The 72,089-nt window shown below is 39.1% G+C and overlaps 3 protein-coding genes across 6 annotated transcripts; 2 read left to right on the top strand and 1 right to left on the bottom strand.

Moving 5' to 3' along the window:
• The first annotated feature begins 1,480 nt into the window (after positions 1-1,480).
• Positions 1,481-3,453, top strand: LOC142528422 (uncharacterized). Its single transcript, XM_075633471.1, has 4 exons — positions 1,481-1,717; positions 1,837-2,071; positions 2,165-2,374; positions 2,582-3,453. The coding sequence occupies exons 1-4, from the start codon at positions 1,481-1,483 to the stop codon at positions 3,451-3,453; spliced, it is 1,554 nt and encodes a 517-aa protein (XP_075489586.1).
• A 15,844-nt stretch (positions 3,454-19,297) lies between these two features.
• LOC142528423 (uncharacterized) lies at positions 19,298-21,427 on the bottom strand. The gene is made up of 2 exons (XM_075633472.1): positions 21,391-21,427; positions 19,298-21,228 (listed from the first exon to the last, which is right to left on the bottom strand). The coding sequence occupies exons 1-2, from the start codon at positions 21,425-21,427 to the stop codon at positions 19,298-19,300; spliced, it is 1,968 nt and encodes a 655-aa protein (XP_075489587.1).
• A 2,512-nt stretch (positions 21,428-23,939) lies between these two features.
• Positions 23,940-33,909, top strand: LOC142528879 (uncharacterized). Of its 4 annotated transcripts, none has more exons than XM_075634139.1 (6): positions 23,940-24,092; positions 24,713-24,835; positions 25,021-25,363; positions 25,763-25,879; positions 31,584-33,311; positions 33,396-33,909. In XM_075634139.1, exons 5-6 carry the CDS (start codon positions 31,625-31,627, stop codon positions 33,686-33,688), a joined length of 1,980 nt encoding a protein of 659 aa, XP_075490254.1. In that variant the 5' UTR covers positions 23,940-24,092; positions 24,713-24,835; positions 25,021-25,363; positions 25,763-25,879; positions 31,584-31,624; the 3' UTR covers positions 33,689-33,909. The 4 variants fall into 4 exon arrangements, with proteins under 4 accessions (XP_075490254.1, XP_075490253.1, XP_075490255.1 ...); XM_075634138.1 differs by having other exon boundaries at positions 23,941-24,107; XM_075634140.1 differs by lacking the exon at positions 25,021-25,363 and having other exon boundaries at positions 23,941-24,107.
• Positions 33,910-72,089: the final 38,180 nt, after the last annotated feature.

Here is a 72,089-nt window from a genome sequence, read left to right on the forward strand (position 1 = left end):
GCGTAGGACTTGGGCGCGCATATGCGCGAGAGATGAAACTCACATACAGAAGAACCCGCACATATGCGCGAGTTTAGGGCGCGCATATGCGCGAGAGATGAAACTCACATACAGAAGAACCCGCACATATGCGCGAGTTTAGGGCGCGAGTTTAGGGCGCGCATATGCGCGCGACGCAAATCTGAGAATTAAATAGGTTACGACGTGGGCTTTGAAAGGGATTCAGAAATTTGAGTAGCAGCCGACATATCTTAGAGCAAAAGAGCAAAAGTCAGAGTACGGAAGACGGAACGCGACGAACGGAGATAGAAGACGCTGAATCCGGACACGGAGACGCACTTTCATCTCCCCTCAACACGTTTCTAATTCGGTTATTTATTTTTACGTTTTTAATGATTACAAACAGGTTTTGTATTGATTTAAATTCGACTATGAACTAATTTTATTTTCTAGAGATTGATGTAGTCTTGGTTGAACCTATGTTATTGACGTCTTGAATTTTCATGAATTAATTCATCGTGTTTATTTGTGATTTCTTGTCGTTAATGCTTTTGAATTGCTGGCCATAATTCGATTGATCAAATAATTAAGATCTAACACTCGAGAGAGGGGATTGAAATTAGGACAGGGGAAATCACATCGTTAGACGTTTATAACGTGCAAAAGACGTATAACTCTGACGAATCCATAAGAGAACCTTGTTTGCATTTATTACGTTTTACGTGATTTTGAATAGACATATTAAAATCAGTAATAGGTAATACAGTTCTATTTATCACTTGAAAAAGGAATAGAAAATTGCGAGTTCTTGGTTAGTAAACATGATGCGATTTAATGATATGTTAGTCAATTTTAATTTAGCATAGGGGAGACCAGACGAAATCATATCTCTAGATTGCTTTACTCATTGAATTTCGACTGTGTGCATAAAATTTACATAATTCACTATTTTATCTGATTTGATTATAAACCATCTATTTGATTTCTCTAAATAAAGTTGAACTATGTCAATTATGGTAATTAATATACAGTTTTAAATAATTACTCCTCGTGGGATCGATATCTGTACTCTAACCAGTGTGCATAAGATTTACATAATTCACTATTTTATCTGAATTGATTATAAACCATCTATTTGATTTCTCTAAATAAAGTTGAATTATGTCAATTATGGTAATTAATATACAGTTTTAAATAATTACTCCTCGTGGGATCGATATCTATACTCTAACCAGTACTAAAACTTGACACCGTACACTTGCGGTAGTGAAAATTCGCAAAAGTTTTTGGAAGTGGTCTTGACTTTAATTTAGATTTTATTTTATGTTATTTTATTTTATTTTTTTTTTGTTACTTTATAATTTCTGCAGTTTTGTAGTGCATGCGAAGGTACCAAAATCCCGACCTGCTTATTTTTGATCGGGAGATCGAAAGAACTGCGAGAAGACTAAGAAAAGCTAGAAGGGAAGAAATCTTAGCAATGGCTGAGAACAGGGAAAACGACAGACATAACCTGCCAGAGGCCATACCTATCAGAGATCACTTCCGACCAGTGATCGACACTCACTATTCTGGCATTGCAAGAGGGACCATCAACGCCAATAATTTTGAACTAAAACCTGCCCTGATTAATATGGTCCAACAAAACCAGTTCGCGGGGACTGCTACTTCTGATCCTCACGTTCATTTGAGGACTTTCCTGGAGATCACGGACACGGTAAAAATGAGTAATGTCCTGATGATATTATTAGATTGCGTTTGTTTCCATTTTCTCTCAGGGACCAAGCAAGAGGATGGCTCCAATCATTGCTGCTAGGGAGCATTACGACATGGCAGGAGTTAGCCACGAAATTCCTTTCTAAATATTTTCCCCCCGCCAAGTCTGCACAATTGAAGATTGAGATCAGCACTTTCAGGCAGACTAACTTTGAACAGTTTTACGGGGCGTGGGAAAGGTATAAGGAGTTGTTGCGGAGGTGCCCGAATCATGGCTTTGAATACTGGGTACAGATTGAGCTTTTTTATAATGGGTTGAATGGCCTGACACGGACAACAGTGGATGCAGTGGCAGGTGGCACGATCTTTGCCAAATCTCCTGCTCAAGCCTATGACATGCTTGAGCAGATGACTATTAATAGCTACCAATGGCCGTCTGAGAGGTCAGGAGTAAAGAGAACAGCTGGAGTCTATGCTGTGGATCCGATTACATCGCTCACTGCTCAAATTTATGCACTAACCACCCAATTAGCAGCTATGAACATGGTGAGCACAGCAGAGGGTGAAAGTGCACCGGTTGTTGTTGAAGACACACATTTGCCTGAAGAAGTCCAATACATCAACAACAAGAATTTTGAAGGCTATGGAGGATATCGAGGTAACCTTCCCCCTAATACTTATCACCCTGGATTGAGAAATCATGAAAATTTTTCATATGCAAATAATAAGAATGTATTGAATCCTCCACCGGGGTTCAATACATCAAATGGGGAAGGGAAGCCATCATTTGAAGATTTATTTGGGACTTTTGTTGCTGAATCTGGCAAGAGAATGGCTAGGACTGAGTCTAGGCTTGATAACCTAGAGACCCACATGGCAAACATTGGTGCTTCTTTGAAAATCTTGGAGACACAAGTTGGGCAGATAACAAAACAACTCAAGTTTCAACCGTCAAGCGCAGTACCAAAGACTGCAGACCCGAGTATGAGAGAGGTGAATTCTTTTTTCATACAACATCAGAAGGTTGGAATGATAGAAGTAGAAGAGAAAAGAGTTGATCATAAACCCAGCTGGGAAGATAAGCCGACTCCAAGCAAAGAGGATCGAGGTAAGAAAGGTAAGAATTATGATTATGATCAATGCATTGATATTTCTTTACTTCCCTATCCCCATAGATTTTTACAATTAAAGGCTGAATTTCAAAAGAAAAAAGGTCTTGAAAATCTCAAGAACCTATACTCTAACATTCAATCTGCAGAGCAGGTAGAGGTGTCATTTACTGGAGGAGATGATAAGGGAAGGCAAGGAAATCTTCCCCAGAAGCTGCAAGACCCCAGGGAATTTATTGTACCATGTGAAATAGGGGGTCAATTAGTGAAAAAAACTATATGTGATTCAGGAGCAAGCGTGAATATAATGCCAAGTTCTCTCTATGAGAAACTTGGACTAACCAGGATAAAACCCACAGAATTAAGCTTGCAGCTGGCAGATAAATCGGTGAAGGTGCCATTGGGCATTGTGGAAGATATTGAACTTAAGATTGACAAATTGAAAGTTCTAGAAGAATTCGTGGTACTCGATATGGAGAATAGTCAGGACGTTCACGTCATTCTAGGACGACCATTATTGGCTACTGTTAGAGCCATCATTGACGTGAAACGAGGAAATATGACCATGGAAGTTGAAGATCAACTGCTGCCAATAAGGGCATCCAAGAAATCATACGACCCACCATGAACAGGATTAGTGACAGTCGGGCTGATGACAATAAACCAAGCGCTATGTGGAGGCAACCCACATTTATTTATTTTTTGCATTCATTTTGTTTTTACTATTTTATTTTAATTCCTTATTTTATTAATTTTAATTTTTCTCTATTCAAGTATTAATTTGAATTGTTTTATTTTTGCAGGTATTAAAAAAAAATTCGAAAAGTGTATGGACAGTGTACATCGCGCATATGCACGATTTATTTTCGCGCACATGCGCGACACAGGCAGAGACCTTCGCGCATATGCGCCACTCATGGGCGCGCATATGCGCGATATGATGACAAAGTTGACAGTAGCCTTGGCGCATATGCACCGCGTTAGGGCGCGCATATAATTTAAGAAAAAGAAAGAGGCGGATCGCGAACCATTCTTAGCCGAACACAGCCGCAGCCCTCTCTCAGATTTAAGCACAGGCCGCCGACCTCCTCCAAAACATCGACAACCGCCGCCCCACTCTACAAGCCGCACTCCAAAGCTTCAATCACCGCCACAACTTCCGACTGCGCTACGAATTCCCATCAATTTCTCGTGCAAGTGAGGTCTTTCTCCATATTTTGTGCAAAACTTCATGATATTTGGAATTTGGATTAGATCTAGTTGAAGGAACTTTTGTTATTGTGACTTGGTTACTTCTCGTTGTTCTAAAGTAGTTTGTGACTGGGTTTGCACGTTGTATTGCTAACTGGATTAGTTGGTGGGTGAGATTATATCTGCTACGCACGTTGGTGTGATTATCAGGGATTTGTGATTCTCGTTTGTTGAATTTATTATTGGGTGTGAGATTTGCATATTTTAAATGGCACCGAAAAAAAAATCAAAGAAGGGTGCTTTTTCTTCCGCAAGTTTTGATTCGCACTGATTTTGCAATGAGGAAGCCCAGCAAATTTATGAGAGCTCTATGACTCGGTCCATCATCCCGGAGAGGGGATTTAATTTATCGATAGTACGTGGTGTGATTGTGTGGGGACCCGGACGCTAATCATGTTCTAAATCATCATTGGGACTAATTAATCAATTGTAATAAACAGGGTCAAATTTTTTTTTTTTAAATAATGCAGAACGTAGTGACATAAAAACATATATACATCTCAGTATATAAAAGTACAAATCCTGTATCACATACATTGTTTCAACTAAGGTTTAATAGCTAATATCAAGTGTCCAACCCTATCTCTAATCCAAGTCCGGAATCTCCACTCAAATCACGATCTCTCTTCATCTCCTCAACCCTGAACCTGTCCCACCTGTTGTCATGTACACATACAGACAAGACAACAGCCGGATAACTCCGGTGAGAATAAATCCCAGTATAAATCAACGAAACATGCAATCATATAAACAAATATAAAGCATGTAACAGGTAACATTAATATGTATCAAATCTGAAACATAACTAATATCATACTGTCGACAATACTCGTAGCTACACAATTTAGATTAGACTCAATCCTAGTCTAGGGATCCCGGTTTCCAGAAGTTGGCATTCCATATCGATCAACAGTAATAGAAGAAATACCGATTCTATCCACATCGATATGGTATCGATCACCAGAAATAGAAAAAGATCTGATTCTATCCACACCGATATGGTATCGATTATCAGTAATAGAAGGAACTCTAATTCTATCCACACCGATATAATATCGATCACCAGTAATAGAAGAAGCTCCAATTCTATCCACACCGATACGACATCGATCAACAGTAATAGAAGAAACCCAAATTATATCCACATCAATAGCCAATCCTCCGGTGACAGACTTTGGCTCTATCGCCAATACACTATCCTGTAACATCGTGCAATGTGCCCGTGGCGATCCCGCCACTATCAGGCACTTCTGTTACAAGATTACTCGACTAATACCTGCTGTCTATATATCAAGAGAACAAGTAATCTAATACCTGCTATCTATATATCAAGAGAACAAGTATATCAATCAAATACATGCAAATATCAATGCAATAAAATAAAGTATGTGATTTAGGGAAACTCAAGTCCAAACTGACTCAAGTTGATCTCCCAATACCACATTGACTTATACATTTCGTTTGTAGTCTCGGTCTAAAGCAATTGAAGTTCTGAACTCAAGACTGTCTCTGTAAATCTGAAACGATATATCAAGAAGCATACTATCAATATTTCATTCTCAATTCAATTCTGAATCTGATTAATCTTAATTAATTCAAATCAGCGGCATAACGGCACAATCTCAGTATTCCCGTCAATACCATATCACCAGATATTAATTACAAATCATAACCCATATCTGATACAATTTGTAATCAGTCTATAATCCAAATCTATTCGATTCCCAATCAATATAATCAGAAAATCATAACAATTCCAGAATCAATCCGTTTCCTGATCTGACTTCGATTCTACGATGTATAACATGTCAAGATCATCATATATGAATTATATCAAATTCCTACAACATCATCTTTTCAAATGATACCAGAAATCAATAAAACTTACGTCCAGTTGAAGCTCGTGTCAAGAAGAGCTCGGTACCGTGTTCAGATTTAAAATCGGATGGACGGAATTGTCAAAATCATAAATCTACTATCAAATGAAATTGGAAGCTTTCCTGGAAATCCCTTTTCGTTTCTTGCTTCTGATTTCAAGGGAAAATAACCATTTATATATCAATTGCATGATGTGACAAGTATCACTCAAGTGCTAATTGCACTTTAGCCCCTGAAGTCTTCACTGTTTGCAATTTGGTCCTCACTCAATCTTTTAATTCAATTTCAATCCTATGGAATTGTAAAACCATGGAATATGACTCAACATTTCAAAATTCATCAATTAAATAATCTCGGATTAAAATGATAAAATCTCAGGCCTTACAGATTGTGAATGAACTGGAACGAAGGCAATGGGTTGAATTTGCTCACCCTCCTCTAGATGCTGTGATCTCGGTTGTGCGGGAGTTCTATGCTAATCTGCGGATACGCCATGACGAGTCGAAAGTATTGGTGAGAGGTAAATTGGTATCGTTTGACTCTCAAACGATAAACATGATCTATCAGATGCCAAGCCTCGACCAAGACGAGTACAATGAATTTCTAGAAGAGGGGGTTAATTATTCAGAGGTCATTCGGACCCTATGTCAGGCAGGTGCTACATGGAAAATGAGCTCGAGTGGTCCGATTTCTCTAAAAAAATATGATATGGGCCCCAATGCAAGTGCGTGGACATCGTTTGTGTTGGCCCGGGTTCTCCCATCCTCGCACTACCATGATGTAACCAAAGACAAAGTTGCACTTGTCTTTGCTATTTTGATGGGCAAATCTGTTGACTTGGGGAAAATAATTTATGGATCGATTATGAGAGCCGGCACAGGGTTAGCCACGGTCGCCCTTCCATGCTCTCATATTGTTACCGAGCTATGCAGACAGGCCGGCGTGTCATGGTCGCCTGATGAGCAAGTGCTTAAGCCGAAGGCCCCCATTGTTGCCTTCTTTGGAGCTGCATCTTATATTCCCCACGAGTATCCAGATGAAGAAAAGCTCCCACAGCCACAGCTTCCACCGCCACCACCACCTGAGGCAGCCAGACAGCGCAGGGGAAACCGATTTCGTAGACTTGAGACAGAGATGGAGGACCAGAGGAGGTTACTAGTAGAGCAGCGCCAGGTGCTGGATTCGATTCAGTACCGCACCGACCATTTCATGGGATACATGATGGACTTCACTTCCGTGCTTGCTCAGCGGTTCCCACCTATAGGTCCAGAGGATCCGATGTTTCCCCAGCCACCTGCATGGCCACCTCAGTATCTTGGAGCCCCTTACCAGCCCCCACCCCAGAACATGGACGAGGATGACAACGATGGTGACGGCGAGCACTGACGCTCATCGTGGGAGGTATGATTGTTCCGTTCTTTCCTGTTTATACATTGAGGACAATACATACTTTAAGTTTGGGGGGGGGGGTGATTTAATTTTGATGTTTATAAAAACAATATTCGTTAAATTGTTTTTTTAAGAATTGTGGAATTAAGTTAATAACCAAACAATGATGAGAGTTGACCCGAAACACATGTTGTTCCATGATTACGAATCTAAATGCATGCTATCTTTACTTAACCGTTTACACATTAATTCACGATTGCTATGATTGTTGATACATCCGATGTCAAGAGAGTTTTCATGTGATTTGTGAATTGGAATGTATGAATGGATTCCAAAACCTGCATGTTGATTACTTGTAGTTGAGTTACATGTTCACTAACACAAAAATGATTCAGGCAATCTTTGAATTATGTTGGACCTGTTTTTCCTTGAATAATTTGTCAATTGTTAGCTCTTTGAGCCTAAATGAGAATGAGATGTGTGATTTGTTCTGTTTGAATACCCGAAAACATGATCTATCTGTGTTTGTTGATTGGTAAATTGAAAGTAGTCTAGAACTTGGTTTGGTACTCTTCGAGGCGAGATACGGGTATTGTGTAACTTAGGGATGATTTAGGCGATTTTTGGAACGTTTGAGCCTTTCAAGCCTACCCATAACATCATATTATACCCTAGTGTCTTATGTTTGAGCTTAATGAAAATCAGATGGAGTGTGCCAAGGCACACAAAAGCCCCCATTCGTATCAATTCTAAACCCCTACGTTAACTACCAACTTTTGAGCATATACACCAGTACCTACCGAAATTTGAGAGAAAACAAACCTGTGTATCACTACAAAAGTTCTTCTCCCTTATGCGCGTATGAGAATATAATCGGATAAAAAAGAGGAAAAAGATGAAAAGAAAGAAATGAATTTCATTGAGAAAAAAAGAAGAAAAAAAATGATGTTGAGAAAAGGGAGAAGGAAAAGGTTGAACAAAGAATAAAAGAGTATGACGTATTGATATGAAAAAGAGGACAAAATGGTGAATATGTTGTGGTAAAGCAAGTGGATGTGAAACAAGAGGAATGAGAAGCGTGTTGAAAAATAAATTGGTTTGTTTCTCTCACTTTTGATTCCCTATCTTCATTTGTAGCCATTAACCATAGCCTAACATTATAAGCTTAAAATACCTATTAACCAAGTCACATGTACCCAATATACTAGTGGAGAAGAGTTGCCAAAGTTAAGCCTATGGACACTTGAAAAATGCCGTCGATAAACATAGAATTTGATTGTGTACATGTGCGCATCTCATGATATTGAACTTTGTTTGGTTAATTATTGTCTTTAGATTACCATTTTGTTTAGCCAAATATTACTCTATAAGTCCTGTTGATTTGTGAAGGTAAATGTGTGCCTCAATGATTTTGCTAATTACATGTGTGTCGAGGAGACCAGAATTTTATGAGATAAAAAGTTATGAACTTATTTTGGCATATGAAGTGGGTAAACGAGAATAGAAAAACGCACACGCACGTGAACTGTGAGTAATGTGGGGACTGTAATCTCTGAGGCTAGTGATTATCCTTTTATTCCACAATTCTTGTTCGGTCAGTTATTTTTTTTAGGATGTGTTGAGTCTAGTCAGGTTAATGTTTTATTTATTTTATTTTGCTCGGGACTAGCAAAAGTTTAAGTTTGGGGGGATTTGATAAGTACATTTTGTGCACTTAAATTATCCCTATAATGCATTTAGATTGTTAGTTTTCTTGGGCAGAATTATGCATTTTTTGTTATTTTTAGTGTGATTGCAGAAGTCTAGGTAAGGCTCGGACATGGACGTGAAAAGGAGCGAAAAATGACGCTTAGAAGAAAAGTGTGAGCATTGCCCAGAATTGAAGCAGCAAGACCCGCACATATACGCGAGTCATGAGCGCGCATATGCGCACAAGAGAGGCGAGAAGAGAAGCAAAACAGAGAGTATCGCGCATACGCGCGGGACTTGGGCGCGCATATACACGAGAAATGAAACTCACGTACAGAAGAACCCGAGCATATGCACGAGTTCAGGGCGCGCATATGCGCGCGACGCGAATCTCAGAATTAAATAGGTTACGACGTGGGCTTTGAAAGGGATTCGGAAATTTGAGTAGCAGCCGACATATCTTAGAGCAAAAGAGAAAAAGTCATAGTACGGAAGACGGAATGCGACGAACGGAGATAGAAGACGCTGAATCCGGACATGGAGACGCACTTTCATCTCCCCTCAACACGTTTCTAATTCGGTTCTTTACTTTTACGTTTTTAATGATTACAAACAGGTTTTGTATTGATTTAAATTCGACTATGAACTAATTTTATTTTCTAGAGATTGGTGTAGTCTTGGTTGAACCTATGTTATTGACGTTTTGAATTTTCATGAATTAATTCATCGTGTTTATTTGTGATTTCTTGTCGTTAATGCTTTTGAATTACTGACCATAATTCTATTGATCAAATAATTAAGATCTAACACTCGAGAGAGGGGATTGAAATTAGGACAGGAGAAATCACATCGTTAGACGTTTATAACGTGCAAAAGACGTATAACTCTGATGAATCCATATGAGAACCTTGTTTGCATTTATTACGTGTTACGTGATTTTGAATAGACATATTAAAATCAGTAATAGGTAATACAGTTCTATTTATCACTTGAAAAAGGGAATAGAAAATTGCGAGTTCTTGGTTAGTAAACATGATGCGATTTAATGATATGTTAGTCAATTTTAATTTAGCATAGGGGAGACCAGACGAAATCATATTTCTAGATTATTTTACTCATTGAATTTCGACTGTGTGCATAAGATTTACATAATTCACTATTTTATCTGAATTGATTATAAACCATCTATTTGATTTCTCTAAATAAAGTTGAACTATGTCAATTATGGTACTTAATATACAGTTTTAAATAATTACTCCTCGTGTCTGTACTCTAACCAGTACTAAAACTTGACACCGTACACTTACAGTAGTGAAAATTCGCAACATTTATGTAAATCATAATGAATCCGGTAAGCACATGAAAAACGACATAAACACATTAATCACTTGTACGAGTAAGCGGGCATTACACGGTTACTCACAGAAGTATATTGTGTCATCACATGACCTTGGCCACGACGACGACGGACATGACGATGGTGATGGCGATGGCCACGATGGTTACGACGATGACGAGACTGAGGCATTGTAGTATTTTATTAGATTTTGTGTATGATTTCTATTGCATATCTTAGTTGACATATCAGACAAACTTTATATGTTTTATATACAATATTAATTGGATTCAGTTGCATATATATTATTTTATTGTTCTTTTTCGAGACGCATGGTTAGCGAAATTATTATGTTTGTTAAATATTAAAATACATTATAAATAAAATTTCAAAAATAAATTTTGATATATGAAATTTTAAATATAAAATAAATATATGAGTTTTTAAAAAAAACAAATATTAACTATAGCGATGGTATTTTTGAAAACAGTCTCTAATTTTATCCGTCGCTAAATTAGCGACGAGTACAATATCCATCACGAGTTTAGCGATGGTTTTTCAAATTTTAGAGACATTTTAACATAAATCATCGCTAAAATTAAAAAATCATTGCTAAGTTAACGACGGGTTTTGAAAAACCGTCGGTAATTTTAGCGATGGGTTTTGAAAAACCATCGTTATAGGTCAACGACGGCTGACTTAGTAACGGCGATAAAAACTGCCTCAACCCTTTTTTGTAGTGTTTTATTTTTACGACTTCGGCTCTTAACTTCTGAAGAGTTGATTGACTCTATAAGTTTTAGGAAATATTCATATCAATCGAGAGTTGGTAGGATACTGTGCTTGACATTTTATCTGATAATCATTGAACAAATTGAATTTTTGTATCTATCTTGTTATGTTAATGTCTGGTCAGTTAGAATTGAATGGTTAGACTCTGAGCACTTGTTCGATAAAGCGGTCCGGTCATAGACGTATACAAGAGATGATATTTTGATGATGTCTGCATCTTGAGCTTCTGATAGAATATAAATAGCATGACCCGTCCAGCAGATAGAGTCCTGGGTTACATGAGAATGACACTTAGACCTGAAAAATTACAATTATATAACAACATATATTTTCATATTAATCCTAATCACTGAAAAGAACAAATGTAGGCAAATATATTCGGCGGTGCACCTTTGAAAAAGCTGCAGCATCCTCTGTATGGCACGACAAGGATGACAGGTTTTGCAGCGTCCGCTACTAGCTTTGACGGACCCTGCAAATATAAAAAAATTAATTATAAAAAACCTATTTACATAGAGCTAAAATTTAAATAAAATATGGGAACAAGGAACGATACGTGAATTTGATGATAACTTGGGGCAATGACATAAGGTAGCATCTTATAGATCGAATTGGTTTGGACTTTGGTGCTGGGGATTTACGCCTAATTTATCCTAATTAAAAATAATGAAGATACGCTGTTTTCATCATTACAACATGTTTCATCCAGTGCACACCTCCCCCCACCCCGCAGCCACAACCTCACCCTCTGACTCCTCTGCTAAGAGATGTCTTAGTAGAAAAAATTAAACTTCCACACTTGTCACCCCCTGACTCCTCTCATTCCTCTGCTAGGCGACGCCTTAGCAGAAAAATAAAACTTTAACACCCTCACCCCTGAATCATCCACAAAGCGATGCCTTAGCAGGAAAATAATAAATTGCACCTCCTCAACCCATGACTCCTCTCCTAGGCGATGCCTTAGCAGAAAAATAAAAATTTCACACCCTCACCCACTGACTCCTTCGCTAGGCGATGCCTTAGTAGAAAATAATAAATTCCACCTCTTCCTCCCATTACTCCTCTACTAGGCGATGCCTTAGCGGAAAATAAAATATTTTCCTCTCCCGAACTCTTCTCCTTTAGTAGGCGCAGTCTAAGTAGGTAAAATTTAATTTTTCTCCTCCTCAATTATTCTCTTATACTAGGCGCAACCTAAGTAGGTAAAATTTAATTTATCTCCTCCCAAACTCTTCTCCTCTACTAAACGCAACCTAAGTAGGTAAATTTTAATTTTTAGTCTACTCACCTCTTCTCCTCTACTAGGCATAGCCCAAGTAGATGAATTTTAATTTTTAATCTCCTCATCTCTTCTCCTCTACTAGGCATAGCCCGAGTAGAAAAATTTAATTTTCAATCTCCTCACCTCTTCTCATCTACTAGGCATAGCCCAAGTACGAAAATTCAATTTTCAATCTTCCAAACTCTTCTCATCTGCTAGGCATAGCCCAAGTAGGAAAATTTAATTTTTAATCTCCTCACCTCTTCTCTTCTACTAGGCATAGCCCGAAGTAGAAAAATTTAATTTTCAATCTTCTCACCTCTTCTCCTCTACTAGGCATAGCCCAAGTAGGAAATTTAATTCTCAATCTCATCGTCTCTTCTCCTCTACTAGGCATAGCCCAAGTAGGAAAATTTAATTTTCAATCTCCCAAACTCTTCTCCTTCTACTAAGCATAGCCCGAGTAGGAAAATTTAATTTTCAATCTCCCCACCTCTTCTCCTCTACTTGATTCAACCTCAGTAGGTAAAATTTAATTTTCATTCTCTCCAATTCTTCTCCTCTACTAGGCATAGCCCGAGTATGTAAAATTTAATTTTCAGTCTCCTCACCTCTTCTCCTCTACTAGGCTCAGCCTAAGTAGGTAAAATTTGATTTTCAGTCTCCCCACCTTTTCTCCTCTGCTAGGCTCAGCCTAAGTAGATAAAATTTATTCATATCACTTTCATAATACAACAACATCTACGAACTTAACATAAGAACTTGGCTTTATTAAATTTCAACCGATTACATAGGACAAATTCCAAAACAAAATACATCAATGACAAAGTCACGAGTAATATTTCCTAAGATAGTAAGTAATCCAGGGTCTCTTTTAAGTCTTGCCTTGAGCATTCTCCAAGTACTAATGTAACGCCCGAAAAATCAACCTACGTAAACAACATGCATGCAAACAAATTAAATTGCATAATTATTTTATTTAATTGATTTTAAATGCTTACTTGATGCATATTATATGACTAAATGTATGGTTGTATGATTAAATTATTACATGACATGGTTTCATGAAATTGTAGATTTTATCCAAATATTCGATAATAAGCTAGGGAAAAGAGACCGGAGACGACAGAGATAAAATAAATATTTTTCATTAAATATTTTCAAGACTTCTTACTATGATTAAATTTTTCTAAGAATGTCAGAGTTCGAATAATTTTACGAGACGAGCTCGATTTTTATCCGGGAAGCCGGTTTTGGGCAAACGAGAGACTTTTAAAATATCAAAAGCATTATTTTTGAAAACTAATTTTTATAAACTTTTATTTTTCAATTAAATAAGTGTTAATGGGCCCAATTTAACTGAACTGAATAGGCCCAATTGCTCCTATACTTGGAAGCCCAAAACTCAAGCCCATTATCATACAAATTAAATCTATAAAAATGAAAACCTAGCTCCCAAACACCTCATATCAGCCACCCCACACACACATCACACACACCGAAATTTCGAAAAATAAGGAGGAGAAGAAAGCTAGGGTTCTTCGTCGTTGTTCATCTTCATCCTTCTTTGCACCCCACGCCGACGATCGCGTATTCGAGTGTTTTAAATGCAAAGGCACGTTACTAAACCTTTTTGACGCATCATCCAAACCATAGTGTGCTTGTTTTAATTGTTTTTGAATGAAAAATACGTGTGTTTGATTAATTTTAAGATAGAACGGTTATTTTCAAAGTTTTGACGATTTTACACTTGTGTATTAAACGTTATGATTACCAAGGGTTAGGCTGCCAAATTAGGGTGTTTAATGGATATAAAAAAGTTGATTCAAGGTGGAAACAAGGGCTGGTTAAGCATGAGGAGGCCGTGCATGGTGGTGTAGAAAACTAGGGCTTTTTCATGGAACTATGGGGGTTCAAGGGTCGGCTGGCTTGCGTGTCCACATGCGGCTCTGCCAGGGCTGGTCCAAGGGAAGGGTTGGTCACGGGCTAGAGCAAGGAAGAGTCCTAGCATTGCTAGGACTCGAGGCGAACGGCTAGGGAAGAGTCCATGCAAGCCAGGATTCTTCCCGTGCACACACAAGGGAAGGCAATGGTATGGAGGGTTCGCGGCTGGCTTGGTAGGCTAGGCTAGTTCAATAGGGTCCAAGGAAGATGGATAACCATGGTTTGTGGTGGCTCGAGGGGATTAGATCATTGACTTGGAGAGGCGAGATTAAGTTGTGCGGGTTGACAGGGGTGTTCACATGGCTTTGTGCACGAGTTAGGGGGCTCGGTGCTGGTCTAGGCTAGTCAGCTAGGGTCCAACGATGTCTAGGTGGATGAGGGCTTGGTTGTTGATAAGCTAGGAGAGTCCTAGTTCGACCAGGAACCCAACAAATCTAACAAGAAGGGGCCGCAGGGTTCATGTTTTGCGCATGGAGGTTTGCGCGAATTAGGGGAGTCCAGGACGGTCAGGAGGGACCATGAGTGGTTCGGTCAGGGATGGGCTCAAGGGGGCTCGGGCGTGGTTCGGTAAATTTGAGAGATGGCTCGATGGTGTTGAGCTTGGGTTATAACTAGGGTTTTTAATAGAAAAGGGCTTGAATCGTGGGTCCACGAGGGTGGCTCATGGCTCACAAGTGTAGTTTAAGTAATAAAAAGTCTCTGTTTAAAGTTTGACATTGAAATATTCAAGTTTGAATTAAATCAAGAATTAAACGGTTCACAAATAATTAAATAAAAAATTAAATCGAAAACCCCGAATTTAAGCTAAATAAAATAATTAGAAATTAGATTTAGGCTTAAATAAAGATTGGGATAAGCCCATGTCAATAAAAGTAAGAAAAAGTCAAAATCGAGAAATTTTACATCTAGGGGAAAAATAATCATTTTACACCTAGGTAGTACAAAAAGGGTTGGCAGCGTCCCGAAGGATCATAACACATGATAAATGATATAAAATGGTGATTTTGCTGAAAATATGATATTTTATGATTTACGGTAACTGTGCAATTTTTACTGTTAAAACAATATTTTTTGGAAGGTCATGATATTTTATGATTTAAAAAGAAAAATGAAAAATATTTTGAGAGATGTGAATTGACTATGACAAATGATATAGAGGATATGTAAGGTATCCGTTTTAAGAAGAAACGATGAACTTGCAATTTTATGAGAATGTCGTGAAGGAAAAGGCCCTAGAGGGAGCCCATTTACGGGACAAGGCCCTAGAAAGAGCCCGACGATCGTATTTTTATGGCGGTGCCTAGTGCCCATCCCTTTGCGCAATGGGAGCTAAGACTGATCAGTCGACCAGAGGATAAAAAACTAGTCACTTTCAAGAATCAAAATTCACCCAAAATTGTAAATGATGTAAAGCTTTACGATTTACGCTAGTTACGATTTATGATTTATTTATGCTTAAAATTTATTTTAAATAAAAGTATGATTTAATGCATGTGCTTGTATATGTATTATTTGTTACTCAGGTTTAGAACGTGCTGAGTCATTAGACTCACTAGGTTTGAATACTGCAGGTGATGACGATATGAGGGAGGCACTGACGCTTGAGTGGATTAAGTGTAGCAGTACACTCCGAAGGACAATTATTTTCCGCACTAGATTTTTAGGCAAAGTTTAAAGGATTTTTGTTAAGGATTTTATCAAAGATTTTATGTTTATTTTGAAGTTAATTCTAATGATATGAAATGTAGAAGTGAATTTTGGTAATTAAAGATTTTAGGGATTTATGCACTCGAGATTTAAATTATTAAATTATTTTGATTTATGAAAATATTAAGTTATTTATAAATGATGATTTTTGAATTAATAGAAAAAAATAGCAGAATTTCAAAGTTAAAAAGTGAGGGTCGTTACAACTAAGCTCCAGAATTAAGCTTCTTGATTGCTCTGAAAAGACCCTCGCACTTTGGGTCCTACTTTTCTCTCTGCTCTTCTTGTACCTTCCTCAGGACCAAGTCACCCACTTTTTCCCTTCCTAATCATGCTAACCTCCACACGCGCTATTTTTTCTCCTCCTTCGCTACCCCTTCATAACACCGACACACGACTTTTTGGTCCCCGCACAAGACTCCAACTCCTTTTTCTGCAGGAAATTTAAGCTTCTGATGATAGGTGGAAGCTATGACTCTAAAATCCTTTAGGGCTGACCGTCCCAAGATTTTATTATACGATCATGGAGTGTCTACCACCGTGAAGGTTATCATCTTGGTTACCCGCCGAGGATCACTCCCCACATATAAGGGAAGAACAATTTGGCCCAATGGCTGAATGGCCTGTCCCGCGAACCCAAACAGAGGGGTAGAGACCGGCTAAAACTCAAATCCTTCCACTTTCATCTGATCTAACGTTCTCTTGAACAAAATATTCACGGAGCTTCCATTATCAATAAAGATCCTTGCCACGTCGCAATTGTCAATGGTGGCCGTCACCACCAAGGCATCAGTATGTGGAGCCACAATGCCTCAGAGGTTTTCCGACCCAAAACTGATGATGGGATCTTGTGATAAGTCCCCATTCTGTATATCTCAAAGTTCTCTAACCTTCTTCCATTTGCTTTCTGAGCTCGCCAGGATTATCTATCGATAGCACCTCCCGAGATCATATGAATCATTCATCTTGTAGGGTCGTTATCATCATTCATTCCCTTCCTTGGTTCGACGAGCTCCTGAGTGATATCTTAACATCGATCTTCCCTTCTCTGCTCCCCGACCCTCTGATTTATCCATGGAGGGCCTCGAACTCACCTAGGTAACAGGCAAGACCTCGGTTGACTCCCGTATGAGGATCCTTCTTGTCTGTCCCGCAGAGGCAATTTAGCATTGCTCTCAACCCTTCGCGACTTCTCCCGCCTCCCCTCGGACTCACTCACCTCCATCACCTTGTCACGATTCCTATTTAGAAGAACATGGGATGAGAATTGTCCTCTGCCCCTAGCCTTATCCTCCTCCTTCTTGCCCGCACCTCTCTTCCTACCTCCTTTTTCCGCTCACTCAACTATACTTCCCCCAGGCCGCTGCTCCATCCTCTTATGTCGCTAGGCATCTTCTAGATTTACATATTTTTCCGCCCGAGATAACAGATCGTCATACTTGATGGACGTTTCTTGACCAATGATTTAAAGAGCTCCCCTCCTCTCAGTCCTTATCATGATGTCAGGGGTAGACGCTGGTATCTCAGCGCAGAATTATTGAAATGCTGAATGAACTCTCGCAAATTTTCGGCTTCTTGCTGCTTCATCACGAACAAACTCAAATCTTCCCAAGTGTTCTTCTGGGTCAGTACGTTCGTCGTGCTCTCCCACGCTCGATTGTCGAAAACTTGGGGGAAGCCATTCTTCCAAAATGGCGAGGGAAAAATGACTCTCTCTCTTGGGCGCTGGTGCCCTGTTTCCCAATTGTTGTCTCAACATTCTTATCTTCTTCCACATCTCCTCCATCTCGGGATTCTCCCCACTTTGGAAGGGTTGTGTCTCTTAAACCCTGCTCTGATGACCCTCAGTATTCTCCTCTCGCTCCTGGTGAAGATCTTGCTCTTCGGCAAACATAGACTCTTGGTTCCTCTTCATGGCCTCGTTTACTGTCTTGTTAATGGATTGACCTTACTGTTCCAAGGTCAGATTCTCACATGCTCATTAGGACAAGGTTGTTCAGCTCTCATCTCAGGACCTCGTTCGGCTCTCGTCTCAGGACGAGGTTGTTCGGCCCTCGTCTCAGAACGAGGTTGCTCATGTCTCGTCTCAAGATGAAGTTGTTCGGGCTCGTCTGAGGAAGTGACGATGCTGTTAGTTCTTCTGCTTCCTCTTTGGCCTACCATCTCTATCTCTCAGCTCAAGTCTTCCCACAGAAGGCGCCAAGCGATACTCACTGAAAATTTAGGGCTCGGTTGCAGCAGGTGATAGCAGTCCGAATGCAGAACTCGAATTTAATCTAAGCTTGAAATCACGAAGGGGACCATTAGAAGGGAGACGGGAGGGTGTCCCGCCGTAGTCCCTCCAACGCTTAAGTCAAATACTGAGAATATAATGAGAGAGCAGCTAAAGGTGCTACTGAAAGTCAATATAGCGAATGATTCCTGAATTAGACGTTCAAACCTGATATTTATAGGAGAAAACTTGGCTTGTTATGGGCCATATACCTGGGTTATGGATGGACCTAGGGTCCAAAGTCTTGATGGGCCAAAGTCTTGATGGACCCATTTATGGGGTATCACTATATTAAATTTTAAAAAACATATTCCAATAGAATAATTCTATGATAAATTAATAATTAACTTGACTTAAAAAATAAATCTAAAAAAATTTAAATTAAAGGGTAAATTTTTAAATAACTATATATATTAATTTTTGTTAAATTTATTTTGTATGAAATAATATATATATGAAATTATTATATTACTAATAATATTTTTATCAAGGTAACAATTTCTTCATTCATTTCTCCGAATGCAACTAGTAATGTCAAGTTTTCTTTTATCAATGAATAAATTTTTTAACAATATATATAAGACTATTAACATGTTAATGCTTAAATTAAAACTAAAGTTAGCACTATACTTAATCAATGTTCGAAATATTAAAAATATGTTTATAATATAAATTCAACATACTCAAAATATAGTATATAGACATTAAAAACATGTTTACGTTCTCTTCTTAATCAAAATGTAAAGTACATCTTTAATCAAAATGCAAAATAATTTCACATTTCCTAAAAATATGACAAATAGATCTCTTGTGAGACGGCCTCACGAACAGGGACGGATCCAAGAATAAAAGTTGGGGGGGGGGGGGGGGGCTTGAAGTCAATATGATAAGTTATATATTATTAAAAAAAAATTTACATTATATCGTTCAACGAAGTTGTGCCCTACGAGATTTTAAACATAAAATTCATCAATAATAGAATTTACATCAATATGTTTAGCTAAATCTCGTTCAATATAAAGTGTCAAACAATCGGCAAGAAAGTCATCCTCCATTTTATTGCGAAGTGCCGTCTTCACATGCTTCATTGCTGAAAAAGCCCGCTCAGTAGTGGCAGTAGACACAGGTAATGTCAAAACAAGATGAATCAATCTAGTCAACATAACATAAACACTTGACCGTCCACTTTCGGTCAATTGCTGACACAACTCAAAAAGTGTAGAAACCTTTAAATTCTGCATCACATCAAGTTTATAATGTATCAATTCATACTCCAAAGCAACAATTTCTTGATCTGTGAAATCTCCAGGATAAAACTTCTTCGCAAGCTTGCAAATATCATCACTGTTAAATGAGTCAAATGAATTTTTAGGATCTAAAGCTGTACTAAGAGAAAGAAGTTCCACCGATGACTCATTGAACCGAGTATTTAACTCCATCAAAATGAAATCTATTGCTGCATTAAAAACATCAAAGTGGTAATGATGTTCTATTGTAGTTTGCCGACAGGAACGTCCAATCTTATATAGGCAATCAAGGTCAGGTACATCAATTTCATTTCTTGAGAAAAAAACTTTAACTTCCTGAAGAAATTCATTCCACCCACATTCTCTAAATTCTTGAAGACAAGTTTTGGTAGCAGTGACAAATGTGATAGCAGTCAAAATGTCTTGAGATTTTCTTTGAAGAATTTGACAAAGAGTATCTGTTGTTCTCATAATTTTATGCATTAAGTGCAAAAGAAACACAAATTCAAAGCTTGCCATGTTTCTGTAAATCCCCCGAACTTCAGCCTTAACTCTTCCATTTGGAGAATAATCACTGAGAACTTCAAAAACTTTGCAAGTTGCAGTGTACATACCTATCAAGCTTTTTACCGAATCATAGTGAGAACTCCAACGAGTAGCTCCTGCTCGTTGCAAATTACCAATCTGGTTTGCACCACTTCCAGAATCACGTTCTCCAATTGACAACATATACTCAATTTCATTTCTCTGTGCAGTATGTAATTCAGCAATGCGCTTAGTAGAAGAAGTGACAATATTAACAATATTGTCCAAATGAGAAAAGAATTCCCAAATAACACTAACATCCTTAGCTGCAGAAACCAATGTCAGTTGTAAACGATGTGCAAAACAGTGGACATAGTATGCATAGGGACAATCTTTGAGAAATAATGCTTGAAGTCCATTCCACGCTCCACGCATATTGCTAGCACCATCATATCCTTGGCCTCTGATTTTCTTAACATGGAGATCATGATGAACAAGAACATTTGATATCTCATTTTTCAAATTCATTGAGGTAGTGTCACTAACACTTTTGATAGCAAAAAATCTTTCTGTCAAAATCCCATGATTGTTCACAAACCTCAATATAATGGCCATTTGCTCTCGTTTAGATATATCTCGGGCTTCATCAACAAGAATACAGAAGTATTTATCTCCAACTTCTTCACGAACCATCTGTCGTACTCTATTGGTCATAATATGTAAAATCTCTTTCTGAATTTCTGGAGCGATATATTGGGCATTTTTTGGAGCATTCTCAAGCACAACTTCATCAATTTCTATATTCATTTTTGCAAAAGCCTTCACCAATTCAAGAAAATTTCCACGATTAGATGAAGATAGAGATTCATCGTTACCTCTAAAAGCACAACCTTGAAGTGCTAGCCAACGAACAGCTACAATTGAGGTGCTCAAACGCAGACGATTTTTCTCTTTAGATTGTGCATGCATCACTTTATCAATATGTTGTGAGGGCCTCATCAAATTTTCAGCCCTTCTCTCACACATAGTATGAGGTGAAGAAGCTGCAGAACCAATATGGGCAAGAAAAGCACATGTTTTTCCTTGGTTTACCCTTTTCCAATTGTCAAATCCTTCATTGACCAATGCCGATATATTAGATGAATTAACATCATTCAGGAAAAGAAAACAATAGAAACAATATGCCTTATTTGTTGAAGGCGAATACTCCAACCAATAAAATTTCTGAAACCATTTTTTCTGAAAACGACGATTCTGGCTTCCAAATTTTGTACCTGGATATTCCAACATATCTGGTTGATAAGGCCCCATATTTAGATATGAACGTCTTATCTCATCTCGTACATTAACATGATATTCACATATCTGTTTTCTTTTTCCTGGATCTCGTTCAATAAAAGTAGACGAAGACTGATGATCGTCTCTAGAAGAGGAACATGAAGGAATTTGGATATTGGGAAATAGAAGACTTTCACTGGATTGATGTTGCATTGTAAGGACCGTAGGAATTTAAGTATCTTCACTAGCTTGACGATCTCTCTTCTTAAAGAAAGAGGATATCAATGTTTTTCCTTTCTTTGCAGCAATTGATATTCCATTTTGAAATAGTTCAATTTATAATCCTAAACAAGAATAAAATAATTATTAACCAAATAAACAAGTAATAGTCACTCAACAACTCAACAACAAACAATCAAGAAACCACAAATCACACACAGAGAAGCTATAAAAAACAAAATAAAAAATGTATAGCCGATTCTTACCTGGATTGTTGCCTTGCCGATGAGCAATTCGATTTTTTCGGGAGTCCGCAATTCTATTCTGTTGCTAAAGGGCTTGGGACTTGGGAGAGAAATTTTAGAATTGAGGTGGGGCGGATCAGAGGATAATTTTGGTATCATCCTTGTAAATGGACGAGACTTGAATGGACTAAGACATTGATGTACGACGGTTTTTGAAACAACCGTCGCTAATAGCGATTGTTATTAGCGACTGTTTGAATAAACCGTCACTAGTAGCGACGGTGTAATTAAAACCGTCGCAAATATTAGCGACGGTTTTTGAAAAACCGTCGCTAAATTATTAAAAAAGTGGTATGGGCTACAGCCCAGTACAGCCCTAGAATACATCCGTCTCTGCTCACGAATATTTATATCTGAGACGGGTCAACCCTATCGATATTCACAATAAAAAGTAATATTCTTAGCATAAAAAATAATATTTTTTCATGGATAACCCAAATAAGAGATCTATCTCACAAATTTTTTTGCCAAATATGACCTAAAATTAATTTTAAACTTATAGTTAATTTCCTTAATATATACAGAGTAAAAGTTTGTATTCATTTAAAAGAGACGTGATCTAAAATTTTTTTATTTAAAAATAAATAGATACATAATTCAAGAAGAACAATAACAATGCATCATTAGTTTCTCTATATTTCATTTATTCAAAAACACTCTAAAGATGAGATAAGCCAAAATCATGAAATTCGAAGTATATTCCAATAAGAAAACAAAGATTAATATATTTTGAGGCCTTCATTTCAATTAACACTATTATACCTTCAAAAAGAAAGAGAGCTACTCAAGAATTGTATTGGATACATATCTCCAGCGAAATTCATGGCTTCAAGAGAATGTTGGGGGTGGTTAAGTGACACTTACATTAAATAAGAATACATATTATAACAAACTTTTTATCCTCATACAAATGATTTTCTTTTGTTGTTCTTAAGATTTTTACACACCAAGTCCATATCATCAATAATTCCATGAAATTGAATTGACTTGCAGTTGTTTGAAGACATGCATGAGGTACAGAAGGTGTTAAACAAGATACAATAAATTCATCATATGTTTCAATGTCTAACAATGATTGTAAAAAATAAGCAATCTAGATAATTTTTCTCCAGAAAAAGTATCAATAGTAAAAAATTTATTTACCTTGCCTCTCAATATTTTTTCTTTGTTTTGATTGAAGTTCTACCCTTGTCATTTACCTGGACTCTCAGATATCTCAAAAATCACCTCGTGCAAGGGTTTTGCCATAGCTTGATCCTGATTGGTGAAGATATTGAGAGATCTTTTTTTTTTGTATGTCTCTAAAAAAGTTTCGAACAACTATTTAAATGATGTTGCAGTCTCATCATACAAAAATGTTTCACCAAAAATCATTTCTCCACTATGATGATTGAAACTGAAAAGATAGCAATTGATCGAAAAACATTAGCTATCTGTTCATTCATATCCATCTGATTAGCATGGAAAATTATGGTTTTTTAAATATTTGTTGTTCAAAATATCGCATTACAGTCAACTTCTTCGTATACCATATTTCTTTATCTTTCGGATCGAATATAGATTTTAGCATCCAATATGATATAATCTAAGCCATCTCTTTACCTTACATGCCCACCCATCAACCTAAAAGTTGATCTCAGTTTAAGCCCAATATTTTTTGTCAATTCAATCTCATAGACTTGAACTTCAATAACTTTATGTTAGGAAGCCAACATATGAATTTTGTTGGAAGATATAGTGGATTATTATACTCTTTGATAAATTCATAAACTGTCCACCTATTACAAAAAATCAACCTTTTGTAGTGTGATATAAATGAAGTGCATTAAAAGCACGTCACAAATATTATTTTTTATTATGTACACTGTTAATATTTTTACACCTCTGGAAACGAAAACGTATATAAAAAAACACGTTGCGGATGTTATTTTACTGTATGGGTCTATAAGCACGCTGTTAGTTAATATTGTATATCTAACAATAGCATGCATTCACGCCGCGAATACACAAAAATAATATATTAATATGTTCAGACGGAATAGAAAACTCAACCCCTAACCCATTCCCGTCGGTCTCCTTCCCCTCCCCATCTCGCCACCGATTCCACCTGTGCAACACCGGCAAATGGTCGCCCGAACACCCTTCACCTAGTTAATCGAGCCCCAAATCGCATGGTCTGAACCCTAGTCGTGAGTGAAGCTTTGTGGTTTCTGTCCATCATGATTCCAGCCGATTTGTTGTTGTTTCCTTCGATCTTCGCTCTTGAGATAGTTGTTCTTGACTTTAAATAGAGTTCCGAACGTTTTCCGAATGGTTTCCGAACATTTGCTTCCATGAGACTTTTAACCTACCATACATTTCTGCATATCATACATAACATCAACAACTGAGCCTTTGGTTACATTTTTCAGGGTGTGAGAAAATTGTCTGCAAGTGCCGTATGATTGAAATTAACATGCACCATCTTACAGTCATATAGTTCAATCACATAAATAGTTTTATGTTAATTTTAAGACAATCATTTTGGTTTTGTTAAGCAATTACTCGCTGGTCATCAACTTTTTTGGTAGATATGCACTATGTGTTTGAGGAGAAAGATATTGATTGTTCTTCACATTCTTACCGTGTCATTTTGTTGAGGAATGACTGATGATGTAGTTGCTTAGATTAGTTATTTTGGACTTTGTCTTGGGAAAATTAATTACTAAATCTCAATGCCCAAGATTCCACTTTAAAACCAGGTTTTTTTTATGGAGATTTATGTGTGATTTTAAATTTTTTGTTGATATCACAGGCAGTTAGTTGCCATGGGGACGGTGGGAACTTTGATTGGCGTCCAACAGAAGCTAATTTGTGCAACATATAAAGAGCAATATCAGATTATGTATCTGTTGTTGACTGAGAAATTATTCCTCAGGTACAAATTTCTTCAAGCCTCAATTATATATTCAATGCCACATCATCTTTGCATTGGTTACCAATATTGTCATTTGCTTCCATAACAATTTAATGTCACCTAGCAGAGGTCTATTTCTTTTTTCACTTGTATTTTTGGAAACTATCCAATACTAAAATTTTCTTGCTCATGCTTGATTTGGTTAGGTTGTTTCGTTGCTTCCAAAACTTCCTCATCAACCTCAGTTGCAGACAAGCAATATGCTTTATGTGTTTAAAGGAGCAGTTTCTTATCGGCTTCTCAAGAATGTCATCAACAAGAAGAACTGCGTATTTTAACTTTACTTTCCATAAACTATTGAGCAATTGCATCTGAAATTAATCTCTTATTTCAGCATGCTCAATTGTCAGTTCTTATTCAAAATGACTTTATTCTTCCCCAAGTGGATTTTCATTCTTTCCACAATGATAGATATTCTTGTTGGTGGCATGAGTGTTTCAGAGGACACCGCGGTAGTTGATGCTTTGACATACCGTCATATATGTGATGGCAAGACCTTTTTCCTTGGACTATCATGTTTGTTTTTTTCCCAATTTATAATACGTTGTTCTAATAAAATGTATGAACTAGGTGTGTTGATCGAAATTCTCTTGTTCTACTGTCTTTTTTAAAATCTCATAGGTCATGAATGCCCTTTACCGTAGAATTCTATTATGGCCTCATTGCATTAATCTGCTTGAAAATTTGTGAGAATGCAACAAGCGTCATGATAACTATCAATTAATGTATAAAGGATGTGTCATATAACTTATTGGCATGAAATTTGGTATTTTCCCTCAAAATTTCTTATTGCACGGCCTCTTTGGTTTTTTCCCTACGTAGACGCATTTTGACTTGAGCTCTAAAAGTATCTCAAGATATGATTAATATAATTTGTTTTAACTGTAGACTGCAAGAAAAAGATATGTGGGTCCTTCGATTGTCTTTTTCAAATTTACCAAAGGGCAATGATTGGAAAAGGTCCTTTCAAGGTTTCCGCTGAAGATTCACTGCATATTATTGTAGGTATGATTTTTTAAGATGCTATACAACATTTTTCATGTCCATTTCCCCTATTTCCAACATTATCACCACCAGTTTGCAGCTAGTATCCTGCAAAATCCAAGACAACATTTTATCCATGTTAAACAAATTGTGTTAATCTTCAATATAATCTTTTTCTATACGTGTTTTAAAGATTTAATGCAATCTAATCTTTCACGAATTTAGAAGTGTCAGATATACTTTCCGCCATTTAGAGCTAAAATTAGCCTACAAAATGCATTCCCAATCAGATGTTGATGCTATCACACAAATTGATTTTAGTTTATTCCACATTGCTTGACAAACGATCATCAACAAAAACCATAACGTGCGCAGTCTACTTCCTCCTCATTTTCAATTGCTCATAAAAACAAATAAAACCAATGAAAACTAATTTTGGGCACGTAACTGACATATACTGATTGTTAAACCATTAAATAGAAGCGAAAACCTATATCTTCAAAATCATGGCGAGCATCGATTCTCCCAGTGGGACTCTTTACGATTTTCTGCCTAAATATCATGGCAAAAATCTATTTTCCCAAATATCCCGAATTATTAAATACCCATTTTGAAAACCTAAGCCACTCATCAATAAAAACAGTATCTAAACTACAATTACTAAAATACGTTAACCGGAATATCCAATCTCTTTTTTTTTTTGATAGAAAACTAAATATATTATAATAATTGATGTTACACCAATTGCGCGGATGAGTAATCCGCAACAACGTTAGAAGAAGACTAACTTAGAACACAACTCTATGACATCATCACACAATAGTCACGATCAAACAAATTTTCAATCCCTAGCTAAATCCGAAATTTATAAATGATTTACTCTTGCAAGTTTGTTGTCCAAGATGCGACTCCAAATTTTATTCTCTCCCATACTTGATCGACGGACTCCGAAACATCTTCAAATATTCTTCTATTTCTTTCCAACCATAGGGACCAAAATGTGTAGTGAATTATCAAATACCAGAATTTGCTGAACTTTTTCTGTATGGAACACCCGGAATCAGAATAAAAAAGATCTTTAGCTTGCCTCGGAAAATCCCATTGAAATCCCAGCTCTTTTAGAACTCTCAACCAAAAACCTCTAGAAAATGAGCAATGCAGAAGTATATGATCTTGATTCTCCTCATGCTTTTGACATAAGCAATACCAGTGCGGGCTCAAAACACAATCCTTCCACCTTCTTTGCACTGAATCGCACGTAGGCAACTTCCCCAAGGCCACGATCCACGAGAAAATTTTAATCTTTTGTGGGACTTGTACTTTCTAGATATTTTGAAAAAAACCGAATAAAGGGAAATTGGAAATAGGGAAGGAGTTATAAAAGGAACTAACAGAGAACAGTTCTTGGAAAGATAATATTCGTATGAATGAATTATTCACGAAGGATTATATCATTATATACATTGTTTTGGAAATGTTAGCATTTTGAATTGTGGAATCTCAAAATATTTTGCTATGAAACATATGTCTATAACAGACTGTTCATTCTTAATAGTTGAAACCAAAATTTACCATCATTGAAGTCCACTTACTTGTTTTAAATGTTGATAGCATTTTTGTTGTCATTATTTTACTCTTATCAATTATCATCATATTATTACCAATGTTGTCAACATAAGTTAGATGTGGTCAGCTTTAGAAACTTCTTGAAACCATATTCTATTCACTTAAAATTTCATCTTATTTTTAATCATTTTTACTAGATTTGTAACAAATCCAACTATAGACACAATAGAGGTTCCCATGCATGTAAAAAATTTCAAGAGAGCATGTTGGTACTGGTTTATTTGTTGAGAAAGTAAGATGAAGCGGAAACACATTTTTTGTTTACTTCGAAACTTTATTATTTTCCAAAAGATCTGCTTGGTGACCAGATTTTTGTAAAATTTATGTTGTCTGCCCTTTTGTTTTGGGGGAGATCGGCCTTCTGATCAGCTAACGTTAAGTTTTCACGTGAATGATACTTAGCTGACGATATTTTCACATGATGTTATTTTACTTTTGTTTCTTGAGAACTAGATATTGGACAACCTTAGTAAAATAACTTGTATCTAAATGATTTGGCATATGGTTTAATTGCTCTATCGTATAGGTTCTGTTGGGTCAATGGTGCATGAGTTAAAGTAGTTCTAAGATAGTGACCTCCTGAGAAGTTCTCGTGCGTTAAGCTGCTGACGTTGTGTCGCTTGATCCGATTGACTAGGTGGACCATATAAGAGTGACGCTAGATCTTAACGGGTCATACTATATCTGCTGGGGACATGGTGGACGGTTGAGAAAGGGTAAGACTTATCTCTAAGGGATATGAGACAACACCAGCAGATAGACACGCACCTCCCCGGACTGATAGGTCTAACAACCCTACTCATTAAAATCCAAGTAGGTACGCTCTTCGCTGCCACAAGTTTAAGGAAATAAAGTTGTGCCTTGGCTAACAATTATAGCTTTTGGCTTAGTGGTAAGTGCTTGATTCTAAAAATTTGTATTAGAGAGAGGTCATGGGTTCAAGTCTCCCAAGAAGCATATTTTTATACTTGTACTTCTTGGAGGGAAATGTTGGGTTAAGTGTGCATGAGTGAGAGTAGTTCTGGGATGGGTGACTTCCTGAGAAGTTCTCGTACGTCAAGCTGTTGATATTGCGCCGCTTGATCTGGTTGGCTAGGTGAGTTGTAAAAGAGTGATGCCAGATCTTAACGAGTAATACTGCTTTGGTGGGGACATATCAATGGTAGAGAAAGAGTAAGACTGATCTCTAAGGGATATGAGACAACATCAACAGATAGATGCGCCTCTCCCCGAACTGATGGGCCTAACAACTGTGCAAAAAAGGTGGCCGGCCTGTATCTTATGCCTGCAATGGTGTTGTTTGTGCCGAAAGCAAGAGGAGAATCAGGATCACTTATTGCTGCATTGCTCCTTCTCAACTAACATTTGGATAAAAGCGATAAAAGAGATGGGTTTTCTATGGAAGTTCCCGAATAAGGCAAAAGACATCTTTATTATGGAACCAAGTTTGCAAACAGGGAGATGACATACGAGGTTCTGGTATATGATAATCCATTGTATATTTTGGTCGTTAAGGTTGGAAAGAAATAGCAGAATTTTTGAAGAGAAGTCAGAGTCCGTGGATGAAGTCTGGGAGAAAATAAAATTCAGAGCCCGAGTTGGTCGACAATATTGCTAGAGTATAAACATCTAATTTAGAGCTAGAGTATAAAATTCAGAGCCCGAGTTGGTCGACAATTTTCTAATTTCAGATTAAAAAAAAAACTCTCAAAAATCTAAACCAGTCGATGTGGGACATCTACCAAGTTTGATACTGCAAATGTACTCTCATGCTCAAGAAATATTTGTGTATGAGAGATTTGAGTCCTACTGTAAGACATCGGTCCTGTGTCAAAATTTTATTAATTTGAATGTGTTGTATGTTTTGCCAGACTCGTTGACATCTCTTCATTTAGAAAAAAAATTTTAGAAACTATTTTTGGTTGTATTTAGAAAATGTTTTTTAATACTTGGAGCATTGAAAAATTCTTGTCTAGAGAAATTTTATTTCATTACTCTAACTTGATGCAAGCCATTTTTCTATTATAAAGATATGACCTAATGGTATGCTAAAACAAATTGGAAACTATAAATGTCAATTTTTTTAGTTGTTGAATATAAGCGAAAAAGACTGCTTATTGATTCTTGACTTGTATGTCGATGTATTTTTTTTACTTTCAGTGCACGAAGTTATCGTGGTGCTTTCTTCAAAATATTTTTTTAGTGATTGTTTGATGGCAGTGGAGGAAATGGACTAAACACCTTTAGTTTGTTTCGCTATTCATTTGTTAGCCCATTTCTTTTTTTGAGATGCAAAAAGCCGAATCCTAATCTTGCCTGTAAAATAATGTTGAAGTTGCAATAAAAGGTAACATTTCTACCCAACGTTCCGATACACACACATATATAATATATATATAAGTCATAAATGTACAGATTTACATTATTAATGACTTTTCTCTGGTGCCAGTTCACCATTCGTTAATGTGTTACTACCATATTACTTTCACATCGAAGTCTTATCTCGTTGCTTTCGTTCCCCCTTCTCAATCTAGGGCAGACACAGAAAACAAAAATTATTAAATCTCAAGATTTTGATCCATATTCAGCAATCTAAAATTAAACTTGGTGTTGAACTTGGTGCATTGAGTTCTCCATTTCTTATTTTTGGTACTCACTTTATTGAACTTGATTGAATTTTTATCTTGCTTGCTATTCCCCCAATTGTTTTGTATGTTTTTGAACTGTTTTTGTGGGACTCAAATTACTTAGAGCTTGATTGGACGTTTTTCTTTAATACTTTTTTTCTCTTGAAAAGATCAAGGGCTATTTGTGAGGATTTTTTTTATTTAGAGGTAACAAGGATTATAGATCTTAAAGAAAGCTTATGAATCTAACCAAAATTTGAAAGTCTATAAAAAAAGATTTTTATAAAATTTTGTGATTTTAAGCGTGTGTTAGAGATATAGGTTGCCATTTATATCTGATTGAAATCATGAAATCCTCACCACCAATTTAATGGTGACATTTTCTGCTTTTATTTGTTTTGCCATTGAATGGGGAACATGACTGGGAGCAAAAATCCAATTGATTACTGGTTTTGAATGGTTATTAGGATACTAAATTTGGGAATCTAAATGCCACTAATTAGAATTTGTTACTTTGATGATGGGATTTAAATATTCATGTTTGTTTAGTTTTTTGGTATTAAAATTTGTAGTAATTTTATTTTCTTGTTTGTCATTTCAGATACGATTAGGCAAAAATAGACGAGGCCAAACTTAGGTTGAGAATTGATGGAGAAGACATTCACTTGCCAGAATTTATCTTCGTTTACTATAGTCCTAGAGAAGGTTTAGTATCTTCAATAGTTAGACCATGTCCTTAAGAAATATTTCCATGAAATACATTATTTGCAAAATACTTCATTTCTGCATAGTTTTTAATTGTTTTACTCAATGGCGACACTGCGATCTGTATTTGATATTGCACCAACTAGTTTAGGCTTCTTTGTTTCAATTAGCAGTACATTCTTCACAGGTTACTATATGCCTAAGAAGGCTTTATAGGGGTCCATGGTAACTTTATATGTGAGATCACTTCCTTCGTGTCTTCCGCTTGACTAGCATTCAATTGGTCAGCATGTGGTTATAAGCAGATATTAAGCCAAGAGCAGGGGAGAGCATGATGTTAGTGAAAATGTCTTGAGATTCTTTGCATACCTAGTTCCTTCTAGAGAATCTGCAATGCATTGGATGTCTAAGATTCCCAGTTTGAATATTCTTTATTTTTTTTTGTAGTCTCAAATACATATGATGCATTATCTGACAAAAGTAATATTCTAGGCAAGATCCTAAATTGACCGATGGAATTTTTGAGTTCTTAATTAGCATATCCCAGAACTTCCATGCTTCGCTCTCATTGACGATGTTCTCTGCTTTTTCATTTCCTTTTTTTACTAAATAAGCTGGATGAGACCATTGATAAAATCTATCATATAACTTATTGGTGAACTGCGATAATAATCGATCTTTGATTTGCTTGAGCTAGAATGCATGCTAGTTTTTTTTCCCTTTTGAGATAAAGTTTTATTGATGTTATTTTGTTTGCTGGCACATAGGCGGATATTGCAGCTGCATACATCAGTGAATATCTTCAAAGATGAAAGCTAATGAGATAATAAATGTTCATGACCATGGCATTCAGATTGATCCACAAAAGAAGAATGTCAAATGCAACTATTGTGACAAAGTAGTTACTGGTTTCCATCGCCTCAAATGCCATCTAGGAGGAGTAGGAAAAGATGTAAAGCCTTGCTTGAAGGTTCCAACTGATGTGAAAGAAGTTGTTGAGGCAGTCCTGCTCGAAAAGAAAATGAATAATTTGAAGAGAAGTTTGAACCCTCGTAAGGGTAATGCCAATATCAATAAAGCATATACTCAAGTTGATATATCTGAAGAGGATTGCCTATTAGAAAATTTAGGGGTTAAAACAACTTCTTTCTCTAAGAAAAGAACGTTTTCTGAAGTTGGCAGCGATAGCGCTGAAGATTCATCTGAGAGAGAGGTGAAAAAAAGTGTAGGTAGATACTTTTATGGATCAGGCCATCAATTTAAAGATGTTGAAGAGATTTTCTTCCTGGAAATGGTCAGTTGCTTTTTTGGGCATGGGCCAATTATGAATAATATTCCCAGTCTTCAAGAGTTGAAAGGCTGGATCTTGGAGGATTCAGTATCAAATATGCAACTGTACGCCCAGGAAATGAAAAAAACATGGGAAAGTACTGGTTGCAGTATCTTGTTGGATGGTTGGATTGATTCAAGTGGTCGGAATCTCGTCAATATTTTAGTCTATTGTCCACGAGGGGTGATTTATCTAAAATCATCTGATATATCACTTTTTATGGGCAATGTTGATGCCATGCTACTGTTCCTCGAGGAAGTTCTTCAGGATGTTGGAGTTGAGGATGTTGTTCAAATTGTCACATATTCAACCTCTTCTTCTATGAAATTAGTTGGAGAACGACTAATGGAGAAATACAAGCATGTCTTTTGGACTGTAAGTGCATCCACTTGCATTGAACTGATGCTAGAGAAATTCAGAACAATTAGTTGTGTGGAGAATGCATTGGGGAAGGCTAGAATCATCATAGAATTCGTTCGGAATCATGCCAATGCTTTAAAACATTTGGAAGAGTCTGTTTGCATTCTGAGTCTCGTCCGGCCATCCAAAATCAGGTCAATTGTGCCATATTTAACACTTGACAGTATCGTTTCAAAGAAGGAAATCTTAAAAACATTCTTTGCTTCTAATGCCTGGAAAGCCTCTGAAATATCTCGTTTAACCGAAGGTAAACAAGTTGCTGGCTTAGTAAAAAACTCTCTCTTCTGGAAAGAGGCGACAATGGCTCTAAAGGCATCTATGCCTCTAATTTGTGCATTAGACTTTCTGTATAAGAACAATAAGCCGCAAACTGGTTTTGTGTCCAAAATAATTTCCCAGGCCAAGGGCAAAATCAAAGTGGGGTTTAATGACAAGGAGTCTCATTATATGCCATTTTGGAGAGAAATAGACGACATCTGGAAAAACCACCTGCACGTTTCCCTTCATTCCGCTGGTTGTTTTTTGAATCCGAAATACTTGGAATCAAGTAGTTCTGATCCAAACATCATGGAGGATATGAAACTTTGCATGGCCCATATGGGCGGAGATCCCTGCTTTCAAGATTTGATAAAGCTCCAATTTGAAAAATACCAAGCAGCACAGAAGCTCCACATCGAAAAGCACCAGAAAAGACAACAGACTTCTGGTGAAAGTACCAGCTACCCCCCAGTGTATCTTTCTCCAGGTCTTTGTGATCACATTATGTGCTGTGATACTCATCTTTCCATGTAACTTCAATTTGCCTAACCTTTCAAGATTTTCTCTGCAGAAACTTGGTGGTCATTTCATGGCGCAGAATATCCTGAATTGCACAGACGTGCCATTCACATTCTTAGCCAGACTTGTGACGGTGCCTCGAAGTTCAACCTCACGAGGAGCTTTGCGGAGCTAATGCTGACGAATGGAGAGGAGCAGATAGAGATAAAAGCGTTGACAGATTTGACGTATGTCCATTACAACATGCTGCTTCAAAATTTTGACGACAGTAAAGAGAAAGGGATTATAATTGATGAGATGGATCCACGGAGTGGCTGGAAATATGATTTGGAGGGTCACAAATAATTAATGAACTTGGACTCTGAAAATTGGATCTTATGTTATACTACCTTTCAATTTATGATATTTTAATATAAACATGTGCGTGTTTTGATGAGCCAAGAAGGTCCACCAGAATGCCAAAGAAGAATCTAAGATATTTTAAGTGAACTTGTGCAGACTTAGCCTTACAGACTTGCTCATGAATAGTTCAAGAAGTTATTTATTTATTTGAATAATTTGTTCTAGCTTAGTTGTTAAACGTTGGTGCCTTAGTTTTAAGAGAGTGTTATTATTTCATATTGTATTTAAAAACTTCTTAATGCAAGCGGAAGACATTCAAGATTTTTGCAATACAATCACATTGTGTTATTCTTCCAAAACTCAATTTATCTATAATTATTGTCTTTGGTTGGGATCTATCCTGTTTCGTTGGTAAAATGGTATTTAAATATGTCGTCGTGTTTGGTTGGACAAGTTAATGAACCAGTCAAGCTGGTGGGAGACTAATATTCTATAGCCAGTATTAATGGTACACGATCTGGATTCACGAGTAGATCAATCGTCGATTTGGTTCTGGGGCTGGATCTTGCACCGTCTAGAAAGGTGGTAATTGTGGACATTTATAGTTTTATGATTTGTCCTCGTTGACATTTGTGTTGAAAAAATGGGAGTGTATCATTTTTGTTCTATTTCCTAGACATTTGATTCAATCAATTTTGGGATAACTTAAGTAAATTTTTCTATACCAGTATGTATTATAGCTTTTAGTACTTACACTCGGTCACTAGTATTATGAATGTCAATAGGTTGGGAGGAGATCATACCCATTAAGATCCGAGATCTGAGTCATTAAAATTTTGAAGCAATTCGTATCCGTCAATAACAGTTGAAATTTAAACTCATACTCGAAATTTCACTAGTTGGACCCGTTAAATTTGAGACTTGGATAATTATCCTACAAGTAAGAAATAACATTAAATTTGTCAAATTATATTACTTTCTATATTATTATAAAATAAGAATAAAAGCACAATGTGACTAGAAACATAAACATAATGTTGCAACATTTAGTTTTGGTGTTTGATACAAAGATCATAACTGAATTCAACCATAAACTGAAATCAGTAATCTAACTTATCGCTGGCCCGAATTGAATCAACCTACCAAATTGATTAAGGGACTTCTGATTTAATTCAAGCCGACAAGCTTCCAATTTAAACAAGATCGTTATAATGACCTTATCGATCAATTATTAAGGATCAGAACCTAAAGTTATACAATTTTTTATTTATACCGATCAGTGTTAAGGATCAGAGTGAGAGGCTCTGTCAGAAGTCAACTGATTCCAGATAAGACGATGAATCGGCAACAAATATATTTGCAGTCATGAAAGGATATTTTTATACAAGTTACCATGAAGATTGAGACTATATATATATATATATATAAAAGTGAGGTATGAGTATGCTAAAATGGATATCGAGTTGAATATATATATATATATATATATATATATATATATAATAAATCTTGTATCTGTAAGAGTATGGGTCGAGGCACAGGTCAAAAGACCAGACATATTACCCCACCCATTTAGATTTCATATACATATAACATGTTCCTCGACCAATACTTGTACGAATATAAAATTTATTGTATACATATATATATATATATACATATATGATACTCAATGAAAATTTAGGGTTCGATTCCAGCAAATGACACTAGTCCAGACGCAGGCTTCGAATTTGCCCTCAGCCTGAAATCACGAATAAAACCGTTAGAAGAGGGGTGGGAGGGTGTCCCGGCATAGCCCCTCCGACGCTCAAATCAGAGACTGAGGATATAAGTCGAGAGCAGCTAAGGGTGCTGCTGAAAAATAATATAGTGAATACTGAGTTAGACACTCAAACCTGATATTTATAGGAGAGTACTTGGGCCTGTCATGGGTATGCCTTCCACCTGGGGTAGGGATGGGCCTGGGGTTTGGGCCTGCTCTTGATGGGCCGAGGTAATGAGCCCATCCATGGGATATCACCAGTCTCCCCTTCCCTAGTCGAACTGAATCGTAGGTTCAAAGTTCGATTAATTGCGTTGTCCTCGGTTTACAACTTGTGAGTTGTGTACTATTTCTGTTTCCGCTCATTAATCTCCGAGAATTTGCAAACAAATTGAGTCATCTTTCCACGATGAAGGGTCAGATCTGTACTTGGCTCCCCTATAAATAAATGTTTCATCCTCAATTCATTCTCATATCCCCCACACTTTATTCACTGATACTCACCTATGCTCCACCCTCGCAGCCCGCCTCCTCATCCCTGTGCTCGCCCTCGCCGCGCCTTGCCACCTTCTCACCCTCGCCCTCGCTCCACCCCAGCACCGCCCTTCCTCCGTCTCCTCGCCTCCTCAAGCCCTCGCCCTCGCATACAGCACGCATCCCCTTGCCCCTAACATCGCCTCGCCTTCCTCTTCCCTCACCAGCCTTGCACACAGCCGACATCTCACCCTCGCCCTCGCCCTACGCCGACACCGCCCTTCCTCCATCACCTTGCCTCCGCAAGCCCTCGCCCTCGCATACAAAGCGCAGCCCCTCCTTCCTTCGACTAACCACAACCAGTCTCGCCCTCCCACTGACTCTCGCCTACATGCAGCAGACATCTCACCTTAGCTGTCACCCCACACCAGCACCGCACTTCCTCCATCACCTCGCCTCCGCAAGCCCTCGCCCTCGCATACAGAGCGCAGCCCCTCGTCCCTTCGACTAACCACAACCAGCCTCGCCCTCCCACTGACTCTAGCCTACACGCAGCCGACATCTCACCCTCGCCCTCGCCCTCGCCCTAGCCCTCACCCTCGCCGTCGACCCACGCGAGCACCGCCCTTCCTACATCACCTCGCCTCTGGAAGCCCTCGCTGTAGAGGCCTATAAATCCGTGTTTGAAAATTTGCGAAAAAATTTAAAATTTTTCTTTTTAAATAATTAAAATTGCCTCATTCATAAATGAACTGATAAATAAAGTTTGATGTTCAAAATGGCAGCGGAAGAAATTAACATTTTCGAAATAACAGTAAAAGTTTATCCGACGATAATCAAAATGTTTGAGCAATCAAATAATAATAAATGCTGAACTGAGGTCCTCGGGTCCTACTACTGCCGACTCGGTCCCGACATCATCAGTACCTACAACAATCAAGTCTAGTGAGTCTAAAGACTCAACATGCATATATCGTAAATAACAAGTAAATAAATAGTAAAATTTTGCATGGGATAAAAATATCATGTCATGAGGCATAATGTGAAAATAACTTGTCATGAGCAATTATAATACGTGCATAACTGAACTGAAAATCATAGTGAAAATGTTTGCTCCTTGGATCCCTGTACTGAAATAGCATGTAATAATTTTCTGGTGAGATTATGGTCTACGCAAGTGGTCCCTGAACTGAACTGAGCTGAACTGACCGGTAACTGGCGACCGGACCGGTAACTGGCGACCGAGTTTAATAATGTACGTCTGATCAGACTACTACCACAGTATACTGGGTGAAACAACTGAACTGACCGGTAACTGTCGATCGGACCGGTAACTGACGACCGGGTTTAATCATGATAGTAAAGTGATCACAAGCAATATCGCATAAATCTCAAAATGAATATTTTCTATTTTTATGCACGTAATATAATTAAATGACATAGTGAAATATCCTGTATTATTTTACCACATGGATTGGATCGTTTCCAGGCTCACTGCGACCTAAATTTAACATGAAAAATATGCAATTGATTTTTCTTGACCAAACTATGCAATTAAATCCGATAATGCGACAATGACGCCCAACGACTTCGTATTTAATCATGATTCCGAACCAACCCGAACCAACATTGGACTATCATATAGTCATGATTAAAATACGCTTAAAATGATGAATTAATGCTCCTAAAATGATGCAAGTCGAAATTTTGGTGAATGGAGGCCAAAACTTGAAACGCTCTTTCGAGAGTCAATTTGGCACATCGCACCGTAAATTCTCGTACAACCTCTAAAATGATCCGAATCACAAATGGCCAAAAACATGACCTTCCTAACTCGATGAGGCACTGTCCAGTTCAAGGCCACAGGCTAAAAGCCAACCAAGAACTCAAACAAGCCACTGAACCGTCACCGCAAGTTGCTGTCCAGAAATACAGCAGCTGTGCTTTGGTTTCTTTGCGTCGTTTGCAAGGCTAATGGCCATTGGGGCTTGAACCACCGACCAAAACCTCTTACCAACATCCTAAGGAATGATTTGAACCATGGATAAGGGCCCTAGACCAGCCACAATTCGCATCACACCAGCAAACAACCGAACGTTCCAACCGAGAACAAATTCTGCACGTAGGATGCATTGCTTTTGTTTTGCTGTCACGAATCGTTCCAATGGCCATTTGATTGACCATGACACGATCTAGACATCTAGGGGTATGGTATGAACCGTGGCTAAGGGCCGGAGGCCAACCAAGATCCACACCATTCCCTAAAAATCGAAACAACACTAGCTGTCAAAAATGATAAGCCGAAGGGTGCAGGGGCTGTTCATGAGTATTTTGTAAAAACCGATTCACCATGGACCAAGCCACCAAAAGGGCGACTTATTCACGTCTTAGACATGCTAGGGAAGTGATCTAACCATGGCTATAGGCCATTAGGGCAGCCAAGATCAGATCCTTTCCCTTGACATCAAAACAGAATTTTCGAAAACACAAATGGCTAAGAATGAGAAGCTGCTGTCAATTTCGGTTTCTATCATGCATGGGGCTTGTTTGAATGGACCATCATGGTCTTGACACACCCTAGTATGTGTCTAGATGTAGCCTAGTGAGCCTGGAGTCGAACCATCCACCTGAAACATCAAAACAAGATAACCCCTGAAGAGCATCATGAAAGCCGAAATTCTGCATGGTTATTTTCTGAAAAATGCTTGATATATTTCGGTTTTTGGCTATCAAAACATGATCATGTAATGTTAAATAATGATAATAGGACTTGATTGAAGAGTCAAGGAAGAACATATGCATGCCTGGTTTCGTTTGAAAGAAAAACGAAAGAATGAGACGATTCTGCGCGGAGGAGGTGGAGCGCTTTCTTTTCTTGCTTCTTCACTCGATTTTTCTCTCCTTACTCTCACTGAATTCTCACGGTTTTTAACACTGAAATAGATCTTAGATTTCGGTGATAGGGAGGGGGTAATATTGGTTAGGGGAGTGAGGGAGATGGGTGCAAAATATAGGGAAAATGCAAGACCAACTCCACCATTTTGAATTTTGAATTTTGGATTGCTATCAAATAATTTGTTGGTGTGTTATTGGAGGTGAGGTGGCTGATTCTCTCATGCTAGACTAGGTTAGGATATGCTCTAATATTAATTAATTAAGGTTGATCAATAATTAAAAAAGTTTGCATGCTAAACTTAACAAAGAATAGGTCAAAGGGTGAGTTGGCAAAGAAATGTTGCATCTCCAAGGGGTGGCCGAATTTATACAATAAAATGAAGGGGAAATGTTGATTATTTAGTAAATTTATAACCATTTAAAGCCTTACCTATCTTTTAAATAATTTAGTGAATTAACCCCTTAATTATGGAACTTAAATGAATTTATTTTCTACTCACCTCAAGTTGTATAAATAATTCCCTAAACCTCCTTATTAACTTAAATTAACTTACTTGCTAGCTAAAATAAATTCTGGAAATGTTTTCTGAATCTTAAATTTTATCTCGAAACTCCAACTCCAGTCCGGCCTCACTGAATTACTGAAAAGATAAAAATTTAAACGACTGCATAAAATAATTAACTTTAAAGAAAAACATTTAAATACTCATGCAATAAAATCATTTTAAAATACTAGAATTATGCATGGCTTATACGTAGTCTAATTTACGGGTTCTACACTCGCCCTCGCATACAGAGCACAGCACTTCGTCCCTTCAACTAACCACAACCAGCCTCGCCCTCCCACTGACTCTCGCCTACACGCAGCCGACATCTCACCCTCACTGTCGCCCGACGCCAGCACCGCCCTTCCTCCATTACCTCGCCTCTGCAAGCCCTCGCCCTCGCATACAGCACGCAGCCCCTCGTCCCCTCAACTAACAACAACCAGCCTCGCCTCCCACTGACTCTCACCTACACGCAACCGCCTCGCCCTAGCCCTATCCCTAGCCGCCTCGCCCGTAATCCCCTCTCCCCTCACCCATAAGCCCTCCTCGACCTTCGCAGCATCTCGCCCGAGCACGTCCGAGCCTACGCAGCGCGCGCATCCCTCTCTTCCTCGCCCGCAGCCTTCGCTACCAACCCTCGCCCATCACCACCCTCAGCACCTTGCCCACGCTCGCCTCGCCCCTTCACCCCTTGCGAATGATTGTGTAGTTTCTGAAGCCCCACGAGGTGGCTCTGCCCCCTCGACCCTCGCGATCTGACCGGGCATGTCGATCCCCGTAATTTTCACAGCGGTAAACATTGTTCGTTATCGATAAACTAAATAATTATTAAAATTTTTCTAACACAGTATGCCCTCGCTCGCCAGCACGCCCTCGTGCTCCGCTCGCCCAGCACGACTCGCCATTCTAGCCCCGCACCTCCTCGCGCCACAACCACACGCCACAGCTCGCCCTCCTCGCCCTCACCTTCAAGATCCTCTACTAAGATTTAGGTAGGAGAAACGAGTACTTCAATCACCCTCCATACTTCAAACACTTCACTCTCCTCACTTCGATCTCTTCACTCTCACCACTTCAAGCTCATCTACTAGGATCCGACATTCACCCTCATAACATCAAGCTCCTCTACTAGGCTTCAGCCTGCCTTAGTAAGAAAATAAAACTCTCACCTCCACATCTCGTAAGCCCGAATAATAAAAGTTCCACATCCTCACCCCATTACTCCTCTTCTAGGCGATGCTTTAGCAGGAAAATAAAAGTTTCACATTCTCACCCCTGACTCATCTGCTAGGAGATTCCTTAAAAGAAAAATAAAACTTCCACCTCTGCACCATCTGACTCCTCTGCTAGGCTTTCTCTCTTTCTCTCATCCTTCCGTTTATCCACACCCTTCTTCTGTATATTGTTTTAAACTTATAATTAAAGTTAAAAGATTTCAGTTGCTACAAAGATATGACCAATTTATCATATTTTGTCTGGTTCTTTAGATTCAAATAATACGAAGTGATGAGTTGGTTTTCATACTATGGGGCAGGTCTTTTTTTTAATCCTAACCCTAACCAACGAGTCACACACTAAGCATAACAGTTATATCAAAAGGTGAATCGGATTTTTATTCAACCCTAAAAGAATTAAAAATTAGAATTGCTTGTTTTGATTAATCAGAAAAAGAACGAAGAAGTTCCACTTTTTTTGTTCTATCAATGGGAAAAACAAGTCAAGTTTTCTTATTCCTCTTCTTTGTCTAGAAAAATCCAAAATTTGATACCTAATACCCCATAGATAGTCCGAACAATATAAGAACAATAATCAAGTTTAGCTCGAATGGTTTGCAGGGGACTGCTAGGCGATGCCTTAGCAGAAAAATAAAACTTTCACCTCCGCACACTCCAACACCTCTGCTAGGCGATGCCTTAGCAGGAAAATAAAAGTTTCACCTCCTGATCCCTGACTCATCTCCTAGGAAATTCCTTAACAGAAAAATAAAACTTACACCTCCGCACCCTCTGACTTCTCTGCTAGGCGACGCTTTAGCAATAAAAATTTAATTTTTCTCCTCCCCGACTCTGCTCCTCTGTTAGGCGTTGCCTTAGCGGTAAAATTTAATTTTCCTCCTCCACTCTGCTCCTCTACTACCCGATGCTTTAGTAGGAAAATTTAATTTTTCTCCTTCACTTCTCCACTCTGCTCCTCTACTAGGCGATGCTTTAGTGTGAAAATTTTAATTTTTCTCCTCAACTCTACTCCTCTGCTAGCCGATGTCTTAGCAGGAAAATTTAATTTTTCTCCTCCACTCTGCTCCTCTAATAGGCGATGTCTTATTAGGAAAAATTTAATTTTCCTCCTCCACTCTGTATCTCTACTAGGCGATACCTTTGTAGGAAAATTTAATTTTTCTCCTCCCCAACTCTGCTCCTCTGCGATGCGATGCATTAGCAGGAAAATTTAATTTTTCTCATCCTCTCTGTTCCTCTACTAGTCGATGCCTTAGTAGGAAAATTTAATTTTTCTGCTCCCCAACTCTGCTCGTCTGCTAGGAGATGCCTTAGCAGGAAAATTTAATTTTTTTTCCTCCACTCTGCTCCTCTACTAGGCGATGCCTTAGTAGGAAAAATTTAATTTTCTTCCTCCACTCTGCTCCTCTACTAGGCGATGTCTTAGTAGGAAAATTTAAATTTTCTCCTCCCGAACTCTGCTCCTCTGCTAGGCGATGCCTTAGCAGGAAAAATTTAATTTTTCTCCTCCACTCTGCTCCTCTACTAGGCGATGCCCAAGCAGGTAAAATTTACTTTTCAGCCTTATCAACTCTTCTCCTCTACTAGGCGTAGCCTAAGTAGGTAAAATTTTATTTATATCACCCTCGTAATACAACAACATCCATTAACTGAATAGAAGAACGTGGCTTTATTGAATTTCAACTGATTACATATGACAAATTCAAAAATAAAATATCAACAATAAAATCACGCATGATATTTCCCAAGGTGGTAAGCAATCCAGGGCCTCTTTAAAGCCTTGCCTTGAGCATTTTCTAAGTAATAAGCTCCAGATTAAATTTCTCGATCACTTTGAAAAGACCCTCCCACTTTGGGTCCAATTTTTTCATCTGCTCTTCTTGTACCTTCACCAGGACCAAGTCACCCACTTCTTCCTTTCCTAATCATGTTAACCTCCACACACGCTCTTTTTCCCTCCTCCCTCACTACCCCTTCATAACACTGACGCGCGACTCTTTGGTCCCCGCACAAGACTCCAACTCCTTTTCTCACGGGAAACTTAAGATTCTGATGATAAGTGGAAGCTGCGGCTCTGAAATCCTGCAGGGCTGGCCGTCCTAGAATTCAATTATACACTGATGAGGTATCCGCCACGGTGAAGGCTATCATTTATGTTACCTGCCGAGTACCAGTCCCCAAGGATAGGGGAAGAACAATCTGACCCAAAGGCGGGATGGCGTGTCCTGCAAACCCACACAGCGGGGTGGAGACCGGCTCAAACTCAAATCATTCCACCTTCATTTGATCCAACGTGCTCTTGAACAAGACGTTTAAGGAGCTTCCATTATCAATAAATATCCTCGCCACATCAAAATTGGCAATGGTGGCCATCACCACAAGGTATCGTTATGTGGAGTCACAAAGCCTCGGAGGTCTTCCGGCCCAAAGCTGATGACGGGGTCTTGTACTAAGTCTGTACCCATAGATATCTCAAAGTTCTTGTAAGGTCCAAAATTAAGACGACGTAATCCAACTGCATGCAAATCTAGAGAATATGGAAAATAGTTAAATAATTGATTTTAATTGCTAAATTGATTATGTGATATGTTTATAAGATGTTTTAGAGTTTTTTTACTTAAATACATTATAATATATTTTTAAGGGTTATTCGAGTTGAGATCGAGGAACGGAAACCGATGGCTGAAAAATGAAAAAATGTTTTTATTAAATAATTATTTTTAATTATTTAAAATATGGTTGATGCTTTTTTTTATTTTCGAAAATAAAGAGTTTTGAGGTGATTTTATATGTCGGGACGTAATTTTTATCGGTATACGATTTTCAACAAAAATACGAATGTTTTGACAACTCGGCTAATAATTTCACAAACTTTTCTACACGAAATATTTTATTGAAGCACTAATGAGCTTATTGAGCCTAGATAACCTTTTTAATGGGTCTAAGACTACCATTATTGTTTTAATTAATTAATTAAGTGCAAAAAAACCCTAACCCATATCCATATAACCCACGCCCCACTCCCCTTAACCGTTCAAACTCTTTCTCCTCAACCAATAACACGACACACACTTAAATTAAAGGGCAAAGCATCGGCGTTCTCAAGGAAAATTCAGCCAAGATCGCTTGTCGCCCCTTGCGAATGATTGTGTGGTTTCTGAAGCCCCACAAGGTGGCTCTGCCCCCTCGACCCCCGCGACCTGACCGGGCATGTCGATCCCCGTAACTTTCGTAGCGGTAAACATTGTTCGTTATCGACAAACTAAATAATTATTAAAATTGTTCTAACACTGTATGCCCCCGCTCGCCAGCACGCCGTCGTGCTCCGCTCGCCCAGCACGCCTCGCCACTCTAGCCCCACACCTCCTCGCGCCACAGCCATACGCCACAGCTCGCCCTCTTTGCCCCCATCTTCAAGGTCCTCTACCAAGCTTTAGGTAGGAGAAACGAGTACTTCAATCACCCTCCATACTTCAAACACTTCACTTTGACCACTTCAAGCTCATCTACTAGGATCCAACATTCACCCTCATCACCTCAAGCTCCTCACTAGGCTTCAGCCTTAGTAAGAAAGTAAAACTATCACCTCCACATCTCGTAACTCCTCTGCTAAGCCGGGCCTTAGTAGTAAAAATGAAAGATACTTACCATATCGTCTCCCCATATAACTCCTCTGTTTGATATAGCATTAGCAGGAAATATGAAAGACCCCTTACGACCTTGCCCTCGACCTAACTCCTCTTCTAGGCAAAGCCCGAATAATAAAAGTTCCATATCCTCACCCCATGACTCCTCTGTTAGGAGATGCCTTAGCAGGAAAATAAAAGTTTCACATCCTCACCCCTGACTCATTTGCTAGGAGATTCCTTAACAGAAAAATAAAACATCCACCTTCGCACCCTCTGACTCCTCTGCTAGGCTTTCTCTCTTTCTCTCATCCTTCTGTTTATCCACATCCTTCTTCTGTATAATGTTTTAAACTTATAATTAAAGTTAAAAGATTTCAGTTGCTATAAATATATTATCAATTTATCATATTTGTCTGGTTCTTTAGATCCAGATAATAAGAAGTGATTAGTTGGTTTTCATACTATGGGGCTTGTCCTTTTTTTTAATCCTAACCCTAACCAACGAGTCACACACTAAGCATAACAATTATATCAAAAGGTGAATCGGATTTTTATTCAACCCTATAAGAATTAAAAATTAGAATTGCTTGTTTTGATTAATCAAAAAAAGAACAAAGAAGTTTCCCTTTTTTTGTTTTATCAATGAGAAAAACAAGTCAAGTTTTCTTATTCCTCTTCTTTTTCTAGAAAAATCCAAATTTTGATACCTAATACCCCATAGATAGTCCGAACAATATAAGAACAATAATCAATTTTAGCTCGAATGGTTTGCAGGGGACTGCTAGGCGATGCCTTAGCAGAAAAATAAAACTTTCACCTCCGCACACTCTAACACCTCTGCTAGGCGATGCCTTAGCAGGAAAATAAAAGTTTCACCTCCTGACCCCTGACTCATCTGCTAGGAAATTCCTTAACAGAAAAATAAAACTTCCACCTCCACACCCTCTGACTCCTCTGCTAGGCGACGCCTTAGCAGTAAAAATTTAATTTTGCTCCTCCCCAACTCTGCTCCTCTGCTAGGCGATGCCTTAGCGGTAAAATTTAATTTTCCTCCTCCACTCTGCTCCTCTACTAGCCGATGCTTTAGTAGGAAAATTTAATTTTTCTCCTCCACTCCTCCATTCTGATCCTCAACTAGGCGATGCCTTAGTATGAAAATTTTAATTTTTCTCCTCAACTCTGCTCCTCTGCTAGACGATGTCTTAGTAGGAAAATTTAATTTTTCTCCTCCCCAACTCTGCTCCTCTACTAGCCGATGCCTTAGCAGGAAAATTAAAATTTTCTCCTCCACTCTACTCCTCTAATAGGCGATATCTTAGTAGGAAAAATTTAATTTTCCTCCTCCACGCTCTACTAGGCGATAACTTAGTAGGAAAATTTAATTTTTCTCCTCTCCAACTCTGCTCCTCTGCTAGGCGATGCATTAGCAGGAAAATTTAATTTTTTTCATCCACTCTGTTCCTCTACTAGTTGATGCCTTAGTAGAAAAATTTAATTTTTCTTTTCCCCAACTCTGCTCCTCTGCTAGGCGATGTCTTAGCAGGAAAATTTAATTTTTTTTCCTCCACTCTGCTCCTCTACTAGGGGATGCCTTAGTAGAAAAATTAATTTTCTTCCTCCACTCTGCTCATCTACTAGGCGATGTCTTAGTAGGAAAATTTAATTTTTCTCCTCCCGAACTCTGCTCCTCTGCTAGGCAATGCCTTAGCAGGAAAAATTTAATTTTTCTCCTCCACTCTGCTCCTCTACTAGGCGATACCCAACTAGGTAAAATTTAATTTTCAGCCTTATCAACTCTTCTCCTCTACTAGGCGTAGCCTAAATAGGTAAAATTTAATTTATATCACCCTCATAATACAACATCCATTAACTGAATATAAGAACATGACTTTATTGAATTTCTACTGATTACATATGACAAATTCAAAAATGAAATACCAACAATAAAATCACGCATGATATTTCCTAAGGTGCTAAGCATTCTAGGGCCTCTTTAAAGCCTTGCCTTGAGCATTCTCTAAGTAATAAGCTCCAGAATTAAATTTCTCGATCACTCTGAAAAGTCCCTCCCACTTTGTGTCCAATTTTTCCATCTGCTCTTCTTGTACCTTCACCAGGACCAAGTCACCCACTTCTTCCTTTCCTAATCATGTTAACCTCCACATGCGCTCTTTTTTCCTCCTCCCTCACTACCCCTTCATAACACTGACGTGCGACTTTTTGGTCCCCGCACAACTCCTTTTCCCACAGGAAACTTAAGCTTCTGATGATAAGTGGAAGCTGCGGCTCTGAAATCCTTCAGGGCTGGCAGTCCTCGAATTCAATTATACGCTGACGAGGTATCCACCACGGTGAAGGCTATCATTTATGTTACTTACCGAGTATCAGTCCCCAAGGATAGGTGAAGAGCAATCTAACCCAAAGGCGGGATGGCGTGTCCTGCAAACCCACAAAGCGGGGTGGAGACCGGCTCAAACTCAAATCATTCCACCTTCATTTGATCCAACGTGCTCTTGAGCAAGACGTTTACGGAGCTTCCATTATCAATAAATATCTTCGCCACATCATAATTGGCAATGGTGGCCATCACCACAAGGCATTGTTATGTCAAGTCACAAAGCCTCGGAGATCTTCCGGCCCAAAGCTGATGACGGGGTCTTGTAGTAAGTCTGTACCCATAGATATCTCAAAGTTCTTGTAAGGTCAAAAATTAAGACGATGTAATCCAACTGCATGCAAATCTAGAAAATATGGAAAATAGTTAAATAATTGATTTTAATTGCTAAATTGATTATGTGATATGTTTATATGACGTTTTAGAATTTTTCTACGTAAATACATTAAAATGTATTTTTAAGGGTTATTCGAGTTGCGATCGAGGAACGGAGACTGAGGGCTGAAAAATGGAAAATGTTTTCATTAAATATTTATTTTTAATTATTTAAAATATGGTTGATGCTTTTCTTATTTTCGAAAATAAGTAGTTTTGAGGTGATTTTATACGCCGGGACATGATTTTTATCGGTATACGATTTTCAACAAAAATACGAACGTTTTGACAACTCGGCTAATAATTTCACAAACTTTTCTACACGAAATATTTTTATTCAATCACTAATGGGCTTATTGGGTCTAGCTAACCTTGTTAATGGGCCTAAGACTACCATTAGTGTTTTAATTAATTATTTAAGTGCAAAAAAACCCTACCCCATATCCATATTGTAACGTACCGTACTTTACACTACTTAAAATTTTGCGGAAATTTTTTTTTTCTTAAATATGAAATAAACTTTCGAATTTGCATTAAAATGTCTCGCTCGTCTAAAAACATTTGCCATAAACCAACCACACTCAAGTTTGCCAACCCTCTAAATGTATTTGCAAGAAAAGATCACCATAGAAATTTTGCTAACGAAAATACTTGTTTTAAAACATCGTAAACAAACATGAAATCAGAGTATTTGAAACTTTCATAAATTCTTAAAAACATGGCGGTCCTCGGGTTTAGCCTCCCGCTCAGTCTAAGCCAGCTTACTGGTCCTCACTCCTCGTCTCCTCAAGTGCATCCTCACCTGCATCGATCAAGTCTAGTGAGTCTAAAGACTCAACACGAATAAACTGGAAGTAGCAAGTAATACGTAATAAAATCACATGCAACTTTAAAATAGAACATACGTACTTGAACTTTAACATGCGTGTAAAAGCTTGATCTTACATATATTACATAGACGTGCCATAACGTGGAACATTTCTTAAACATGCTTGCAAACTTGTACATATTTGAACATACATAACTTCATCATTTTGCGTAGATGCATGTTTCAAAGCAAGTGACCCATACATAAATACGCCTGATCAGACTAAACCACAGTACTCGGCTGACAGGGAAGATCCACTGTCACATACATGAGATCCCCGTTCATGCTTTAACGGGTGGATTGGTCCCTGGTCATGCTTTACCGCTTTCCAATCCTGATCTAAACCCGTTCATGATTTAACGGGGTGGATTGGTCCCTGGTCATGCTTTACCGCTTTCCAATCCCATACATAAATTTGGTCACAAGACATTTAGCATACCTCAAAAACATAAAAGTATTTTCTTTGCACGTCGAACATACTTACTTGGTGTTGAGGGATTCGTTGGATCTCGCTTGGGGCCACTGCTGCACATACTAACACATAACCAAGTACTTAGCTTTTATAACTTAGACGTATTCCTCGTACTCAACCACGAAGTGAATAAATGGCTTATGAGGTTCTAGCGTACTCGGGACTTGGCCTCGTTTAATCATACCAAACCATGACATCAAACCCCAAAACAAACTCTAAAATGATCCCAAACAATAAAAGATAAGGACTCATTATTGAAACCTAAAGAAAAAAGAAACCAAAACTCCCTCTAGCTGACCCCGCGCTCGGGCGGTGATATCTTACCGCTCGAGCGCCAGGTCTACTGGCCTCGGACAGAAAGAGTGGCGCTTGGGCGGTAAGAAGTTACCGCTCGGGCGCCGAGCCTTTAAAAATATATTCCCGACAGTGAAGGTGGCGCTCAGGCGATAAAATGTTACCGCTCGGGCACCAAGTGCACTGGACTCCGCGACTTGAAGCTTAATACTCCTAACTATATCATATGAATTAGTGACCCAATCCATCGAGACTCGTCCTAGGACGCTATGGCACTGACTCGACTCCATAAAAAAAACATCCCCAACATCCCCAAAACAACGACGCAAGTCATGCAACGCAGCAAAACTCGTGAACTCGAATTTTGACACAAAATGTTTTCCTACGATTTGTAATGCCACCAAGGGCTATCGACACAAAACGAAGCACCAAAAATCATTTCAACATCCTACTCGATATACTTAAACACAGCAGCGATCACCCGATAGTTTCCAACGAAGCCTGCAACAAAGAAACTTCAAGAACACATTTTCATAAAATCGCGGTTTGAGCAGTCCCACGAAAAACACCATAACTCACTCAATGTTTATCCAAATATTTCGAATTTTATATCAAATCGAATGTATCAAAAAGTTCTACGTTTCATTTGTTGAAAGTTTTCCCAAAATCTTAGCCGAAAAATCGCAGTAATGCAAAATACAGTGAAAACGAAATTCTGAGATCTAAAACATTGCATAGATTGATCAAACAATTTTTCTGCTCAAACCCTTTACATCACACATGGATTTCCTGGCATAAAAAAATCGCAACACATAATATGACTAGATTAACGCAGGAAAAACTGAATATACATGCCTTTTGATAATTAACGTTACCGAACGACGACACCGAAGCGGGAAGGATGCGAGAGACGATCCGGAACGAGCGTGGCGCGATTTTCTTGCAATAAAAATCACCGAAAACTTGCTGGAAAGTATAGAGGGAGGGGGCGGCTGCTTTTCTTTTAAAACCCTAGGTTTTTGCTCTCAAATTCTGAAAATAAAATGTGTAGGTGTGTATTGTGTGTTTTGGTGTGTGTAAAAACGTGTAAGTGTGTGTAACGTGTGTGTGTGTTTTAATAAGGAGAAATTATTGCTAACTTAACTAATTACAATGCTAACAAAAGTTAACTCATACTAATTTTAAACAACTCCTCAAATTAAAATAAATACACACTAATTTTATATAATTCTCCTTTTTAACAAAATAAAATGCACAAAGCCAACTTTAAAAGTTTCAAAATTCTAAACTCACTAATTACATAATTTTAGGCTTTAAAATGCAGAAACTTATTAAATTAATTAATATGCCCCAACCTTAACATAAAAATAAAATACCACATAAAAATATATGCCAAAATCGTCACCGGTCTCTTTTCCTCGATCCCGCATTGAATGATCGCCTGAAACATGAAACTCGAGAAAATATTTTAACGTGCATCACATAACATTAAAATAATGCAATTTAATAAATCAGGCATCACTAAAAATCATTTTAATTTAAATAAATACATGGGTTTTACGTGTACTGATTTTGGGCTCTACAGTTCCTCCCCCACTTATATAAATTTTTCTCGAAATTAAATCTTACCAAACAGTTTTGGGTAGCGGTTCCTCATATCTGTCTCGGTCTCCCAAGTGGCCTCTTCCACTGATTGGTTCAACCACTGAACCTTGACCAACTTGGTCACCTTGTTCCGAAGTCTCCGCTCCTGTCTGTCTAGGATTTGGATAGGTCTTTTCTCATACGACAGATATGGAGCAAGCTGCAATGGCTCATAACTCAAAACATGCGAAGGATTCACTAAGTACTTCCTTAGCATCGAGACGTGGAACACATTGTGTACACCGGCCAGATTCGGCGATAAGGCTACACGATAAGCTAATGTCCCAACTCTGTCAAGAATCTCGAACGGTCCAATAAATCTCGGACTGAGCTTGCCTCTTTTCCCAAATCTCATTACACCCTTCATGGGTGCTATCTTCACGAAAACGTGATCGCCTACGGCAAACTCTAGATCGGTCTTCATCCTGTCTCGGATCTTGACCACCACATCTGCAGTCTGCTGAACAATCTCTGGACCAAGCTCTGACCTCTCTCCGACTTCATCCCAATGTATTGTCGATCTGCACTTCCTTCCATACAATGCCTCGTATGGAGCCATACCAATAGATGATTGGAAGCTGTTGTTGTAGGTAAACTTCACTAGAGGTAGCTCAGATTCCCACATTGATAAGTGCAAGATTTGAACTTCACTAGAGGTAGCTTAGATTCTCACGTTGATAAGTGCAAGATTTGCACTTAATTTATATAAGAATCTATTTTGAATTATGTTAGTTTTGAACGGAATTATGTGGGTTTTGTTCGTTTTTGTTGTCACTACAGGAGTTGAGGAAAATAGTGCAAAGATGCAAGATAACACACCAAGCATAGCAGTGCGAGCACACCTCGGCCAGAGGCGCGCACGCGGCCGCGCCACATAACGCGCTACCGCGCGCGCACACATGCAAGTCATCGAACAAAAGGGCGCGCGTGGCTGCGCCACTTCACGCGCAGCCGCGCACACAGGAACATAGGCGAGAGACCAGAAGCTTGCGCGCGGCCGCGCGACATCACACGCAACCGCGCGCGCACAGAAGAAACATGAAGACCCGAGAGGCGCGCGCGGCCGCGCCACTTAATGTGCAACCGCGCGCGCCGTGCCTCCAGAAAAATTTAAAAGCCGCGAGTTAGGTCAGAAACAGGAGTCGGCCACCTTGGGAAAGAAATATACGAGAGAGGCAGCCGTCTGTGAGAGAAATTGACACGCGATAGCCGCAGAGCACACGCACAAAATGGAAAGAAGCACGACTAGAGATCACGAAGACGAAGAACAACGAATCTGGGGACGGAGACGCCACTTATGATTTGTCATCTCTTCTTTAGCTTTCTATATTTTAGTGTGTTGCGATGTCTAAAATGTTGAACATGTCTTGTTTTCGCTTGGATTTCGTGATGAACTAATTCTGCAGTCTAGAGAATGATGTAGCTTTGTGGATACGATAATTTGACGTGGTTATTTCATATGATTGAATTCCATTTTATATTTAATTGTGTTTCTCTGTGTTTATTTCACTGCAATTTACTAGCCATAAATTGTGTGTTGTTTGATTAATTCTACAACTCGGGAGAGGGACTAGAATTGTATAGATCATTAGAGACACATCGTTGAATGTTTATATCGTCCGGAAGGCGTATAACTTTAGCGAGGCTTAGGTAAGAACACTGTTTGCATTTATCAATTAAACTTAGATTTTATTAGGAATAATTAAATCGAAGTTTGATTGATACATTTTATTCGCCACTTGGGAAAGGGGGAATGAAATAATTAAGTATTCTTGGTCATTAAATATTGGAATTCATGAATATAAATTCAACTGGGAATGATTATCGTGGAAACTTGGTGACATCATATCTCTAGATACTTTCTCTCATTGTTATTTTCCAACTCGGTGATTAGATTAATTCTTTGTTTTCTATTAATTCGATTAAGCAAACCAAATCTCTTTTGGTTTTTCTAAATAAAGTTGAGACTATTTTAATTACAAGCATTGATATACTTTTAGTTTACACTCCTCGTGGGAACGATACTCTACTTACATTTTACTATAACTTGATAACGTGCGCTTGCGAGCAATCAAGAAACCACGCAACAAGTTTTTGGCGCCGTTGCCGGGGAGTGTCAAATTTGAATTTGTATCAGTATTGTTACCAATTAGTATAGATTTTAATTGAGTTATTTTTATTTTATTTTTATTTACTGATTCATTTATTTTTCTCTGTGTGACAGTGCATGCGAAGATTGCAAAGCCCTGACTTGCTTATCTTTGATCCAGAATTCGAAAGAACTGCACGGAGGCTAAGAAAAGCTAGAAGAGAAGAAATCCTAGCCATGGCTGAGAACAGAGAGAATGACAGACATATGCCGCCAGAAGCTATACCGATCAGAGATCACTTCAGACCAGTGATCAATGCCCATTATTCTGGCATTGCTCGGGGGACCATAAATGCCAACAATTTCGAACTGAAGCCTGCCCTGATCAATATGGTTCAACAAAATCAGTTCGCTGAAACTGCTACTTCAGATCCTCACGTTCACTTCAGAACCTTCTTGGAAATCACAGATACGGTAAAAATTAATAATGTTCCTGACGATATTATTAGATTGCGTTTGTTTCCATTTTCTCTCAGGGACCAAGCAAGAGGATGGCTCCAATCAGTGCCGCTAGGGAGCATCACGACATGGCAGGAGCTGGCGACGAAGTTCCTTTCTAAATATTTTCCCCCGGCAAAGTCTGCACAATTGAAGATTGAGATCAACACTTTTAGACAGACCGACTTCGAGCAGTTGTATGAAGCTTGGGAAAGGTATAAAGAGTTGTTGCGGAGGTGCCCGAATCATGGTTTTGAAGACTGGGTGCAGATTGAGCTAATCTATAACAGGTTGAATGGTAAAAAACAGACAACAGTAAATGCAGCGGCAGATGGCACGATCTTTGCCAAGTCTCCTGCTCAAGCCTATGACTTGCTTGAGAAGATGACTATTAATATCTACCAATGGCCGTCTGAGAGGTCAGGAGTACCGAGGACAGCTGGAGTTTATGCTGTGAATCCTATCACATCACTCACTACGCAAGTATCAGCATTGACTACACAGATCGCAACTATGAATAAAGTGATTACATCAAACACTGAGGGAGCATCGTTTGTTGTTGAAGAATCGCAACCTCCTGAAGAAGTGCAATACATCAACAACAAGAATTTTGGAAGCTATGGAGGATATCGAGGTAACCCTCCCCCTAACACATACCATCCTGGTTTGAGAAACCATTAAAATTTCTCTTACGCAAATAATAAGAATGTATTGAATCCTCCACCGGGGTTTAATACATCAAATGGGGAAGGGAAGCCATCATTTGAAGACTTGGTTGGAACATTCGTTTCTGAATCTGGCAAGAGGATGGCTAGGACTGAGTCTAGACTTGACAACCTTGAGACACACATGGCCAATATTGGAGCTTCTTTGAAAATCCTGGAGTCTCAAGTGGGGCAGATAACAAAGCAACTCACGTCTCAACCGTCAGGCGCAGTACAAAAGACTGCAGACCCAAATCTGAGATAGGTGAATGCCATTTTTATACAACACGAGGCGATTGAAGTGGTAAACAGAGAAGAGAAAGAGGTTAAACCCAAACCTGTCCAGGATGAAAAGCCAACTCAAACCAAAAGAGTCCGAGGGAAGAAATATGAGAGGTATGATTTAAATCAATGCATTGATATTTCTTTACTTCCCTACCCCCAGAGATTTTTACAATTACAAGCTGAATTTCAAAAGAAAAAAGGTCTTGAATATCTCAAGAACCTACACACTACTAATGAGTTTGCAGATCAGGTGGAAGGTGAATTTACCGAAGGAACACGAAGAAATCGTCCTCAGAAGTTGCTAGATCCCGGTGAATTTGTTGTACCATGTGAAATAGGGGGTAAATTGGTGGAAAAAGCTATATGTGATTCAGGAGTTAGCGTGAATATAATGCCAAGTTATCTCTACGAGAAACTTGGATTAAGCAAGCTAAAGCCCACAGGACTAAGCTTACAGATGGCAGATAAATCAGTCAGGACACCGTTGTGTATTGTGGAAGATGTTGAACTTCAGAACGATAAATTGAAGGTTCTAGCAGAGTTCGTGGTACTTGACATGGAGAACAGTCAGAACGGTCATGACATCCTAGGACGACCATTATTGGCTACTGTTGGAGCCATCATTGACGTGAAACGAGGAAAGTTAACCATGGAAGTTGAAGGACAAAGGGTGGAAATCAAGGCATCCAAAAGTTCTCACGACCCACCTTGAATAAACTGGTGACAGTCGGGCTGACGACGTTAAACCAAGCGCTGTGTGGGAGGCAACCCACAATGCATTCGTTTTGTTTATGTTATTTCATTTTAATCTTTTATGTTAATTTTAAATTTTCATTATTCGAATATTGATTCAATTGTTTTATTTTTGCATGTGTTTAAAAAAAAATGGACAGACGTATGCGCGCAGCTGCGCCATTTCTCACGCAACAACGCGCTCAGAACCAGTGGACAAGCACAGAAGCTCGCGCGCAGCCGCGCCATTTCTCGCGCAAACGCGCGCGCCCCATCAACCCTGAAGAACAGAAGCATGCGCGCAGCCGCGCCACTTTACGCGCGACCGCGCGCGGTCAATTATTGCCAAAAGACAGAATGGTGCGCGCAGCCGCGCCACTTCATGCGCGACCGCGTGCGCCGCATCCAACCCTTCTTTAAAAACCCTATCTCACAATTTTCACACAAAATTCTCCTCTCCCACAAAAACAGCCGCCTCCCCCAACACACTCCTTCACAAATCCTCTCCAAATTCACCCAAACCACAAACCTCCATCCCCAAAACACTCCACCACCTCAAGACATCATCTCCACACCATCACACCACCCAAATTCACCAAGCCTCCGCCGCCGCTGTCAACTAGCCGCCGCCTACTGCCGCCGAATGTCATCTACGGTTAATTTTCTACACTCAAGGTTCCGATTATTCTAGTTTGTTGTTGTTTGAGTTAACTTCTAGCAATCATACAATTGTTGGTGCCGGTATTGTGCTATAATTGTTGTTATAAGTGTGGATATTGTGGAGAAATTATGCCGCCTAGAAAGAGATCAAAGGATGTGGCTTCCTCTTCTCGTTCCTACAGTGCTAATAAATTTTGGAACGAGGAAGCCTTCAGAGTTTACGAGAGCACCCTGTATAGGTCTATTATCAAAGAAAGAGTGCTAGATCTGACCTACCCTGACCGTGAGATAATTAAGGAAGTTGAGCAAAAGGGGTGGTTGGATATAGTCCAATCACCGCCAGACGCAGTTATTTCTGTAGTCCGTGAATTTTATGCCAATTTGATAATTAAACATGAGGACTACAGAGTTTTGGTGCGAGGAAAACTGGTCTCTTTTGATTCGGCAACCATTAATGCTATCTACAATCTGCCGGGTTTTGAAAATGACGAGTATACTGATTTTATTACTGGCACTGTAGATTATGATGCTATTATCAGGGGAATTGTGCATCGAGGGTGCCGAGTGGCGTTTGAATCAAGGCTCCCCTCCCCAGTCACTCTGAAGAAATCTGAATTACTCCGTGACCCACGTAGTTGGGCATCTTTCATCCTATCCCGAATCATGCCCTCATCTCATCAAACAGAAATTACAAAAGACAAAGTGGCATTGATTTACGCCATCATGACTGGGAAGATAATTAATTGTTTCATTATGCGTGCTGGTACGGGGCTCATGACCGTCAGCCTCCCTTGTCCACACACTACCACTGCTTTATGTCTCCATGCTGGTGTACCAATGGGCGCAGATGAACAAGTTCTGAAAGCCAAGGGCCCAATCACGGTATATACTGCAGACCGCTTGCGCGGAGGACTGAGAGTTAGAACGACAAGATGCTCTGGCAGATTACAACCAGAGGGTCAGAGAACGCCAAATGCCGCCACCACCATCAATCCCTCGAGTCAGTTTGTGAGACAGGGTGTTCCGAATGGAACATGATATGCGGGCTCAGCGCCAAGAGTTGGCCGAATACCGACACACTACTCATACTTTCATGTCTTATATGATTGACTTCACATCGGTGCTCGCACATCGCTTTCCACCTGTTGGACCCGAGGATGCTCCCTTTCCACCACCACCATACTGGCCACCACAGTACCCACCATCAGAACCACCGCCGCAGCCCATGGACGAGGGTGATGAAGATGCTGCGGACGAAAATTTGAGCGACGAGTTCTGACACTCGTGCTAGAGGTATGTGTTGTCACGTTTATCTTCTAAATTATACATTGAGGACAATGCATACTGCAAGTTTGGGGGGGGGGGGGGGGGGGGGTCAAATTGCTTTGAGTATTGATTGTTTGAGTTGTTAATTCATTTATTTGTTTTTTTTTTTTTTTTGCATAGTTTCGTATTTAGTAGGAGTTTAGTCGAGTTTTTTTTAAATTTTTTTTATTTACTGTTTATTAGAATTGTCAGGACGAGTCATGGATAAGTGAAATGTGTGGCCGATGATGAAAATGGAATTATGGTCCTGAAGTGTATATGTGTTCATGATAACTTGGGAGTCCCAATTATTTTGCACTGTCATGTTTATTGATACTATTGATGCTTAGAGACGAGTTGCATTCCTGTGATGCTAAATAGACTATGGTGATCTGATTCGTAGTAATTTTTGCATGACATTGATGGACACTTTTGCAAAAATAGAAATGATCTAGGCAATTTTTCGCAATATCTTTGGGCATGTGTTCTTTGTTTACCGTCAATTGTAGCCCTTTGAGCTTCGAGTTGATTGAGATGATTAAAATTTCTTTTTGTACCTACCTCATATATCATTGTTTGTTGAACAAATGCATGTGATTAGTTTATATGAGATGACTAATGGATTGACGGTAATCTATAACTTGTTTGAGCACTTTTCGAGGCGAAATACGGATAATATGTGACATATGAATGATTTAGGCGATCTTTGGAGCCATTTTGAGCCTTCGAGCCTACCAAATAAACATGAAATATCCCTAGTGTCCCATTTTGAGCCTACTAAAAATCAACTGGTGTATGTCAATGACATACAATTAGCCCTCACTTGTATCTATTCTACATCCCACAACGACTACCTAATGAAGCTTATACACTTATTGTTCTACCTAATTTTGAGAGAAATAAGTTCATGGGTGTTGTAATGATTCAAATAATCCTTGAAAAGAAAAAAAAAAGTTAAATGTGCTAAAAGGAGTTGAAAAGAGACAAAAAGAAGAAAAACAATAAAAAAAAATGTGAATCAAAAGTAGTGAAAAAGAAAATATATGGGTGATGAAGGATATGAATGAAAAGAAAACAATAAGTGGCTGGTGAATGAAAAGAGAATGTAAAGGAGTGAAATTGATGAAGCTCAAATATTTCTCTCAAATTTTGATCTTCATACCTTTATTGTAGCCATGAGCCATAGCCTAACATTACAAGCCTATAAGACCTATTAACCCTGTCACATTTATCCAATATACTAGTGGAGAAAAGTTGTTCAAGTCAAGCTTATGGATACCTGATAAACATGGTTAACGAGTCTAGACTTTAATCATTTGCATGCAAGCATCTCATTATGTGATTTCATTTTGGTATACATGTGTTGAATATTTATTGAACCAATTAATCACCGATAAAGTCCTAGGTGATCTGTGAATGTAAATTTGTATTTTAATGAAATGTGAGTCGAACTGAACTGAAGATCTCTTGAGTTTATAAGGCTAGTGGGTGTTGTAAATTTATTTGAGCATTCGATGGGGTAAATGAACATTGACATATCACACACACGTGACTCCTTGGGAACTCGTGAATTACATGAAATTAGATAAGTCGGAGGTTAGTATCACCTTTTGCATATCCATGACTATAGTCGTAGCGTTAATTTTTCCTTGATTATTTTTTTTTATTTTATTTTGCTCGGGACTAGCAAAAGTTCAAGTCTGGGGGGTTTGATAAGTGCAAATCTTGCACTTAATTTATATAAGAATCCATTTTGAATTATGTTAGTTTCGAGCGGAATTATGTGGGTTTTGTTCGTTTTTGTTGTCACTACAGGAGTTGAGGAAAATAGTGCAAAGATGCAAGATAACACACCAAGCATAGCAGTGCCAGCACACCTCGGCCAGAGGCGAGCGCGCGGCCGCGCCACATCACGCACTACCGCGCGCGCACACATGCAAGTCATCGAACAAAAGGGCGCGCGTGGCTGCGCCACTTCACGCGCAACCGCGCGCACAGGAACATAGGCGAGAGACCAGAAGTTTGCATGCAGCCGCGCGACATCACACGCAACCGCGCGCGCACAGAAGAAACATGAAGACCCGAGAGGCGCGCGCGGCCACGCCACTTTATGTGCAACCGCGTGCGCCGTGCCTCCAGAAAAATATAAAAGCCGCGAGTTAGGTCAGAAACTAGAGTTGGCCACCTTGGGAAAGAAATATACGAGAGAGGCAGCCGCCGTGAGAGAAATTGACACGCGAGAGCCGCAGAGCACATGCACAAAACGGAAAGAAGCACGACTAGAGATCACGAAGACGAAGAACAACGAATCTGGGGATGGAGACGCCACTTCTGATTTGTCATCTCTTCTTAAGCTTTCTATATTTTAGTGTGTTGCGATGTCTAAAATGTTGAACATGTCTTGTTTTCGCTTGGATTTCGTGATGAACTAATTCTGCAGTCTAGAGAATGATGTAGCTTTGTGGATACGATAATTTTACGTGGTTATTTCATATGATTGAATTCCATTTTATATTTAATTGTGTTTCTCTGTGTTTATTTCACTGCAATTTACTAGCCATAAATTGTGTGTTGTTTGATTAATTCTACAACTCGGGAGAGGGACTAGAATTGTATAGATCATTAGAGACACATCGTTGAATGTTTATATCATCCGGAAGGCGTATAACTTTAGCGAGGCTTAGGTAAGAACATTGTTTGCATTTATCAATTAAACTTAGATTTTATTAGGAATAATTAAATCGAAGTTTGATTGATACATTTTATTCGTCACTTGGGAAAGGGGGAATGAAATAATTAAGTGTTATTGGTCATTAAATAATTTGAATTCATGAATATAAATTCAACTAGGAATGATTATCGTGGAAACTTGGTGACATCATATCTCTAGATACTTTCTCTCATTGTTATTTCCCAACTCGGTGATTAGATTAATTCTTTGTTTTCTATTAATTCGATTAAGCAAACCAAATCTCTTTTGATTTTTCTAAATAAAGTTGAGACTATTTTAATTACAAGCATTGATATACTTTTAGTTTACACTCCTCGTGGGAACGATACTCTACTTACATTTTACTATAACTTGATATCGTGCGCTTGCGAGCAATCAAGAAACCATGCAACACACGTCCCCTGGAAATTGATCATACAGGCTCGCAATAGATCCTCCAAAATCTGAATCACTCGCTCAGACTGGCTATCTGTATGAGGGTGGGAAGCTGTACTGAATAGCAACTTCGTCCCCATGGCTGTATGCAAACTCTTCCAAAAGGACTATGTAAACCTAGGGTCCCTATCAGACACAATAGAAATTGGGATTCCCTGTAATCGAACTATCTCTCTGATATAGAGCTCCGCATACTGCGTCATGGAGAAAGTCGTCTTCCCTGGCAAGAAGTGTGCCGACTTAGTAAGTCTATCCACTATAACCCAAATAGCATTACATCTTCTGACTGACCTCGGCAAACCAACTACAAAGTCCATGGTGATATTCTCCCACTTCCCCTCGGGGATAGGGAGTGGCTTAAGCATTCCTGCCGGTCTCTGGTGCTCTGCCTTCACTTGTTGAAAAGTGAGGCATTCAGACACAAATCGGCGGATGTCTCTCTTTATACCTGGCCACCAGTACAGAATCTATAAATCCTTGTACATCTTGGTACCTCCTCGATGAATAGAATACGGAGATGCATGTGCTTCTGTCAGAATATCCTCTCTGATCGAATCAACACTAGGCACCCACATTCTACCTCTGTATCTCATAATACCATCGAAAACTGTGTAGAGTACACTGCCCTTGGCCTCATCCTTCAGTCTCCATTTCTGTAGCTGCTCATCTGAAGGCTGACCTGCACGGATTCAGTCTACCAAGGAAGACCGGACTGTCAGATTAGACAGTTTAGGAGCTCTACATTTATGATAAACCTCTAACCCCAATCTCTGGACCTCTGACTGAAGAGATCTTTGCACTGACAACTGTGCCATGACTGCAACCTTTCGGCTCAAGGCATCTTCCACAACATTAGCTTTCCCTGGATGGTAGCTAATTTCGCAATCATTGTCTTTTACCGACTCCAACCACCGTCTCTGTCTCATATTTAATTCTTTCTGCATGAAGAAATACTTGAGACTCTTGTGATCAGTGAATATCTGGCATTTCTCGCCGTACAAGTAATGTCTCCATATCGTCAACGCAAAGACAATGGCGGCTAACTCAAGACCATGAGTTGGGTAGTTCTTCTCATGCACCTTCAACTGCCTGGAGGCATAAGCTATGACCCGACCATGCTGCATCAACAATGCGCCTAACCCGAGCTTGGATGCATCGGTGTACAACACGAAATTGCCTTGCCCTGATGGCATGGCTAACACTGGCGCTGAAATAAGAGCTTGCTTCAAAGTATCGAAGCTCTTCTGACATTCATCACCCCACACGAATTTAGCATTCTTCTTCGTCAGTGAAGTGAGTGGCACTGCTATCAAAGAAAACCCTTGAATAAATTTCCTGTAGTAGCCTGCTAGGCCTAGAAAACTGTGAATCTCTGATGCATTCTTCGGCTCAACCCAATCTTTGACTGCTGCTACCTTAGCTAGATCAACCTCAATACCACTGCTAGATATTATGTGACCCAAAAATGCTACCTTCTCCAACCAAAATCGCACTTACTGAATTTCGCATACAACTTGCGACTCTGTAAAACCTGCAAAACTATACCCAAGTGCTGACAGTGCTCCTCATGACTCTTCGAGCAAATGAGAATATGGTCAATGAGTACTATGACGAACTGATCTAGGTAGGGCTGAAATACTCGATTCATGAGGTCCATGAAAATCGCTAGAGCATTCGTCAGTCCGAATGGCATCACTAAGAACTCGTAATGCCCGTATCTGGTTCTGAAGGCTGTCTTATGAACATTGGCATCCTTTACCTTCAGCTGATGATAACCCGATCGAAGATCTATCTTAGAGAACACTATGGCTCCCTGCAACTGATCGAACAAGTCCTCAATCCTTGGAAGTGGGTATTTATTCTTAATCGTTACCTTGTTCAGCTCTCGGTAATCGATACACAGCGTCCTGCTCCCATCCTTCTTTTTACAAAGAGTACTGGTGCGCCCCATGGTGAGAAAATAGAGAGAATGAATTCCTTGTCAAGAAGCTCCTGAATCTGCTGCTTGAGTTCTAACATCTCAGCTGGAGCTAATCGGTACGGTGATTTAGAGAATGGCACTGTGCCTGGCATAAGATCAATGGCAAACACCACCTCTCTCTGGTGGAAGGCCTTTGACGTCATCTGGAAAGACGTCAGGAAACTCTCTGACTACTGGTACTTCAGATATAGACGAAGTGGAAACGTCAGGTGCAGAAACAACACTGGCCAAGAAATCCTAACACCCTTTGTGAATGAGTCTCCGCGCCTGCATGCAAAAGATCATGCGAGGAAAACTCCTCCATCTAGCTAGCTCAAAGAGAAACTACTCCATACCCAAAGATCTTACTAACACAGACCTTTTCTGGAAGTCGATAAGAACTCTGTTCTTCGTCAGCCAGTCCATTCCCAGAATGATATCAAATTCTGGCATCGGCAACACAATCAAATAGGCGTACACTAGGTGGCCTTGCAGTTCCAGATCGATGTCTCTGACCATGCTAGTAGCTGACAATTCTTCCCCCGATAGGACTGTCACTGAATAGCTCACGTCGAGTCCAATAGACTTGACGTCCAGGTGACTAGCAAATGTCTCCGAAATAAAGGAGTGGGTGGCTCCTTAGTCTATCAGGGCCTTCGTGGCTAGTCTCTTTATGAATATATTTCCAGTCAACAGTGTCGTGTCTGGGTTCGCCTCCTGTGCATGCATGGCGAACACTCTGCCCTGAGTTGGCTGCCTCCACTGTGGGCAGTCCTTTAGCATGTGATCACTGGCTCCACATTTAAAGCATTTGTCTGATCCGTTTAAACATTGCCCCGAGTGCTGGCGGTTGCACTTAGGACACACTGGAAATCACCGGGCTTCTGAGGCGCCCTCTGCTGCTGAATTGGACCCTTGCTCTTTGGCGGTCCCTGATAAGGCTTCTTCCCTTGCTGTCCCTGGAAGGGCCTCTTAAACTGAGGTCGTTGTTGCTGCTGCTGTGGTGCCTGATAGGGCCTCTTGCCCTGCCTATCGACATCGATATCTTTCTGGTCCTGCTCTGCTGCCAAGGCTCTTGATACTGCAACGGCGTAGGTAGTCGGACCAGCAACTCTGACATCGTGGCACAAGATCGGCCGCAACCCATCCATAAAATGCCTCAGCTTCACTTGGACATCATTAGCTATCAGGGGCACAAAATGACACCCCTCTCAAACTTCCTCACGAACTCAGCTACGCTGCTATCCCCCTGACGCAACTTCCTGAACTCCCTAGTCAATCTGGATCGTACTTCTTAAGTGAAGTACTTAGGAGTAGAATACCTCTTTAAACCCATTCCACGTCAGTGTTTGCAAGTTAACTAACACTAATGCACTATCCCACCACAGCCTGGCGTCTCTTGCCAGAAGGAATGTGGCACACCTGACGCTATCTACATCCTGCAGCTCCATGAAGTCAAAAATCACTTCAATGGACTTAATCCATCCCTCTACCACCATCGGGTCAGTCTTCCCCGCAAACTCCTTCGGATTCATCCTCATGAACCTCTCATACACCGCCTCTGGTCTGGGCCTAGCCCCTGCATCCACTGTCTCCTGGTTCCCCGTAAACTATGTGAAGAATTGAGTCATTCCTGTAAGCATCTGTGCCTGCATATCTGGCGGTGGAGGAGGTGGAGCGTCTCTCCCCTCCTCTCGAAACTCTCTATCCTCATCCCTAGCTTCCCGATTTATTATGTGTCTAGGAAGCATACTGTTCCAACAATTTACCTAACACGTAAACCCGTATGCATGAACATAATATCAATAGCATAAGATGCACGTAAATCGAACTTAAAACATGGACATGCTGAAATCATGACTTAATGCTTAATCCATAACATAATTTAAAACTTTAAAACTTACAGACTTGAGGTGTGGCTTAGTGAGCTTCTCGCAACTGGCAGTAGGCATAACCCTTTACAAGAACACCGCTCTGATACCAACTGTAACGTACCGTACTTTACACTACTAAAAATTTTGCGGAAATTTTTTTTTTCTTAAATATGAAATAAACTTTCGAATTTGCATTAAAATGTCTCGTTCGTCTAAAAACATTTGCCATAAACCAAACACTCAAGTTTGTCAACCCTCTAAAAGTATTAGCAATAAAAGATCACCATAGAAATTTTGCTAACGAAAATACTTGTTTTAAAACATCGTAAACAAACATGAAATCAGAGTATTTGAAACTTTCATAAATTTTTAAAAACATGACGGTCCTGGGGTTTAGCCTCCCGCTCAGTCCAAGCCAGCTCACTGGTCCTCATCCCTCGTCTCCTCAAATGCATCCTCACCTGCATCGATCAAGTCTAGTGAGTCTAAAGACTCAACATGTATAAACTGTAAGTAGCAAGTAATACGTAATAAAATTATATGCAACTTTAAAATAGAACATATATACTTGAACTTTAACATGCGTGTAAAAGCTTGATCTTACATACATTACATAGACGTGCCATAACGTGGAACTTTTCTTAAACATGCTTGCATACTTGTACATACTTGAGCATACATAACTTCATTATTTTGCATAGAGGCATGTTTCAAAGCAAGTGACCCATACATAAATGCACCTGATCAGACTAAACCAAAGTACTGGGCTGACAGGGAAGATCCACTGCCACATACATGAGATCCCCGTTCATGCTTTAACGGGTGGATTGGTCCCTGGTCATGCTTTACCACTTTCCAATCCTGATCTAAACTTGTTCATGATTTAACGGGGTGGATTGGTCCCTGGTCATACTTTACCGCTTTCCAATCTCATACATAATTTGGTCACAAGACATTTAGCATACCTCAAAAACTTAAAAGTATTTTCTTTTCACGTCGAACATACTTACTTGGTGTTGAAGGATTCATTGGATCTCGCTTGGGGCCACTGCTGCACATACTAACACATAACCAAGTACTTAGCTTTTATAACTTAGACGTATTCCTCGTACTCAACCATGAAGTGAATAAATAGCTTATGACATTCTAGCGCACTCGGGACTTGGCCTCGTTTAATCATACCAAACCATGACATCAAACCCCGAAACAAACTCTATGTGAACATTTCCCAAACAATAAAAGATAAGGACTCATTATTGAAACCTAAAGAAAAAAGAAACCAAAACTCCCTCAAGCTGACCCCGCGCTCGCGCGGTGATATCTTACCGCTCGAGCGCTAGGCCTACTGGCCTCGGATAGAAAGAGTGGCGCTCAGGCGGTAAGAAGTTACCGCTCGGGCACCGAGCCTTTAAAAATATACTCCCGACAGTGAAGGTGGCGCTCGGGCGGTAAAATGTTACCGCTCGGGCGCCGAGTGCACTGGACTCCGCGACTTGAAGCTTAATACTCTTAACTATATCATACGAATTAGTGACCCAATCCATCGAGACTCGTCCTAGGACGCTATGGCACTGAATCGACTCCATAAAAAAACGTCCCAAACGTCCCCAAAACAACGACGCAATTCATGCAACGCAGCAAAACTCGTGAACTCGAATTTTGACACAAAATGTTTTCCTACGACTTGTAATGCAACCAAGGGCTATCGACACAAAACGAAGCACCAAAAATCATTTCAACATCCTACTCAATATACTTAAACACAGCAGCGATCACCTGACGGTTTCCAACGAAGCCCCGCAACAAAGAAACTTCAAGAACACATCAAGAACGCATTTTCATAAAATCGCGGTTTGAGCAATCCCACAAAAAATACCATAACTCACTCAATTTTTATCTAAATATTTCGAATTTTATATCAAATCGAAGGTATCAAAAAGTTCTACGTTTCATATGTTGAAAGTTTTCCCAAAATCTCAGCCAAAAAATCGCAGTAAAGCAAAATACTGTGAAAACGAAATTCTGAGATCTAAAAAGTTGCATAGATTGATCAAACAATTTTTCTGCTCAAACCCTTTACATCACACATGGATTTTCTCGCATAAAAACATCCCAACACATAATATGACTAGATTGACGCAGGAAAAACTGAATATACATGTCTTTTGATAATTAACGTTATCGAACAATGACACCGAAGCGGGAAGGATGCGAGAGACGATCCGGAACGAGCGTGGCGCGATTTTCTTGCAATAAAAATCACCGAAAACTTGCTGGAAAGTATAGAGGGAGGGGGCGGCTGCTCTTCTTTTAAAACCCTAGGTTTTTGCTCTCAAATTCTGAAAATAAAATGTGTAGATGTGTGTTGTATGTTTTGGTGTGTGTAAAAACGTGTAAGTGTGTGTAACGTGTGTGTGTGTTTTAATAAAAAGAAATTATTGCTAACTTAACTAATTAAAATTCTAACAAAAGTTAACTCACACTAATTTTAAACAACTCCTCAATTAAAATAAATACACACTAATTTTATAAAATTCTTCTTTTTAACAAAATAAAATGCACAAAGCCAACTTTAAAAGTTTCAAAATTCTAAACTCACTAATTACATAATTTTAGGCTTTGAAGTGCTGAAACTTATTAAATTAATTAATATGCCCCAACCTTAACTTAAAAATAAAATACCACATAAAAATATGCCAAAATCGTCACTGGTCTCTTTTCCTCAATCTCGCATCGAATGATCGCTTGAAACATGAAACTCGAGACAACATTTTAACGTGCATCACATAACATTAAAATAATGCAATTTAATAAATCATGCATCACTAAAAATTATTTTAATTTAAATAAATGAATTAAAAATTTAAATAAATGCATGAGTTTTACGTGTACTGATTTTGGGCTCTACACATATAACCCACGCCCCACTCCCCTTAACCCTTCAAACTCTTTTTCCTCAACCAATCACACGGTACACACTTAAATTAAAGGGCAAAGCACGGGCCTTCTCAAGGAAAATTCAGCCAAGGTCGCTCGTCGCCGTTTTTCGCATCGTCAACTGGATTTTCGTGCGTAAAATACGCAAAGGCATGCCATATTTCTCCATTTACTCATCCATCATATTATAATATGTATGTTAATATGATTTTTATGAAAAACTTGTCCCCTTGTTCATTGTTCTCGTTTTTATGCATATACATGAGTTTAAAGCATGAGTTTTTATCCAAAACTTGAGAATTATTTACATAAAGGGGCTGCCATGATTAGGGATTGGTTTTGGAACATTTTTATACAAGAAAAGTGTCCTAGAAAACACATGATAAGCGCACAAAAAATACGAACCAAGCTGGAACCATGGTTGCACGTTTTTTTGTTCAAGTTATCGGGTTAAGGGATAAACCATGCATGGCTCGGCTTGGGTGCGACCAGGGCTGGGATGGGTCATGGTTGGGTCAGGAAAGGAGTCCTAGCCATTCTAGCACTCGAGCACGAGGGCAGAGAAGGAGTCCTAGCAAGCTAGGACTCTACCCGCAGCATCGCGTGAGGGGCTGTTGTGCGCATGGAGTTGTAGCTCGTCTAGGGTGGTTAGGGCTGGGCTAGGCTTTGTATCTAGGGTCCTGAGAGGGTGCACGATGGGCTGGGTCAGGGGCTGGCTTAAGGTTCTAGCAGGTTTCAAAAGTCCTAGTGCCATAGTTGTTCTCGGTCGCGGCTTGCTGCTGGTGTAGGAGGCTTCAATTGGGCCAGGATCGAGTCCTAGGGGTTTTAAGGGTCTAGTAGGGTCCATAGGGGTCTGGTTCAAAGTTGGCTCGGGCTGACTCGAGCATGGCTCGGTGAAAAACAAAGGTGGCTCGAGGGTTAGTACTTAGGGTCGAAACTAGGGCTTTGATGGTTTAAAATTTGAAACATGGCTCAACGAGGTCGAGTCATGGTTCACGAGGGTTAAATAAATATTAAAAGTCTAAGTTTTAAGTTTGAGAATTTTATTTAAAATTGGATTTAATTCGGGATTAAAACGTATTAATATGTTATAATTAAAGAATAAATAAAAAGCCATCGATTAAGACAAATAAAAATATGAGAAAATTAATGTAAGCTTAAATAATTATTTGTGATGGTCTAGAGTCAACGAAATTAATAAAATATCAAAGCGTGAAATTTTACGTCTAGGGGTAAAACGGTAATTTTACACCCAAAATTAGTAAATGTCATGACAGTGTCCTGAATGCTGTTTTATATGTTAATATGAGTTATGGAATTTTATGATGAACGATAACATTAAAAGACATGTTGCATGCTTGGTTTAAAAGAAAAACCTTATATGCATGTTTAATTTTTATCAAGTGATGAGAATATGAAAGGTTGAAGAAAATGAAGTAATTGTGAGTAATAGATGATACGATGATATGTTAATCCGTAGGCCAAGGCTCAGTTGACGGGTGATAGTGTCGCTGATGTCCCCACCACCCAGTACTATGGTTACATGTAGATGGATCCATCGCCTCAATACGAATACGAATACGAAAGTCACAATTAACGATCTGAATTATACAAAATGAATACGTATATGAATATGATGAATACGAATGTGTTTATGATGAATATGAATAAGTTTACGATGATATGAAAATGTTTATGTTTAAGTTTATGCATGATCATGAAAATGTTATTTTACGTAAAAATAATTTCACTGTTGTATGTGATCTGTATATGTATTACTTGTTATCAAGATTATGGTTTGTATAGTCTTTAGAGTCACTAGGTTTGATTGATGCAGGTGATTATGATAATAATGATAATGGAGGTCTTGATGGTTGACTTTGCTGGAGTGAAGGTGCACATAACCCGAGGACCAGCGCTAGTTTTTCACACTAGACTTATGATTATGAATTATGATGTTTAGGATCATGTTAAAGATATTTTTACGACATTTATTATGATTTTGAGTGGTTTTTTAGAGGTTGTTAGTTTTAACAATTTTACTAAGTTAGGATATGCAAACGATTGACGATTTTATAATTTGAACTATTTCTTTTGGATTTTGAAATACAGTTGGATGTTTTATTTTTAAAATGATGCAAAATATTTTAAAGCGTATATTTATGTATCTGGGATGTATTCGGCCGAAATTAATAGGATAGAAAAAAAAATTCTAGTACTTTTTAACAAAACGAGTAATGGACGTTTCAGTTCTCCAACCTTCTTCCATGTGCCTTCCGAGCTCGCCCGGAGTCTCCATTAGTAGCACCCCCCGAGATCATATGAATCATTCCTCTCGTAGGGTGGTTATCCTAATTCATTCCCCTCCTCGGTTCGACGGGCTCCTGAGGGACATCATGACCTCGACCTTCCCCTCTCTTCTCCCCGACCCTCTGATTTATCCATGGAGAGTCTCGACCACGCCTTGGGGGCGGGCGAGACCTTGGTCGACTCCCGGACTAGGATCATTCTTGCCTGTCCCGCAGAGACAATCTAGCACTACCCTCAACCCTCTGCGACTTCTCCCACATCCCCTCGGGCACCCTCACCTCCATCACCTTGTCATGATTCCTATTTAGAGTAACATGGGATGAGAATTTTTCTCTGTCCCTAGATTTATCCTCCTCCCTCTCGTCCGCACCTCTCTTTCTACATCCTATTTCCGCTCCCTCAACTCTAGTTCCCCCAAGTCGTTGCTCTATCCTCTTGTGCCATTGTGCATACTCCAGATTCACGCAATTTTATGCCCTTGATAAAAGATAATCATAGCTCAACGTAGGTTTATTGACTAGTGATTTAAATAATTCTCCTCTTCTCAGTCCTTGGGTAAATGCACTTATCATGATGTCAGGAGAAGCAACTGGTATATCCAGCGCTGCATCGTTGAAATGCCGAATAAATTCTCGCAATGTTTCAACTTCTTGCTGCTTCATCACGAACATGATCAGATAATTTTTCTGGTACCTTTTGCTGCTAGCAAATCGGTGCAAGAAAGCCATAGAAAAATCCTCGAAAGACCGTATGGAGTTGGGCTTCAAGGTGTTAAACCATTGCTGGGCTGATCTCACCAACGTGCCCAGGAACACCCTGCACCTAACTCCATTTGAGTACTAATGTAACAAAGCCGCATACTCAAATATTCCTAAGTGTTCTTCTAGGTCAGTACGCCCATCATACTCTCCCTCGCTTGACTGTCGAAAACTTGGGGGAAGCTGTTCCTCCAAAATGGCGGGGGAAAAGGGACTCTCATTCTTGGGCACTGGAGCACTGTTTCCCAATTTATTCCTCAACATTCTTATCTCCCTCCGCATCTGATCTATCTCCGGATTCTCCCCATTCAGGAGAGACCGCGTCTCTTCGACCCTGCTCTGACGACCCTCCGCATTCTCCTCTCGCTCCTGGCGAGCGGCGTGCTCTTCGGCAAACATAGATTCTTGGTTCTTCTTCATGGCCTTGTCTACTGTCTTGTTATTGAATTGTCCCAATTGTTCCAGGGTCAAGTTCCTCATATTCTCATCGGGACGAAGTTGTTCGGCCCTCGTCTCAGGAGGAGGTTGTTCGGCTCTCGTCTCAGGACGAGTTTGTTCCTGTCTCGTCTCAAGACGAGATTGTTTGGGTCTCATCTGAGTCTGAGGACGTGACGATACTGAATTAGTTCTCCAGCTTCCTCTTCGGCCGACCATCTCTACATCTCAGCTCAAGTGTTCCCACAGACGGCGCCAAGTGACGCTCACTGAAAATTTAGGGTCCGATTCTAACAAGTGACACTTGTCTAGATGCATGCTTCGAATTTGCCCTGAGCCTGAAATCACGAAGAAAACCGTTAGAAGGGAGCGGAGAGGGTGTCCCGCGTAGTCCCTCCGAAGCTCAAGTCAGAGAGTGAGGATATAAGTGGAGAGCAGCTAAGGGTGCTGCTGAAAAATAATATAGTGAATGCTGAGTTAGACACTCAAATGTGGTATTTATAGGAGAATATCTGGGCCTCATGGGCTTGCCTTCCACCTGTGCTAGGGATGGGCCGAGGGTTTGGGCCTGCTCTTGATGGGCCGAGGTAATGATCCCATACATGGGGTATCAATATATATATTCAATTTGATATCCATTTTACCATACTCATACCTGACCCTGAAGAGTCAAATACAATCGAGTATTGGTTGTATCTGGACATATTTTCATCCTAGTTAGTATTTTTCAAACCTCGTGAATTAAGTACATCACCTCAAACATTATCTACCCATCATCATCATGAATTTTTAATAAAATATATAAAAAAATTCATCAATTTCGTGTGAACAAATAATAAAAATACAGGTGTTAGGTAAGGTTTAAAAACAGAAAATTTCTAGTTTAAAAAAAACTGAAAATTTCTTACCGATCAAGAAAACTTTAGCAATTTTTTTAAAAATGGAATCTTTGGAAGAATTTTACTAAATTCAATTATTTATATTTATTATTAAAATAATTGATAAATTAGATAAAAAAATAATTTTTTTGTCCACTAAATCTTCTTACTTTGGATTTTGGTTCACTAAGTTTTCAAAGTTTGCTTTCGATACAATAACTTTGTTTTTTTGGCTTTCAGTTCTATTTTGCCAGAGTGCTGACGTGACACCAAAAATACTAATGTGTCGCCAGAAAATATTGACTTGACATCGTAAAATGCTTATGTGGCATAATAAATTCTTGACTTGTCTAATATGTTAAGATTAAATTTTGATTTAAGTTTTGGTTAACAAACTGAACTGATCTGATAAATAAAGTTAATGTATCGAAATGTATTGAATCAATTTGGACTGATGTGCCTAAGGAACATTCCAATTTTCTGTATCAGCTGAGACCAATTAAATTGCACATTGACTGATATGACTGAACATTCTCTACGTACTACATAGTTGAAATGACATATCTCATTTTGTATGCAACAAATATAAAGAACCGTTGGATACCTTTTCTATATAGTGTCAGAGGGTGTTTTCGAAATGAGATATATTGTATAATAAATCAGTAAGGAATGACAGACGCAGTGAATTTACAGATCAAAATTTCTCATCATATCTAGATAATCAAGGAATTTGGCACGAGTTCTCTACAACTCGATTTTCTCAGCAAAATGGAATTGATAAGAGGATAAATCGAACCTTTGAAGAGGCTGCAAGAACAATGCTAGTTGATTCCAGAATTTCTGAAAAATTTTGAGTTGAAGAAGTGAACACTGAATGTTACACTCAGAACAGATAGATGATATACAAGAACCACGGAACAACACCCTATGAGATATGGAATGACAAAAAACTGGAAATATCTTATTTTAGAATATCTGATTGTAAATGATTTATTTATAATAATGGTAAAAAAACATCTAAATGCTTTCGATGCTAAATCCGATGCTAGTATATTCTTAGGATATTAATCTTTTAACAAAGTTTATCGAGTATTGTAACGTCCAAAAAATCAGTTCACGAAAACCACATTCATGCAAATTATTTAAATTGCTTAATTGCTTTATTTAATTGATTTTAAATGTTTAAATGATGCATATTATATGAATGAAGGTTTAATTGCAT

Source organism: Primulina tabacum, chromosome 16 (assembly GCF_025594145.1).
Source record: "Primulina tabacum isolate GXHZ01 chromosome 16, ASM2559414v2, whole genome shotgun sequence".
NCBI classification, from domain to species: Eukaryota; Viridiplantae; Streptophyta; class Magnoliopsida; order Lamiales; family Gesneriaceae; genus Primulina; species Primulina tabacum.

What these genes read in the sequence shown, in the direction of transcription:
- LOC142528879 (XM_075634139.1), top strand. Translation starts at nt 31,625, where the DNA reads ATGAAAGCTAATGAGATAATAAATGTTCATGACCATGGCATTCAGATT. An exon ending in CCCAGTGTATCTTTCTCCAG is followed by an intron (nt 33,312 to 33,395) that starts GTCTTTGTGATC and finishes TTTTCTCTGCAG; the next exon opens with AAACTTGGTGGTCATTTCAT.
- LOC142528423 (XM_075633472.1), bottom strand. Translation starts at nt 21,427, where the DNA reads ATGGGGCCTTATCAACCAGATATGTTGGAATATCCAG. An exon ending in AGATATGTTGGAATATCCAG is followed by an intron (nt 21,229 to 21,390) that starts GTACAAAATTTG and finishes TGGTCAATGAAG; the next exon opens with GATTTGACAATTGGAAAAGG.
- LOC142528422 (XM_075633471.1), top strand. Translation starts at nt 1,481, where the DNA reads ATGGCTGAGAACAGGGAAAACGACAGACATAACCTGCCAGAGGCCATA. An exon ending in TCCTGGAGATCACGGACACG is followed by an intron (nt 1,718 to 1,836) that starts GTAAAAATGAGT and finishes ACGACATGGCAG; the next exon opens with GAGTTAGCCACGAAATTCCT. An exon ending in AGGCTATGGAGGATATCGAG is followed by an intron (nt 2,375 to 2,581) that starts GTAACCTTCCCC and finishes TTGATAACCTAG; the next exon opens with AGACCCACATGGCAAACATT.